Source organism: Helianthus annuus, chromosome 3 (assembly GCF_002127325.2).
Source record: "Helianthus annuus cultivar XRQ/B chromosome 3, HanXRQr2.0-SUNRISE, whole genome shotgun sequence".
Taxonomy (NCBI): Eukaryota; Viridiplantae; Streptophyta; class Magnoliopsida; order Asterales; family Asteraceae; genus Helianthus; species Helianthus annuus.
Window position 1 is genome coordinate 174,344,367 of NC_035435.2, and position 64,138 is coordinate 174,408,504.

Here is a 64,138-nt window from a genome sequence, read left to right on the forward strand (position 1 = left end):
ACAACTTTACCAAAGTTTAGGTTTTTATAATAATTCTTAAAGGTTAGTGTAGAAAAGTAATCTGGCTAGAAAAAAAATGATATAATGATTAAACATCAAAACGTAGAACATTTGAAAACATACATAAAATAAGCACCTGACTCATTTCTTGAAAAAAAATTATGTCGAAACGTAAACCAATGAAAAAAGTTTACTTCGAAACATAAACTAACTTGAATTTATATCGATACGTACATAAAAATAAGCACATAAAACTCGAGGGGGACAAAATGATATGTTACAAAGTTTTTACAAAGTTTAGGAGGCGTAAATGTCAATGCAAAAAATTGAGGGGGCGTCATACACAAAAAGCTAAAACCCCAAAACAATAACCCAACTACAAAAGAACAAAACACAAAAACACACAAAAAAGCAAGTTACTTTTCTTCGGCATGTGCTAAATTAATATATACTAGTCTTAAGCCCATCGCGTTCCGGAGCGGGAGACATAAATGTGTGATAAGTAGCAATCAAATGACGATCAAAATCGAAAAAAAGTGGTAAACCAAAACACGAATTTCTAACACCAAATGATTCATATGACGTAAAACATAGACAAAGTCGAATTTATACCGACACGTATTAGAAAGTCAAGGGGCCAAAGTGATAATGTTTATCTTTTTTAGAAAGGCGGCGACGCAACAGAAATTCAATTTGTACTTGTTCGTTTCGTTATTGTATTGATGCATGCTATAGCAACCCGAAAAGAAAATTCAAAAAATGTTGTTATATGACCAAAACAAGAGTAAACTGACATTTTGGTCCCTGTGGTTTGGCCAGTTTTGCCACTTTAGTCCAAATCTCAAACTTATTACATCTGGGTTCATGTGGTTTGCATTTTGTTGCCATTTTAGTCCAAAATCCAAAAACCCTATTTTTTTTACTGTTGCAACCTCCTATTTTGTCCTGTAGTGCAGGGGCATTTTGGTCCATGTTAATTTATTATAACATTTCAGTAATTAATAACATCTATCTTCAAGAACATCATCAAACTTCATCATCAAAACCTAGAAAATCAAGAACATCATCAAACTTCATCATCAAAATCCAGAAAATCAAGAACATCATCTTCAAGAAAATCAAGAACCCAGAACAAAACCAGAAACCATCACAAAAATCAAAATACAGACAACAAATCAAAACAAAAACCGATTTGTAAAAAGAAACGAGGCTCAGATCTGTATCTTCAAGAACATAATCAAACATCATCATCAAAACCCAGAAAATCCAGAAAATCAAGAACATCATCTTCAAGAAAATCAAAAACCGATTTGTAAAACCGCCATGGCTGCAAACAGAGGTTGCAAGCGCACTTGCCCTCCTCCGATTCTGCCACGCCAAGCTGCGGAAAATCTCAAATGTTGACCCGATTTTGACTCGGATTAGGTGAAATCATCACAGCCTCATGGTGAACAAGCATAACAGAACAAGTAACAACACACACCACGAAAGAACAGTTGTCTCTCTGTCTCTCTCTCTCTCTCTCTCTCTCAATACATATACATATATAACGGAGGGTTGTTGAAGATAATCAAAATCACTGGCGGAAAGAGGCGGCAACCACCCTCAGAAACCCTTGCTCCTCTCTGCCTCATAGAGTAAACTGCCATTTCGATCCAGATCTGCAGTGCCACCACCGTCACTCCACCCGCCACCGCCCCACCACCTGCCCTCTCGCTAAAACCATCCAAAAAAGGCGCACAGCCGCCGGAGCTTCTGCTTCATTCTTTCACCGCCACCACCATAACCACCGCCACCACCAATCTCTCTGATCTCTAACCCCCACAAACAATCAGATCAAAATATTTCTGATTTCGATTCAGATCTGAAACTCAAAGCTTTTCTCTCCAATACACACGAATGAGAGAGAAACATGAGAGAGAGAGAGAGAGAGGAACGCAGAGATGACGATGACGATGGTGGATCTGAGTTTCGGTAGGGACGACGTCGGAGTGGTGCTTAGGTGGGACGATGATGATGATTTATTTGAGGATTATGTTGATCGATCTAGGTCTCAACTTAACTGATCGATTTAGAGAGAGAAGAGAGAGAGAAGAGAGAGAGTCTGTTAGGGTTTTATGATGATGATGATGATGATTTATTTGGGGATGAAGTTAATTAAGAAAATGTAAAATGAAAAGCAAAATGACCAAAATGCCCCTACACTACAGGACAAAATAGGAGGTTGCAACAGTAAAAAAAATAGGGTTTTTGGATTTTGGACTAAAATGGCAACAAAATGCAAACCACAGGGACCCAGATGTAATAAGTTTGAGATTTGGACTAAAGTGGCAAAACTGGCCAAACCACAGGGACCAAAATGGCAGTTTACTCCCAAAACAATTTGTACATGTTTTCGCGGTTCATTGCAGACACTCGAAGGTAAATAAAAAAAACACAGTACAACGTAAATTAGAAAAATATAACATAAACCGTGTAGACCAACTGAACACGTACATAAAAATAAAGATGAAAACATATTCTGTTTGGCCCGACTCATTTCCCAAAATTTACGTCGAAATGTAAACCAACTTGAATTTATACTGCCACGACAAAATTTACATCATAACGAAGACCAATTGAAAACGAACATAAAAATAAGCACGGAAACATATAATATTTGATCTGGCTCATTTCCTGAAAAAAGTTTATGTCAAAATGTAAACTAACTTGAACTTATACTGATACATACGTGATACGTTAAAATTAACAATATAAAACTCGAGGGGCGAAAATAACATTTATATACTATTAATTTTAAAGATTTTTGTGCATAGTAGTTTGTACATGATGCTTAATGAGTGTTTCACTGTTTTGTGCATACTTGTGTTGTACATGATGCTTAGTGGTGTTGTACCCCATATTTTAGGTTCTTTCAAAAAAAAAAAAAAAAAAAAATTAATGTTTCACTTTAAACCCAAAACTACTTGATTTTGTAGTTTTAACCCAAAAGTTTTTAGTTTTTCCAATTTAACCTCACAACCTTTTTACTTTCAACTTTGATCCCTTATGTTTTTTCATATTTTGCAAAATTTTTCGTTTTACGTTTAGGTGTAAATTTTGCGACTTAACACGACACAATATGTGTGTGTGGTTCAACGATTTTACGTTTTGTTATACGCTTCGTTCTAAATTTTGCGATTAACATCGGGCAACGTACGTGTATGGTTCAATGTGTTTACAATCGTCTATTTTTTCCTGTTTAATAAGTTTGTCACAAGTGCGAGTCCTAAATCGAGTTAGTGATTATTTTATATTTTTATATGTTGGTCTAATTTTTCCACGTTAAGACGCCGCAACTTCAATGTTTGTAGTCGTTGGCTATAGTGTGACATTGATGCTATTTGTCACGGTTTTACACCCCCGCCGCAACGCGGGAACTTAATACGATAGATTATTTATATGGATACAAGTCATGTAACGTAGTAATTATGATACCATTAATTGTATTGAGATTATTTGGTGAATTACATATTTGTATAAGATAGTCATACAGACTTAACCGACAAAAACATCTTTAACACATTGTAAATGTCAATCTGATCAACAACATGTCAATTTCGTTGGTTGCGGCGCAACACGTGCGGATCAATCTTCTAGTTATTATTATTTAAGGCCTTAACCAGGGATCAAATAACTTAACGTTTCTTTTTAATAAAATTGATCCAGGTGATCAAAACTTAAATGAAGGTTTTTAACGCTTTACTCTAATTGATTCTGGACCGGCATATCTTCCTTCAAAGATTTTAAACCGATTAAATGGCATTTATTACGTATGAATTTTTTTTGGGCGTTACATGTATGTATTATAAATACCAATAAATGACGAGTAATTATATAAACAGCACATGCCAAGGATTTTCAAATACCAAGAATTACAAGTGTGAAGAGTTCTCTACATAAAACATGAAGAAGGCCATTTCGTTCACGTTTGTTATCATCACCGCATTACTAATCAACACAGGTATGTCATCTATTCCGTGAGACTTCCATATTCTTTTTTATTCTTCAGGATTTTATTTATACACATATATATATATATATATATATATATATATATATATATATATATATATATATATATATATAGGGGAAGGTTTAAATGAGAACGCTAAATATTGTGAGAACCGTGAGAACAAATGAAAAAACCGCAAGAACTTGGTCAAAAACAATTCAAATTCAAAATTTTTTTCTACACTTATCATTATTATTCGAATACAATGTTAGAAATTTAATTTACACGTATAAATTTACGTGAATTCGTAAATAAAGAAAATTTACACATGTGTAAGTTTGCCATTTACACATGTGTAAACCTGTTATATTTACACATGTGTAAAAAATCTAAAAAGAGTGAGTTTGAAAGGAGAAATGAATTATTTGATGTTGTAAATTCTTTTTTTGATGTTGTATCTTAATTACAATCAGGTTTGTATTAAAAAAAAATTGGTTTTGATTGGTTTTTTCATTCGTTCTCACGGTTCTCGTAATATTTAGCGTTCTTAAGATAACCCTCCCCTAAACTTTAGGTAAAAGCATATAAACTTTTTATCCAAATAAATATACTATTTGACACATATAAACTTTTTATCCAAATAAATATACTCCTTTTACTATGTGTAATAGTTTATCTTTTGAGGTAATTAAGTTTATTATTATTTTTTTAATAACATACGCTTTTAAAAACATTATTAGTATCAAATAGTAAACTAAAGCTTAAATAAAGGTATATTAACTACTTAAAACAGTTCTTGGATTAATTTGAATGATTTTATTCATATATATATACACATATATAGAGAAAACATACACGCATCAAAATTATTTTTGTTTTTGTTATTGAAATATATTTGATTAGGTTTACAAAATGTATTTTATTGACAGTGGTTGAAGTTATCAGTCAGCCTCCTTGCCCTAAAATCTCTTGTTTGAACGGGCTACCTAATCCAGAGATTCCCGCCACATGTAAAGGTCCTACAGGATGTGATAATAATGAGGAGTGTATCGATTATTGTGATCTCAATCCTGAAAGGTTTTGTAAAATACTACCTGGTGAAACTGGACCAGGAGGTAAAAGTGGTGTATGTTGTTGCCGGCCGTGAACTAATGATGTAAATTACTAATAACAAATTCTAAAACAAAGAACACTTACTTATTTTTTCCGCTGTCATTTGTTGATGGTTGAGCTATCAGTACTCTCTCTTGACATAATTCCACAATTTCCTTTGAATTGATTTGAATGAGTGTCACGAATTGCAAATTATAGGGTTTAGTTGAATATATACCATGTGAACACATATAACTATAATATAATGGTAATGTAAGCAAACACTAATGAATAATCACCAATGTAACTAATTAATGTTCATTGAATTGTTGACATTATTGTATATCGAAGCCGCAACGACTTTTCCTTTAAAACCAACTTTTTCGATTTGTGTTCTAATGGTGGTCGATCCATACCTCATTTTGTTTTTGTAAGGGATGATAACAAAAATTACCGAGAAATCATATATTTCAATGATAAAATCAACAAAACCATATCACTATTCGGCCCCTGAAGGCTCTGAGCCGTCGCCCATCCCGATTCCCGCACACCCTTTGGGCCGGCCCTGATATATATAAAGGTACAGTTGGGGGTAGGTGATGCAAAATGCTAAGTGGGGCCATTTTATTGTTATAAAGAAGCAAGTTCAATACGCATACACGTGTTGTAACATGTACTTACGGAGTTTTTCAAAAAAAAAAACTAGAATTTTCCTTTTTAACCTTCAACTTTTAATCTCTAACAATTTAAGTTTTAAGTTTAATCTTTGTTTCCTTTTTAACCCTAAACTTTTAATCTTTGATAATTTAAGTTTAAAGTTTTAATCTTTAGTAATTTAACCCTTTTGATTAAATTGATTTTTCCCTTCTAATTCAAAAGTTTCTATCTTATACGATTTAACTCCTTTGATTAATTTGATTTTTCACTTCTAATTCAAAAGTTTCCATCTTTTGCAATTTAACCACTTTGATTTTTTTTACTTATGTGTGGTAATCTTGGCTTTGGGGGTTTTTCAAACATAAAATGGTTATGCATATGGTTGTTAAAACGTTGGCTTTTGAGGGATTTTTTAAAAAAAATGTTTTTTTTTTTACTTTTCACCCAAAAGTATTTCATAAATTACTTTTAACCCAAAACTAGTTGTTTTTTTTTTACTTTTAACACAAAACTTTTTACTTTTTGCAATCTATCCTCACAACTTTTTTTTTACTTTCAGCTTTGGTCCTTTATAGCTTTTGTTTTCCGCAAATTTTTCGCTTTATGCTTCGTTCTAAATTTTGTGACTTAACACATCGCAACGTGCGTCTTTGGTTTAACGTTTTTACGTTTCGTCTATTTTTTCCCGTTTGACAGGTTCAACATAACGTGCGCGTCATAAATCGACTTAGTTATAACTAAAGAATCCCCGCCGCATTGCGGCGGGTCGTAATTCTAGTTGGTTTTATTTAGTAATTTAAAAAAGAGTTAAATGACAGTTTAGTCTTTGTGGTTTGGGTCATTTTGTTAATTTAGTACAAAGGTATCATTTTTCGCCTATGACCGTTGCCATTTTAGTCCACTAAGTTAATTTCATCCATTTTTCTGTTAACTTGAAAGGAAATTCGCTCATTTTATATGGCCGAATTGCCCTTCTAGTTTGACATAATTTATAAAAAGTTGAATGTGTGAAAGCATAAATACTGAAAGTTGAAAGATGAGTTACAAAAAAGACAAACAAAAAAGTATAAAAAAAATATACCAAGTTAATTGTCATGAATTAATATATATATATATATATAGAATATTAGTTAATTAGCATATAACCTGAGGAGTGGGGAAAAAATAAATGTCTTGACGTCCTTGACCGGTTTCCAGGATAATTTTTTAGTGTGGTGGCACCAAAAATCTGTGGAATATGTAGTTGATGTTGTTTTCATCGACCAATCATGTAAACAACAAAGAAACTTAAACATATTCAATAGTCTTTAAGATAATTCTGAAATATTGTTAAACTATTGTTACAAAATGGTCTTTTAGATAACATTATTTAATTCTATAGTTACAAAATGGTCATTTAGATAACATTATTTAATTATGTATCAAGGAAAAACATCAGAGTAATCCGAATAAAAACATCAAAATGGTCTATAGTAATCCGAATAAAAACAATATAATTAAGTATCAAGGAAAAACATCAGAGTTGAATGAATCTTATTCCATATTTCCATGTAGAAAATAAATAACACTACATTTAAAAACTAAGGGGGTGTTTTTGATAGCCTGTTATTGATTCCACTAAAAGGCTATCTCCGATGTGTTTGGTTCATTTGAAAAACAAATCTTGATAATTCATGCAGTCTCTTGATGAGTAAGTACGTTGTAAAAACATGCCGACTGATATAGAGGCTGTATCTTAGTCAAAGGTTACAAAACATCCCCTAAAACACTAACATAGGTTGTATCAAAAGGTGGTTTACCTGGTCTAACAATTGGTGACAGCAAAAATAGGTGAATCAATAACAAATTGATTTTTTTTTTTTTTTTTTTTAGAGATGGAGTTCAACTGGGCCATATGTGCATGGGCATGCAACACAGTCTAAGAATGTGAACTTATCAAAGAAGGTGTTTTCGGGTTTGATCTTGGGCGGCCAACAATCAGCGCCCAGACTTGGAACCGGGCACCTAACTGGTCTGGTGATGCCTCTTTGAAGCGTGCATCTTTAAACCGTTTGTTTACTGGTCATGCAGGACCGGATTTTGAACTTTTTTAATTATATTATTTGTAACGTTATCTAGTTTAAGGGTATGTTTGGCAAAAGTAGCTGGTGGTTGGAAGCTGGAAGCTGGTAGCTGTTAGCTGTAGCTTTTTAGATATATTTGATGTTTAGCAGAGTAGCTGGAGCTTTTAATAAAATGTATAAAATGATCAAAATGGACATAACTAAAAATTTGAAAAGCTTGTGCATTAAAAAGTTCATTATCTTTAGAGGTTAAAAGAATCATTTTTTCCCTAAAAGCTTGTAGCTCCCTCTAAACGTTACTAGTAGGAGCATTCAACCAAAAGCTTCAAGCTCCTAACCTAAAAGCTTCAAGCTCCTTCAACCAAACAAGTCTTTTTATTAAGCATAAGCTTTTTCTTAAAAGCTTAAAGCTAGAAGCTTCTAAAAGCTACATGTCAAACATACCCTAAATCTCACAACAACCAGCAATTTCGTTTTCTCTAACAAAATAAAAAAATGGTATCGGTTCCAGTGGCGGAACTAGATCATTAAATCAGGGGTATCCCAAAAAAAAATTTCACCGTGCAATTATATAATATAAAAAAATGACAATAAATAAATAAAGTAAAACAAATACCTAATTGATTTTTCCTCTTTTTTTTCATAGCTTGAAATCGTTCCATCACATCGTCGTCTTTATACTTCATGTAAAAAAATTCTTTTTGATCGCACAAACCATAGCATTGTTCAAAAATTCCGGGTCCATTCGATTGCGTAAATCCGTCTTGACAAACTTCAATTTCTAAAAACATCTTTCAACGGTTGCGGTTGCAACCGGTAAAAGCAAAGCTAGTTTCACTACCCGATAAACTGAAGGACAAGAACTATGAGGTATCCTTCAGTGGCGCAACGTTTGATCCTTTGATTTTGGGCTAACATATTGCATTATAACTGGTTTGGGCTAACATATAACATTATAACTGGGCTTTAGTAACAATTGGTTGGGCTTATTATTTACAATCTTCATTATTGAATGTAAGCACTTCATAACTGGGCTTTAATAACAATTGGTTGGGCTATATAAACTGATTCGGGCTTATTATTTAGGGGTATCATCTTGTTGTTTAGGGGTGTCCTTTGTATAAAAATCGAAAAAAAAAAAATTTACACTACCGATACAAAGTTGAGCCGTAGCACGGGCTACGGCTAATTATACATCAAGTCCGCCACTGATCGGTTCCCTTCGTTAAAGAAATAAAGCTAAAAAGCGACCAACTTAAATAATTCAAATTTTAAATAAATTAAAAAGATTAAATTTAATTAAAATAAGAATTCTTTCAAGGTAAATCCTTTTTTTAAAATATGATATCTTGGAATTAAATTTGAAGATTATAATCACAATTTTAGTTTTTGTAAGAAAAAAAAACCCTCATGCACCCTTGGGTTGGAATTTGAAGGAAGAAAAACGTAGCTTTATGGAGTTGAACTCTCAACCTATATGATAGAAGTTAAAATACCAACTAACTAAGCTGCTTACATTTTCATAACTTATAATATTATATAGAAAAGTTGGAAATCAGAAAAAAAAAAAAAAAAAAAAAAAAAGAAGATAGGAGATGGCAAGTGATATTCACCAAATATATTAAACTTCACCTAAATCAAATAATAAAGAATGAATATACATAAAATACATGTAGCATAACTATCGATATCCTCTTAACTTTCCAAATGGGAAGTCATAAGTTGATGTGTCATTTGTGACAAATTTTGTTTCATGTTGAGCCATGTTTTTTTTTCCAGTTGTGGGTTTTCTTGAGGTGGGTGGGTAGGGCCATCATGTTCTGTTCTTCAAGTAAAGATCCATTTGGCAAAGTGATCCCGAATTTCTAAACCTTTGTTGTTCAAAAAAATGTATAACCAACTTACCTAGTAGTATGATAGTATCCCACAATTATACACAGGGTCAGGAAAGGATGGGAATAGGGCAATTTAGGCGCTTTGTTCTCAATATGACAAATATGTTGCTTCCAGTAAAATCCGCAATAATTAATATGCATATAGAATGGAAGACGATATACATGGGTTTAACAAGTAATTATAACATGGGGAAAGCGAATATGGTGCTGTTAAGCACCTAACCTTACATATGAAACCCTCAAAACAAACTACGTAGTAGTTTTGATTAAGAAAACCCTAAAAATGAAAAAGAAAAATATACGTGATTTATATTATCTCCTTGCGTTCATATCATTCCTATTCATTCTTCATTCGTTCATCCCCTACAAATCTTCCTTGCCTTCTCGTCTACAGTATACAATCTTTAGTGAAGAAACTTAGTTCCCTTCCTTTTAGTTAATCAATCAGGTATTCAGTTAACTAAAGGCGCATTCAATTAATCGATCTCCATGTTTTTATTTAAAATACCTAAAAATTGATTTAATGGCAGTTTGGTGACTATTGGATTTTGTGTTCTGTGACATACCCACGATCATCTTTATCCAAATACAAAAGGCTAAAAAGCTCCATGTTTTGATTAATATTACTAAAATTGATTTAAGTACCTAAAAGCATCAGATATTTTCATACTAACTACTTATTGATGAAGTTTTTAATAATATTCAAATCGTTGGGAAGATTTGCATGTAATAGATGTAACTAACTAGAATTAACAATGCTTTTTTTTCTATGGTGATCATAAATTTTTTGGTTCCAAGATGTTCTTGCTTTAGTCGATGCAGGACACGCACAAGCTAATGGATTCAGAAGTTCAACTAGAGGAGAAGGCTTTAGAAACGAATCTGATTGACGATATTGATGCAAATGGGTACTCAGTCACACATAGCGGTTCAGATGTTGAAGTAGAGTTAAGAAAAGACTTAGACATGGATTTCAGGTTTGAGAAAAAAAGTAGCTAGTGATGTAACTGGACAGGTTTTCGATACTCTCGATGAGGTATATGATTTTTATAGTCGCTGCGCATTTGTACATCGTTTCCCGAATGCGACAATGTCTCTAAATTAATATTTTCTTTTTTGCTGAAACAGGATGTACATAACACAGTGGATTTACAACCTCAATTAGAGGAGGAAACTTTTGAAACAAACCAAGCTGACGGTTCGGATGTTGAAATGGAGAAAAATAATGACACTAACGTTGATCTTGGGTTTGAGAAAGATGAAGATAATGATGTAATGGGAATGGATTTTGATAGTCCTGATGATGCATATGAGTTTTACATCCGCTATGCCTTTTACATGGATTTGGAATACGCATTTTTCAAACTTTTAGAGATAAGACGACAAATGATCCTTATCGAAAGAAATATGTATGCAACAAACACGGTTTTAAAGATTTAAAGTGTAATAGTTCCACTGGGAAGTTTCACTGCTCAATGGCATTTAAATCTCTAGCAACAGAACTTGGTCGATCTGGGTTGAAACCTTGTCAAATCAAGAAGGTCGTAAATACGGTGAAAAATCCACTTCAAAATGATGTTACATCAAAGCAGAGTGCATGAGGCTCATTAAATGCTTTGCAGAGATTCAAAATTCAAAATCAAATCTCTAAATTTTGGCTGCCATTCTCTCTCAAGAAGAAATAGCTCTCAAGAAGAAATAGCAGGGAGAACAGTTGGCTCCATCTTTTGCTATATCCTCTTCTACCCAAAACCCTACCCAGATCCAACGATGGGTTCCACTCCTACCCAAAACCATAACATCATCTCCTCTATCAGATACAGATACCCGATCCAACGGTGGGGTTTCTTTCCTACCCAAAACCTAACATCATCTCCTCTATCAGATTAACGATTGGGTTCCAGAAAATCACTAATGTTCCAGATGCTTGAGTCACTTCGTATGTTTCTTTTCGACATCTTTTTATCTTCAAAGTAGTATTTGTTATTAGACTGCTTTGTTTTCTGTTAAAAAGATATGATGAGAGGGGTACAAGAAATATTCACCATCTGGTTTATGGTTGGACCCTTATTCCATGTGTTTATATGGAACTGAGCCCAAAATACAACATTACGGATGCATGGTTGACCATTTAGGTCGAGGTGGGATGGTATCGGAGGCTGAAGAGTTGATAAACAGAATGTCGTGGAAAGATGATTTGAAGATTTTGGGAGCTCTATTGAGTGCTTGTGGCAGTTATGGAGACTGACGAAGAGGTCATGGAATTAAGGCTCAATGTTGTTTCAACACAGGCTCGATGGTTAACAGCCTGTTGATGTAACACCTCGAAAATTTGTGTTTAATCAATAACGACATGTGTCATGTATGACAAAATTTTTATAAACCCAGATTTAGTTAAAGATGTATGGCAGGATTTTTGAACATGTCGACATGTTAATTTATACCTCTGAACGACTTCATTATAAATCCCAAGACCCTAACATGATAATAAACATCTATTATACCTTTAAATCCGGTGATTTCTAACAATAATGAATTCCTAATTGCAAGAATGGGATCCTATGAAATAATGCGATAAACCTTCGTTTACATTTCCCAACATAGTGCAAATCAATAATTCTACATGATATCGTAGACACAACTGATCAAGCATGGGTTAAAGGCCTCATACTGACAATTCCTAGCTCAAAAACACTTTATGCAAGTTGCCTGTTCGAAGCTTGGAAGGTTAAATTTTTTTGCCTTCTGGTAAAGGCTTACGGACCGTAAAGGTCCTGCCTTACGGTCCGTAAGGAGTGCCCAGCGACAGCAAGTTGGCTGTTGGCAGTTATAAACGTTTAACCGACTTAGTAAGATATTTTCACTCTCATGGGCGACCCCTAACAGTTCCTAGGCACTAGGAACACTTGTAAATGATCTGAGATCAATGCTAGACTTAGTTGTCATGATCACAAGCTCTCAAGAACACTATAAAAGGCCCTTGTGTTGCAACATTGTGTTCACTCATTTCTTCTGCATTTCTGGAGCTTTTTGGAGTTCAAGAGCAGACCCTAAGCATCTCTAATCGTGCATAGGACTTCAGTAAGTATGCTTAACCTTTCTTAGTTGAGTTTTACTTAGTTTTTAGCTTAAGAGTCAAACCGTCGTAATTAGCGTTTGACTTAGCGATTAATCATTAATGGTCCAGTGATTAGTCGAATTGAAGGTAGTTGTAAGTTGGTAATCATGTGGGCTTTAAACTCTTAAAAGGGCACCCTCTGATTCCTATTCTAACCAGATCAAATGTCGGGTCAAAGTTGTTTAGAAAAAGTCAACAGAATGCTAATTTTCGAATTAACGCATAATTAACAATGTGGAAGACATGTAACCTATTTTATCACTCATATAACTTGGTAATAAGTATAAGAACTGGTCTAAGCTTGTTTGGTCCGACAATTTTCTGTTTTGACCCGGTTCGGAACCGAAAGTCGCAAAACTTTGACTTTTGCTTTGACTTCAGTTCTGACCTGATTTAGTATGACTTAGATATGCCTTAGAGCTTCCTTAGGACCAAGTTACATGAGGATATAACCCTCTGTGATTGGTTCGTTGTTGTCCATTCCATATGCACGTTTCTGTTAAATGCTTAATGTTGACCAATATGCCCTTTTGACCGTGAAGAAAGAATTTTGGATATGTGAGAAGACAATAACCTTGGTTACCGATTTATAAACACATCCCTAAAGTTTCATAACAATTCGAGGTCCAGAATAGGAGTTATGCTAAATAGCGCAATTAAGAAACTTTTGTTAATTAAACGGCGCAATTAGCATAAAGCCTATCTAAACCCAACTTTTAGCACCAAACCTTTTACCCACGGATGTAATATAATATTTTGAGATTTATGAAGATTTTTAATTATTTTTAGCTTGCTCATAACCCAAGGTTATGGCGTTGATTCGGTAAATACCGATTATACCCTTTTTGGTTATAAAATGAGTTCTACATAGTATTTTAACACCAATCCAATTGCTACTGATTTTATATAATAAATGTGGTGTTTTGAACTTTATAACCTGATCAGAAAACTCGGATTTCCGGTATAACCCGGAAATCGCTTAAAAAGGCTTTTTTACGCGTATTAAACACCTAGTATGGGTTTAAAAACCATTTTTGTCACATAAGACTTATTATCAACTGATATGGCCTATTGAAATAAGTTATTTTGCTGATATAGACCCGAATCTCAGAACTTCATTTAAACTCTTTTATATCCTTTAAAATGACCAAAATACCCTTACGGGACTTAATATGAGATTAAACTCGTTCCGGGCATAATGGGAGATATCCTACTGATATCACAACACATTTAAGGCATATTAACTCAGGAAACCTGTTTTAGGACTCTCCTGGTTACCCGTTACGCTTCCTGCGCGTTCGGTTCGGTTTATGTAACTAGTTTACATAAATTAGCCGAAACGGGTCAAACCTTGTCGCGTTTATCTCAAAATCCAGAATGTGGTTAGATTACCCATATTATATAAGTCTTCGAACTTGCCGGGTCTAAATCACATTCTATTCCGGTCTTCGCTTAATCACGCGTTCGAACCGTATCTTTCTTTAAAAACTAACCGGTCTAAGTTTAGGCTTAATTAAAGACCCGTTAGGATTCTAATAGGTTATTATAAACCTTCGTTCCAGAATAGGTGACCCGGTAAAAGCTACCCACACTTGCTATTTGTGATTGATACTTGCAAAGGTAAATACTTTTAACTTATCTTCCCTATACGGGCTTGGGGTATGGTATATAAAGTACCGCTTGGTCGGACATTGAATCTTTAATCGGTTAGAGGTTAAATCATTGATATGCTCCGTTTTGAAATGTTTTATTTGCTTAAAGCCTTTGGGGGGGTTAATGACCATGTCCCGGATATCGTTGGCATCATTTTACGAAATGGCCACGACCTAAGCACGGGGTGTAGGCGTACACCCATCAGTGCCAGAAATAAATAATGTGGTGCGTCTATTGATCTTTAACCCGGTCTACGGATTGGGCTACTGAACGCATAAGGAACATGTAATTTTTTTACAAGATTATGTACAAATAATCATCCCAAGTTATAAAAAGTTTGTGCCTCGTGTATTCAAATCAATTTTATTAAACCTTTCAAAAATGAGTCGGTTGAATGTATTTACCAGTGTAAACTGACGTATTTTTCCAAAAAGGTTAAGTGCAGGTACTATGCGAACTAGGCTGGCTTTCTCCTAGCGTCCACAATAAGTCTCGCAAGCTTGGATGTCAAAACTGTTGAACAATGTTTCCTATTTATTTTGATCCACCTGTGGATTACTTTCAACTGTTGTGATACTTGATATTCCAATTATATTCGGTTGAAACATATCTATCTTTTGCTTCCGCTGTGCATTTAAATATTGTGTTGTTTGACTGTAATGTTACCAACTACGTCACGATAATCCCCCACCGGGCCCACCGGTGAAACGTGGAAATATCGGGGTGTGACAGTTGAGTGCTTTGGTCCTCCAGAGTTGCTCACCAGGTGATTCAACTGTTTCTAGGGCTGTAAACGAACCGAACGAACACGAACAAGGCCTTGTTCGTGTTCGTTCGTTAAGGAAATAAATGTGTTCACGAACGGTTCATGAACACTTACCGAACGAGATTTTATGTTCGTGTTCGTTCATTAAGGAAATGAGCGTGTTCGCGAACGGTTCACGAACACAAATGAACACAAATAAATTTGGCGAATGCGACGAAAGATAGAGATAGATGGCCCAGAGAGTAGCACTCGAACTTGAATCCCTTATTGTGGAACGGAGGTCGAACGTATTCGTCAATGTAAATAATGAGAAATGAAAGGGAATGATGCATAAACAAGGTGAAAGTGGGTTTCCTAGTTTAATTGTTAGTGTAATAAAATAAATAAAAGTTTAATAATATAAAAAGTACAAATAAAATATAAGAAAGTACAAAGATCTTCAATTAAAACACAAAAATAAGAATATAAATGAATACCAATCAACGAATGTTCACGAACACGTTCACGAACACCTTACCGAACGTTCACGAACACAATCGAACGAACGAGACCTCTGTTCATGTTCATTCATTTAAATAATCGAACGAAATTTATTGTTCATGTTCGTTCGTTTATTAAACGAACGAACATAAACGAACTTCCCGCTGAACGGTTCACGGATTGTTCGCTGAACGTTCGGTTCGTTTACAACCCTAACTGTTTCAACACAGGCTCGATGGTTAACAACCTAACTTTAATTATAAAAAGTTGAATCATTTTTTTATTTCATGAAATGCCAGCCGAAATGAAAGAGAGTCTGGGTGGCATGTGGAAGTTCGTCGACCTTCTTCCGCTATTCGACCCTCCACAGCATGATAGTGCTAAAAACTATTAGGATAGCGTTATATCTTGGATTGAATAAACACATCTGAGGCTGCGGATTGGGTTCAGCTGCAAGGGGAGCTAAGGAACCAGGTTATGAAACAATCCAATGATGTGTGGAAGTGGAAATTAGAGACGGGAAATATGGAGTTCTCGGTTAGCCATGTCAGAAATTTGTGGAAGACTGGAGGTACCAGAACGGGCCAACCAACAGTTTTAAATAGGAAAGGTTCGCATTGCCCAAGGTGAATTACTTTGCGTTGAGAGTGGTCGATGGGAGAATTCCTAGGGCTTCAAGTCTTGCGGTTAAAAACGTCCACTTCAGCGACGGCTGTGCCCAATGCGTGGGATAGGTGTGGATACAGCAGACTATGTGTTGGTCGAATGCTAAAACCATCAGGTGGTTGGTGTGTGTTTGGTTAAGAGTTCCAATCCCGTCTACTTTCACTTCCATCGCGCAGATTCCGAATCATGGCCTGAACCAAGATGTAAGGGGAAAGAAGCATAGCATCTACTCGCTGTTCCTAATGAATCTCTGGAAGAACCGAAACGAGAGGGTTTTCGAACTAAAGTATACAGATATAACCATGCTCCTGGAAAGTATTCAGGCAGAATCGAATCATACTGGTGGATGGTTAAAAGGAGAAAAATTGTGGGTCTCATCTTAGATAGCTGGAACAATTTTGTAAAACATGGATTTTGGATAGGCTTCTGTCTAGTTTGTTTGTTGTTTTTGTTCTATTTGAGGTGTATTTGCTCTTAGGTTCTGGCTAATATAACAGTTTTGCATTAAATATGCAAAAGAACAATTGCACCAACATTTCAATGTTCATATATTCAACTTATTCCAATGTCATAATATTTTTGCCTACTTGCCATTTGCCAAATTATTATAATCTGGTTTCTTACTTTCGAATAAAACTGGTTACTTAACTGAATATATATTAGCGGTGGGTATATGAATTAATAGCTTTTATGTGGATACATTGAATTTTTGGTAATTGTCATTACTTTAATTTTTTATTTGAATAATCAGAATTATTGTATAATATTAAATCTTTATGTGGGTGACACATTCAATAAAAAAGATAATATAATGACTTATTTATATAAAAAAAATGTTAAGCCGACACTTATACAAAAACAAGCGTGGTGTTATAAGACTTTCTCCAACACCAACGTTTAGGTAAACGACTTCTATAAGGTATATTGTAAAGGCACCTAAAGGTTATATTATTTTAATAATTAAATATCATTTAGTAATTATTTACTGTAATATTAGCCGTAGCTCACTTTTATATGCTTGTCTATTGACCAAATTACAACCTTGGTGAATAAATAATATTTATTATATGCTTGTCTCTATAATCATCTATTCAAGCTATTTCTACACAATCTTTCTTTCGAACAACGTGTGTTCGATTGTATTTAGGTTTTGATTTATTGTTTTAAAACGATTAAACATGTTTGTTATTTAAAAGATACTCTCTTTTTTATATTCTATTTTTAATTAAACTTTAAAAAATGTATAGCTATCCGTCGTTTACGAGTATAAAAGCAGTTTTTTGGTGATAGTGCTACTCAATATACCACCAACAAATATACCATCAAATAATAGGATTTGTTGGTGCGGCTCAATAAGAGCACCATTAAATCTCTAAACACATCATCAAAAAATCAATGATAGAAACTAAATTAGTCCACCATTAAATCTCTAAACACACCACCAAAAAATCAATGATATTTGAACAAATGTTTTTTTTTGTTTTGTTTTTTAATTTATAAAACATCCAAGATCTAATACAAAGGCAAATTAAACAAAAAACTATTCAAACAAAACAATGTATAAAATCTACAAGCATAATGAAATAGGGGGAGGATCAAATGAGAATAAAATTATTGAAAGAAGAAAAAGAAGAAATGACATATTAGTAAAATACTAATTCATTTATAACTCATCTCATTGATTTTTTTCTCTTTAATTAATTAGTCAACTAATTCATTAATTATCCTACATATAATCTACAAAACCTACACATATCAAAATTTTCCTACATATACCTTACACGTTATACAATTTTATCCTACACACATCGAAATTTATCATACACACCTCGAAACATATTCTACACAACTCGTAATTTATCCTACACACCTTTCAATTTATTCTACACTTTAAATTAAGTTGTTTTTTAATTTGAAAAAGTATATATTTTGAAAAGGAGTTACAAATTTAACTTAGTTAGTTATTAAAGGGGAAGAATACAAATTAATGATCTATGTAAGTTTACCAATACACCTTTATATTAAAACTAAATGCAAATATTAAATGAAGTAAAATGAAACATTCTTATTGGTTGAAACTTTTTTTTTCTTCTTACAAAAAAATTCTTCTCATTTAAACTCTCCACTAATGAAATAAAATAAAATTACATGTTCATGGGAAGCTATAAAGAATGAGATACAAACATGATTTCTATAAAGCCATTTCTTAAAATAACAATTTAAACACATACAATCAAACCAAATCAACATAGTGTATAATTGTATATCCTTGGTACTTCAAAGCATAAATGATGTCCATCGCCGTAATAGTTTTCCGGCGAGTATCTTCGGTGTATTTGATGGCATCACGCATAAAATCATCAAGAAAGATCTTCAAAAATATCAGGTCTCTTCGTAGATAAGACCATTGATACGCTTTACGCCACATCGCTGGTTTCTTGATACCATGGAAGCCATTCTGGAAAACTTTCCGGTGATGCTTTGCTCTTCCTTAACATTTTTCTCTCTCTAAAAAAGATTCTGATTTTAACATTGTGTCTGTATATATGTGGGTATAAAGGTTGTGTTTTTGGAGGTATGATTTGATCCATTGATTGAATAGTATGAGAGCAATTGAAAACCGTAGGATTATGATCTATGTGATGCCTACAAAATATTTTGATTGGTTCACTTTGTTGTGCTATTAACAACTTCACCCTCAAAAAATCAATTTAATGGTGATGTATAACTTCTAAGCATTTAATGGTGCTTTGTAATCTATTTTTTTGATTGTGTGTTTATTTATTAGTATGGTAATCTTGTTATTTGGTGCTTCGTATATTCTAAGACACTATCAAAAATTGAATTTGACACCAAAAGAAAAAAAAAGGTTTTGTACAAGTGAGTTATCTCAATGTCATGGTAATAGCTTAACATCATCATTGTTATAAGATACTCAACTATATTTTGATTGTATTATTGTATAATACACATATCAATTTCAATAAAAAGGATATACTAGTCAACACACGTTAACCTCGTATGTGCCATTTTGGTCCATTTTTACCAAAAAGAAATAAAAAAAAATACAAGATGAGAGACTTTGAAGATACTTTCACCCTATAAATACCTCTCCAACCTTCTTCTTTCAAGCACAAAATAGCAAAATGAAAACAAACCTCTCAACTCTCATATTCACTAGTATGTTTCTCGCCGGACTCCTCTTTTTGGAGCCGGTTGCATCGCAAAACTGTAATTGTGCGAAAAACATGTGTTGTAGCCAGTGGGGTTATTGTGGCACAACCAGTGCTTATTGTGGAAAAGGTTGTCAAAGTGGCCCATGTACTAAGCCAGCTCCAACTCCTCCAAGTAATAATGCCAACATTGCTAGTATAGTCACTGTTTCGTTTTTTAGCGCGATTGGTGAAGGGTCTGAAAAAAGTTGTCCTGGAAGAGGGTTTTACACAAGAGATGCATTTCTTAAAGCGATCACGGCCTACCCACAATTTGGTAGATCTGGTTTGATTGCGGATTCAAAACGTGAAATCGCAGCTTTCTTTGCACATGTTACTCATGAGACAGGACGTAAGTCGATGAACTTAACTTCTAGTTTTTTTTCAAACTAATAATCTTAATATAATCAACATGTTCTTCACATGTTAAGACGTGTTGTTCATACCAACCCTAGAAATAGATTTATTGATTCAAATATGACCAAGAAATGTCGTCTAATAGCAATAATGAATCCAATACCATAAAAAAAATAGTGAGAATTAGTGAAAATCTACCAAAAGGAACCCAGTAAAAAAAGCTCTTAAATCCGCCATTGAACTTTAGCACATTGCAATTTTTGTCCGGCTAACTAACACACTTTTTCAGTTCTAATTGTACTCTTAAATTCGTACTTTTGTCCACTACCAGACTTGAAACCCTAATTACGTGGACATATATATTAGTCAAAAGTTATTATTGCTTCTTTTCTTTTTTGACATTTTACATATGCATGTCTAGACTTCTGTTACAAGGAAGAGATAGGTAGTCATTCGAAAGGGTGCTACTTTCTACACCCCCCCTATTTACTTTTTTCACCCCCCTCCTCTCACATACTTACAGGTGGGGCCTGCGTGGGACCGACAGTTTTCCTCTCACAAGGGGGGGTGTAATCAGGAAGGAGGGGGGGTGCGTATAGAATGGGCCCATTCGAAAACATATTGTGACAAAAGCAACAAACAGTATCCATGCAACCCTAGGAAACGTTACTACGGCAGAGGCCCATTTCAACTCACATGGAACTACAACTACGGTCAAGCCGGAAAGAAGCTCGGGTTTGATGGGCTCAACGACCCTGATATCGTAGCTAGAGACCCAGTGGTTGCATTCAAGACCGCGTTGTGGTTTTGGATGAATAATATTCATTCGGGTTTCGTTGCTGGTAAAGGGTTTGCGTATTCAATTAGAAAAATCAATGGAGGTGAGTGCAATGGACATATGCCAGCCGCTGTAAGAGCTCGTGTTTCATACTACACCAGTTATTGTAAGAAATTCGGTGTTTCACCGGAGAAGAACCTCAGTTGTTAGCTTCGTTTTACGACTTGCAACCCTTGCCACATATCTAGCTTACACGGTATATTTGGTTAGGGTTTGCGGGTTACAAGTTTGAATCGTTCTTAATAATAGTCGGTGTTTGAAAATAAATTACTGCTTAGTCTTATCTTTGTGTGACAAATATATTGCTTGATATGTGTCATAACTTAAGGTCAAGTGGTTGTAATATGTAATACTATGTTATGAAAGTATGGTTGTAATATGTAATTTTATGTTTGTAATATGTAATACTATGTTATGGAAGTATGGTTGTAATATGTAATTTTATGTTATAAAAGTATTGTGTTTTGAAATTCAAATCTTAGGTGATCACTCTTAGGCTACATGGTACCAATCCTTCGTTGAAGGATGATCCGTCACCTAAGCGCCACATCATAGCCCTTTTAAGGATGATCCATCCCACAAAAACAATGGAAATGGGAGGATGATCATATCCCACTAGTTTAGTTTTTTTTTTAAATCATCCACTTTTTTAACATTTAACAAATAAAATAGGAAAATAATTTCATTAATATTAAAAAACATTACATAAACTTAAAAAAAAATCCTAAGAACTTAAAAAATATTAAAAAAAACTACTAGTCTTCATCCGGCATGTGGTCGTCAGGTTCGTTTTGTACGTTGTTCCAAATGTACTCCACCAAGTCTGCTTGTAGGTTAGGATGTGTATACTCGTTACATAGGATGTTTTCATTTTTAGGGCACTTTGTCATTTATTATAATTATATGTATTTTTATGAGTACATACATGTTAAAAGTAGTTTTATCATTTTTTGTATGTAATTTTACCTTACACATATGTAAACTAGTTTTTTACATGTATGAAATTAGTTAGTACACGCATATATAATTTGGTTATTACAAATACGTAAATTATTCTTAACTTGTATGTAGTTGAAGAAGCAGGTCCCGAGCGGGTTGATACTTCTACGGTGATGGATACGAACCTGGCCACACCTCGTCTTCTCCGCTTCATCCTAGACCTGTAAACAAGAAGAGATAAACGTGGGCTGTGTAGAGACGGCCGGTAGAGGAAGAAATCCCCTATTTCCAGCTACAAAAGTGTTTGCCCCATATTGGATGCCCTAATAAGGAGGTGGAGACCTCCTTATATAGGAGATATGGGAAACCCTAACCTCAATGGGCCAGGCCCAGTTAGGGGTTGTCTCTACAAGCCTACAGCCTAGTGTAGTATGTAAACTACAATGCGCTGGGCTTCGCGGGTTAGTACGTAATAATAATAATAATATTTAACATAAAAGTGATAAATAGCAGGAAAGTCCGACCGCTCGGGTCGGGTCCAGTACCATACCTCGTCATGTCCCCCAGTCTAGTGTTGCTCCTGCGTGCAAGCGTGGGAGGAGCACTTAGACTTATTAGGAGCTCGGGAGTGAAGATCACTAATTTTAGGCTTACATGTCGTCCGGGTGCGAGAAAGCCGTTGGCCATGTTTGTTGTGGTTGTCGTTAGCTGTGAGTGTAGATAATGGAGCAATGAATATCCTACGATTGTTCATCGTGGAAATTGGTTGGGCAAACATGGCGCACGCTGATCAGTTGTAGGCAGTCGCCATTTGTACTGGCGCATTACCATGAGCTTGTCCGGGTTGTACGTAAGTGGTTAGGTCTCATGCATGAGTCTTGGAACAGGCTGAGTTTTGGCGGTTAAGTGCCTCGCCTTTGGATGATTTTTTCAGGTGTGGCCCTGCTTTAGCGGTGCGTACGGTCGTGTGCTAAAAAGCCTCGGCACATGTAAAATGTGTTGTAGTATAAAGAGGAAAGTATTAAACCATTGTAAGTGACCTGGTTCCGTTAAAGGCTCCAGTAACACTAATTAAAGTGACACGTCAGCGTATGTGCGACATACACAGGTGGAGGAGTGGCGAGGTAGGCGCTACAGGGGTGGTGTGATTAAATGCGCCACGACCCCATTCATAATAACTGGCTAGAAGGTTGGAAGATATATCTTTCTGCATGAGAATTTCCCTCTGGTACTCTCGCGTTTTGTTGTGCAGTAAAATAAATTTATAAGCGTGACCAAAGGCGTGACCTAAGACGGTGCTCACCAGAGATGGCGCGAGTGGCGGGTAGAAAAGTGACCGCCTAAGGGTGGATAAAAGAATGCGCTAAGGTGGCACGGGTGAACCGAGAGTACCCGCCGGAGGTAGCGGAGTGGATAAAAGTGATCGCCGGAGGCGACTTGGTGTACCGAAGCATCCGCCATAGGTGGCGGAGTGATTAAGTAATCGGCCGGAAACGGCGCAGGTGGATAAAAGCTCCGTAGAAGCTTCCGTCAGGCTTCCGGGGTAAAAGTGACCGCCTAAGGGTCGTGGCGGGAAAAAACAGAGACCGTCAATAACGGTTCGGGTAAGATCATTGATTTGGAGCTTCATCCATATTTATACAAAGGTATCTTGTGTGGAGATGAAACCCAGAACACATGCGTATCTTTCACTTTGTACAGTATTAACAAAGGACCATAAAACGGATATAATGAATATGTGATTTCTATCAATGACTGTAATTTAGTAATTGCATCAATGAGATATCTCTGAATTATAAAGATCAACCACATCCATAATTAGCTTATGAATTATGAATGGTTTCAGTGAAAAACTCACGTCCATAATTGCATCAAAGCCTGATGAAAAAAGCACAGTAGATTGCACCATAAGGCAAAAGTACGTTATAGCATGGGTAATAAATCTTTTTTAAAAAGGAAAAGTAGCACAACTAGTCTGTGCATGCCGCATGTGATAGAATATTGTGGCCTAAATACAGCATTCATCATCATATTTCTTATGGCATGCATATATTTAGTTACCAAATCTTGCTATGAACCTTCTAGGTGGCCTAGGAAATGTTGGATAATAATTTTTCCATTAAAGTAAAAAACCATTAATTTGATTGGCATGTATTTTTTTTATACCACAAAATATTACCTCATGCCATCATGGTTGTTTTGACTTTTTCAATAGTGATGTAAATCCAAGGTATTTACAGGGAACCAAAAGGCGGTACCGGAGGGGGAATGGCCACCCGTGGTTGATTCCGGGTAGCAGAGTTGCAACGCCGGTCTGGTAGGATGATGCCCACAAGTGGATTATTTGAAAGATTGATTTACTAACATGGCGGACCAGCGTTTATGTAAGTGGCGGAACTTCTTTAGCGGGAATCGGAGCTTGTCTGGCATCATGGATCTGTCATTGCGAGTGAGAATGCTATCAACAACAGTTGTTAGGCGGATGTGTATTGTTCCCTTGGTAGTTGGCAACACCGGTTGTAGTCACGCTTATGTATGATGGTAGCCCTCTAAATGGTGATCCACCGGAGTAGCGTATTAGAGGGTACTTCGAACTGCATGAGGTGGCGGAAGGGGGATGGTTGCTCGCCAGAGGTGGGCAGAACGACCCGGTCGTCTGCTGGAGAAGCGCGGAGCGCGACGGTAACCCGCCTGAGGTAGCGGGAGCGTATAGGTAATCCACCGGAGGTGGCCGGGTTGTGTTGCGTGTGGTGGTGACAGGGACACACGCCGGTGAAGACTGTAACAGGATTGTCAATGGCGGGTGCATAAACATGCCGGTGACGCGAAGGTGGGTGGCACACCCGGGTGTGGAACGAAGGTGGTCAAGGTCTTAGATGGCGGAACGAGTTGGTTCACGCGGGCACGCACGTGTGAGCGATTCACTAGTGCGTTTAAAAAACTTCCTTGCAATATTGAAAGGGATTGGTGTATCTTTGTTTACCCGCCTGGATGTGGTGTGGCTGAAAAAGTCGTCCGCCGGACATGACGTGACCACCCGAGTCGTTCGCCGGATATGGAGTGACCAAGAAGGTCGTCCCCCGGACATGGCATGGTAAGTCAAGGAGTCGTCGGCTGGTAATGCCAGGTGAATAGAAGCTTCCACCGGAATTGGCTAGTTGAATAAAAACTTCCATCTGAGTTCACAAGTCGAGTACTTATAGGAGAAGGTATAGGAACTTACACACATCTCCTATCGTGCGGGGGCGGCGGCGGAGAAAACCGGTGGCGTGCATCGCAGATACCGGTGGCGCAAACCACCCGCGCGGCGTGAAGCGGGTTGCGCGAAGGCGGGAAAAACTTCAACGATGTTCCATCATAACGGTTCGCCACCCGGCGCGGTTGTCGGCTATGCAAAATAGGTTCTAATGATATTCATTGTTATGGTGGTCCGCTGGAGATGGCCGAATAAAACAGTAGCTTGCGCGTGGTTGGGGATGCATGTACTGCTACGGGAGCATTATGGTAGCATACCGGAGATGACAGTTGATAAGCCAACGCATCACAGAAAAGTCTGCCGTTGGTGGCGAACGGTTGATGCCCATGAGGGTGTGAGAGAGTTGTTCGCCATGAATGGCGTGTAGTGGAAAAGCCGGTGTCATGTAGACGTGCGGCCAGATTCCGGTTACACGGAGGCGAAGGTAAACTAAAAAAGATAAATTACACTTTTTTTTATGATGCCCAATCTTCTTCATCGAACATATGTTTAAAGGATAATGCTGATGTGGAAAGAATAATTCTCAAATTCGATGAAGACTTTAAGGATAATTCTTAGATATGAGGAAAACCATTGAGAAGCGAATATATGTACGTTTTCAGTTATAATTCATGTTTGAAGGTTGGGTAAGCACATACCTTGTATAATAACAGATCTGCACTCCATTGATCCGCGTATGGATCTTGTGAAAAACACAGATCTAGAAATTTGGGTAGAAAGAAAAACGAGATGTGGTTCGTGTCTAGGTCCCACGGATGGCGCCAATGAAGAAGCAGGTCCCGAGCGGGTTGATACTTCTACGGTGATGGATACGAACCTGGCCACACCTCGTCTTCTCCGCTTCATCCTAGACCTGTAAACAAGAAGAGATAAACGTGGGCTGTGTAGAGACGGCCGGTAGAGGAAGAAATCCCCTATTTCCAGCTACAAAAGTGTTTGCCCCATATTGGATGCCCTAACAAGGAGGTGGAGACCTCCTTATATAGGAGATATGGGAAACCCTAACCTCAATGGGCCAGGCCCAGTTAGGGGTTGTCTCAACAAGCCTACAGCCTAGTGTAGTATGTAAACTACAATGCGCTGGGCTTCGCGGGTTAGTACGTAATAATAATAATAATAATATTTAACATAAAAGTGATAAATAGCAGGAAAGTCCGACCGCTCGGGTCGGGTCCAGTACCATACCTCGTCAGTAGTTATAAAAAACATATAATAAATGATAAATGTACCCTAAATACATACACACACACACATATTATTGTTTATTAAGAGTTTTAATGGTTCTTCAGTTATTTAAAGTTCTGAAATGATCCTCAACCTCTTAATAAAAAATTAAATAATATTATAAAGTAAATAAGTTACAGGTGCAAGTACGTAAATAGGCTGGAAGGTGCTCGGTAATGCTAGAAGAGGAATTTGCAACTCATTTACATAAAGCCTAGTAGTCTGATGATCTCCCATTTTGTACATTTTACGATTCGCCTGTGGATCTTTATTATTACAAGTTGTCTGTATATTATTTTAAACATTTGGACATTTGGTTTATAATAATATTTTAAACTCCAAGACTTTCGTTGTGCTATCTGTGTTTGTGTCTATCATGATACCAATCTTACGTCACGATACTCCTCACCCGGACACACCGGGATTTGGTTGGAAATTCGGGGTGTGACATTGAGCCTAAATATTTAAGTTTTATTTCATCAAATTCAATATTTTCATTGGTTTTCTTTCTGGTTTTGGTTTTGGACAACCGTGATGGTTGTGGTTACAAATGGTGATAATAGGTTGCATGATGGTCGGTGATGGGAGGTGATGTGATAGACGGTGGTTGGTGGTGGTGCAATGGAGGTTGTGGTGGGAGATGGTTGGTTCAAATGTAAACAATTGTTATAGAGAGAGACGATTAGAGAGAGAGAGATAGAGATAGAGAGATAAGTTTAAAAAATGTTTGTGTTATAGAGAGAGAGTGTGAGATTACATAAATGCCCCTCTAAGAGCATTCACATTCAATCCATCATATTCTCACCCTAAATTACATTAAAAAACACTACACTTTCTCTCTCATTTCAATTAAATAATATTTTTTATACCTTTATCATTATCTTTTCTCTCTCCTTCACTCACAACCATTTTCAAAATATATTAAAAAATTATAGGGGGTGAACAGTGTCCCCCCAAATATACAGATGAACAGTAACATTTTCTCTCTCCTCCACTCACAACCAATTTTTATACTTTTAATATTTTAAAAACAACACACATAATTTAATTCCTTGGATGTGAATGGTCTAATAAACGATTTAATTAGCTAACTTCCAAAAGATGAAATGATGCAAAGTGTTAAATTTTGAAACCACAAGTATACAGATGGCAAAAAAAAAAAAAGTTAAGAGGATGCAATTTGATCCCATTATCAACCAACAAAAATGGAAATTACACTTTACTAAAAAATGATAGATGTATTAGATGATAAGGTGGAACAAACATGGATGAGAAATAAAACATTTATTATGTAAATATAGTTTGAAATTAAAAATTGTAAAAAGTTTAGATAAATTTGCTGATTCACAAATGTTAAAATCCTTATAAGGGTGTAAGAGCATTATCATCCAAACCATCAAAATATGTGAGGGGTAATTTTTATATTATAAAGGTTATAAAAAATGATTGTGAGTGGAGGAGAGAGAAAATGTTACTATTCATCTGTATATTTGGGGGGACACTGTTCACCCAGTATAATTTTTTTAATATATATTGAAAGTGGTTGTGAGTGAAGGAGAGAGAAAAATGTAATAATTATATTATTTAATTGAAAAAGAGAGAGAAAAAGTATTTATTTTTAGTGAAAATATATTGATAAAAGGAGTTGTTTTTTAGTGAAATGTATGTATAATTTGATGTATTGGATGAGAATGCTCTAAGGGTGTAAGGGGTGCTCACCTAAGAGGTGAGTCCCCTCTCTTACGCCAAACCAATACTCGTGTGCCACGTCAACTCCCCTCTTAAACTCCCCTAACACCCTAAATTGATGGCGGCACTCCCCTCTTAGGTGACTTGGTTTTTTATTAAAAAAAAAAAACAAGAAAATCTCTCATTGGTCCACTCATCCTCTCTCCTCCCTCTCTCCTCCCCCTCTCTTCGGTGAATCCCCACCCATTTCACTCCCCTAAACCACTCACCTAAAGGATGGCGGCGGTGTTCCCCTTAGGTGAATGCACTCACCGAATACACCCTGTGCACCCTAAGGGGTGCATGGTTAAAGGGATTAGGCAAAGTTTTTGCTCACCCAATCATGTTGTGTCATATAAATTTGCCTATTACCTAAAAAAACATAAGGGGTGCATGCCATGCCAGATTATATAGCAATTATTTAACATCTTACATACAAAAAATGATAAAACTACTTTTAATATGTATCTTATTAAGAGTTCTTAAAATTTTGCAATTATTTAGAGTTCGGAAATAAATTATATAAAAACTCAGGAAAAATAAAATTAAAAACTAGATAATCCATTAAATAAAAAAACACACGTACAACAATTTAAATAAAAAACACACTTAAAACTTAAAAATGAAAACATACAAATAATAAAAATAAAACAAACTTAAGCTAATCCATGTTTTTTTCTTAAATTTCCTTAGAAACTTGTTCGTGAATTTGAAATCGAACCGTGTCCATGCCCGAGCGGTCCATAAAGATGATAGTGTAGTTTTGATTCATAAAAAATTAGCCTAATCGGCCCTTGAGTCCATCCATCATTTCCTCTTTTTTCCCATGTATCGTTGCATCTGAGGCTTGACCGGGTCTTCTTTTTCAAGAGCCAAGCCTCTTTAGCCTTCTTTTGCTCCATTAGAGGCAACTCTTCAAATTCGTTGGGGGTATCATTATCATTGAGATTAAAATTGAAATCCTGAATCATTGACGGGATTTCATAGTCGTCCAAGTAAACCGCATCGGAGGTAGACGATGTATACGCTCCCGACTCGGATGTTTTTGTCCTTTTTGACATCATTGAACACGGGTGTCGGTTGGAAATTGGGGTTGAAACCCGTCTCCGTTTGTGGAGGTAACCCATAGAACGAGTAACCAGTTCCGGGTATGGCATGTCACTGTTACTTGTGGAAGCATGTAACTGTAGTTTTGGACTTGTGGATGAATGACACCGGTTTAAGTCATGAACCCGAATTGTTGAAAGTGTGAAGGTATGGAACCGAGTTAATTAGGAAACCCATAGCTTTGGAAGAGTGAGATGTTGGTATATTGGTTTGAGTCTAAACTAGAGCGTAACATTTCTTGAAAACTTCTTTGGTCATCTATGGATGAATTTATGATGAATGTGAAAGGTTAAGTGTTTTAGAGGTTCATGTAAAATATAAGATTGGTTGAAAGTGAAAGTTTTAGATTGAAAGTGAAAGTTTGAATGTTTGAAGTCTGTGTGAATTTGATGAGTGTTTATATTAAAGTTGAAGTGGATGGATCTTTTTTCAAAAACTATAAATTTTTAGTTAATAAAAACACCCGTTTGGTGTTTAAAATTTGAAAAACTAATTACTTTTTTATATATAAATATGTTACCATTCAAAAAGTGTCGCTTGGAACCCACACATGTGCCAACGGATTGGTCCGGTGCACCAAACCGGACCGTCCCACATCAGACGCCACATCGTGGTCGTCCGGTTTTTGCTTAGTCTGGATTTTGGGCAATGAGAGTGGACTACACATTGTGGTTGCTCTTTTAATAATCTAATATCTCAAAAATAATTGGCATCGTTACAACTTCCTTTGACAGGGATAGGGATGGCTATTGGTTGGATATGACTAATCCTATACCCATACCCAGTTCGTTATCCGTTAGGTATTTGACGAGTATTACTCGTTAGGTATTGGGCACCAGCAGGTATCGGGTATACCTGTTAGGATTTTCATGTGTATATATATTTTTTACTTTCTTTTATAATTCTATGTTTTATAAAATCTATATAATATAATATATTAAATTATGATAAATAACATACCTAGCATCATCACCATAATAATATTTGATATATTTAAAAATGTATATATATTATAATATTAATCTTAAAAAATAATTTATCATTTCATAGCATGTATATATATATATATATATATATATATGAATAATGTCATCAAAATATATATTTCAACTAAAAATTTAATTTTCAAATAATAAAACTACAAGAATTAAACATGATAAACTATAAATAACATGTATGTGCATATGGTAGTTGTTTGGGAGTTTTTAAAAAAAATGAATTTTTCCTTTCTAACCCTAAAGTTTTAATCTTTGGCAATTTAAGTTTAAAGTTTCATTCTTTGGTTATTTAAACCCTTTGATTAGTATGATTTTTCACTTATAATTCTAAAGTTTCTATCTTTTGCAATCTAACCTCTTTGATTTTTTTACTTTTAACCCAAAGCTTTTCATCATTTACAGTTTAACCCCAACACTTTTTAACTTTCAACTTTGGTCCCTTATATTTTTCATCTTTCATAAGTTTTCCGTTTAACGTTTTGTTCTAAATTTACCGAGTTAACACACCGCAACGTACGTGTGGGGTTCAACGTTTTTTTCAGCTATTTTTCCCATTTGACAGGCATGTCGCAGCGCGTCTATTTTCCCCCGTTTGATAGGTCTATGGCAACGCACGAGTCAGAGATCAACTTAGTTATTCTTTTCTAATGTTTTACACACAGGTTCACGGTCATGTAAGAAACATTTGACATTCATCTAATATGATATATAACTAATGAATCACCGCCGCATTACGGCGGGTGGTAATTCTAGCTACTAACAAATATGAATACTTAAAAGTTTTCGGGTATATAGTTTCGGGTAATCGGGTCGGGTATCATCAAATCTCATACCCGCGAAATATTTTTTTCCCAAAGATCTATCCCAAATACTTCGGGTATATCCGTCAAACTCGGGTATTTTTGCCATCCTTAGACAGGGATGCGGACTGCGTCAGGAATATGGCCCAACAGCAAACGCCACTGACCAATAACAACCGAACAATAAGTGGGTCAAGAACCCAACTGGGCTTAACAGAAAGCCGGCTAGAGAAGCCTTCAAACTTCATGTTGCCAAGAAGTCAAACCGAGAACATGCGAGGAACAAATGGCCATCTTTTCCTGCATTATTTAAGCAACGTGGTGCCATGATATTTAATTTGGTGTTTACCATATTTATTTAATCTATATATTCAATACCATTAAACTATGTTACATTCACAAATCTCCATAGTTCAATATTTTTTAACTTGTCTTATCCATAAACGACACGTGTTGGTGTTCTTGAATAAAAAACCTTGGTACAAAAAAATATAGAAATCAAGTCCATTGGATTTGTGTGTACTAGGTGTTGCAAATTTAAAAACTTAAAGCAATGTCAACGGTTTAATTTTTGGTACAAAAAAAAATATAGAAATCAAGCCCATTGGATTTGTATGAACTAGGTGTTGCAAATTTAAAAACTTAGAGCAATGTCAAACGGTTTAATTTTTGGTACAAAAAAATATAGAAATCAAGTCCATTGGATTTGTGTGTACTAGGTGTTGCAAATTTAAAATCTTAGAGCAATGTCAACGGTTTAATTTCTTTTGATTTTTGCTTGTTTTGTCGTTTTGCCTCTCTCATGCTAGAGTTGGCTTCTTTTTTAATATATCTTTGCCTTTAAAAAAAAAATCATAGGTTAGATTAAAAACTTGTGTATTAAACGGTTAGATAACAAAAATATCAAATAGTTAGTAATAAATATTTATAAAGTATAAAAATAATATATTGATATAAGATATGATTGAAATTATCTATACGTAAGAACTATAAGTAGGTACTTTAAAATATGAAAAAAGTGAAATAAAAGAAGCTAAAATAAATATTGTGCTCATAGAATTATGACATGTGATGCAACCAGTTACTTATTTATTAATTATATGTTTTATGTTTTAATTAAACATCTAAAAGTTTCATTTTATTCATGTAAAATCCTATTATTACCACATTAATATCATTTGATCATTAACTTCTAATATAATTACATTAATAGCATTTAGCAATTAGCATTTAGATTTCCTTCTGATTATTACAATATGTTTTCAGTTTTTGAATTTTTTTAACTTAAAATATTTTTCTGTAGGTTTTTAGTAATTACTTGATATGAAAAGTTGTGTATGTAAAACTTAGCTCGATTGATTAGGAAGATACGAAAGGACCTTTGGCTTAGCGGGATTATAGTATGTAAAATAGCATCCTTTTATGAGGTTGAAGGCTTGAGTCTTATGATTAGGGCTGTTTAAATCGCTCGCCGCTCGTTGCTCGCTCGACGCTCGTTCGAAAATTGCTCGGAAAATGCTCGTTCGATTTGACGCTCGGTTGTAAACGAGCCGCTCCGCTTGGTTTGGTTTGTAAACAAGCCAAGCATGAGCAAAGGTCCGCTCGACTCGGTTCGGCTCGCATTATTATTTTTAATTAGTATATATATACATATACAAATACACATACATATATAAGCATGTATATACACATATATATATACACAAATATAAATTATACATATACACACACCTATATATATACACACATTACACATACATATATACTTAAATATAAATTAAATTTATAGTTTTATATATACCATTATATTAGATTTTGGTCAACTATATACAAATTTACAACTATATCTAGACGTACTAGCCCAACCATGCCAATAAAAAAATTAATATCAAATCTAAAAGTTAAAACCTAAACCGATAAACGAAAGGCTGCCCATCGCTTTAATGTTTCATGTCGTTACCCTAGGTCGATCGTCTCCTGCTCTTAACGTAATTGTTTGTGCAATATAATTATCGCCTCGTTGGCCACAACATTGTTATTCATCAGAAAAATATAATACCATGAAATGTGCATGCTTTTAAAGACATAAAAACTTGAGACCAAACATTGTCACTATCTCTCTTAGTAAATTTAAATCGGGCGACACGTTTGTCCAAATTGCTCGAACTTCGCTCGACGCTCGCTCGGAATATTTACGGCTCGAAAAACGCTCGTTTAATTTGAGGCTTGGTTTTAAATGAGCCACTCCGCTCGGTTTGGTTTGTAAACGAGTCAAGCACAAGCAAAGGTCCGTTCGGTTCGACTCGACTCGTAAACAGCCCTACCTATGATAAAAAATGATGTAAGTTGGGTTGTGGGGTACCAGAAGTTGGATTAGATTGCTATTAAAAGAATTTATTAGAAAATGAATTGGTTTTTTAAACGGCAACTTTTTAACACTTTAATTCAACTTCTACCTTATAAACTCACAATCTCATATTTACAAACAAGGATATCATACCATTAATGCATCATACCAGTAGAACTAATAAATCATGGCTAATCAATTAATTAAGGCTTCTATTATTTCCACATATCTATATCTTATTTTCATTTTTTTTTTGAAAATTATCAAATAAAAAGTTTATTTTGTCTAAGTAGGATGAAAAATAATCTTATACTTTTATTTTTCAAATCAATGCTTAAGAAGAAAATGTATGGAAAAAATGAGTATAAAGGTATGTTGAGAAAATCTTATTTATTTATTATTTTTATCTGACATTATTTTTTCATAAAAATTTCACCATAAATTCGAGCGTATTTTTATTTTTAATTTGAGTACCATATTGCTATATAAAATATGATGATTAAAAAACCCATAAAAATATGTTGTATAAAATTTTTGTGCGCTGGATTTTTGTACTACATTTTTGTGCTAAATTTTTTTGTCTTGATTTTTTTCTGATTTTTTTGTATTGGATTTTTTACTAGATTTTTTTGTGTTGTATTTTTTTTTTTTTTTTGTGCTATATTATTTTGTACTTGATTTTTTTTGCTAGATTTTTGTACTAGATTTTTTTGTTGTATTTTTTAGAAAACAAAAGGGGTGTCACATGTTATTTTCATACTCCTAATTATAAAGACCAAAATATTTTAGTACTAAAATGTCATTCCTTCCTACTTATAATGAGTGTCACATATTATCATCAAAATCCTTGTTAGGCTATTTAGACAAAATTCACTTTTAGTGGATCAATCTCCATTCTTTTTCACTCTATATCTATATATATATATGTGTATGTATATATAGAGATATAGAGAGGTGGGGTGTGAATATTTTTAATTGATAGATTAGAATATATTTGGAATATGCTATATCCTTAAAAGGCTTTTTTCACAGCCGATATCCATGCAACCTTAAAGTCATTAATTATTTAATAGTTGGATATTAAAGGTGACTCTCCATTATGTTTAAATAATTAGCATATTAGGAAGAAGAATAAAAGTTTTGACTTTCGACGTCTTTGACACGGTTTCCCGGATAATTTATATAAAAAATCTGTGGAATTGAATATGTTTTTTTTTAAAGAGAACTTTATTAAAAAAATACACCTTCGATTTAAACGGGTAAAAGGTCAAACAAAATACATGCCTTCGACTGGAATTGGATATGTAGTTCATGTTATTTTTATCGACTTATCGACCAATTATGTAAACAACATAAAAGTCATAAAAAATATTCAAAAGTTTTTTGGTGATTATCTTTTAAGGCCTGTAAAATAATTCTCAAATGATGTTATAAATAAAATAAACCTTTTAAATAATATTTTATTTTCTAAACGTAACCCTAATAATAACATAACCATACAATTATCAAGAAAAAACATACATAATATTTTATTTTCTAAAAGTAACCCTAATAATAACATAACCATACAATTATCAAGAAAAAACATAGCTGAATGAATCGTATTTCATATGGAAAACATATTAATACCACGTTTACATACCATAAAAAAAGCCTATGCTGGTAGGATTTTTTTTCTTCCTCTTTTGTTTTTCTTAGTTTCATATATGTTTTTGTTACTCTCTCACCGCTTCTTTTGTTATTTTTTAGTTTTTATTTCTATCCTTATAGTTATCTTTGTTTGTCTATCGTTTGATTTAAGCTAAGTGAGTCTCTCAAATCCTCATAGATAGAGATAAGGTTTGCTTTTTTTTTTTTTTACAACCTTCTCATCTTTTGGACCCAACAGTAGCTTTGTTATTTGTAGAACTTACTAAGAGGGTGTTTGAGATTACATTTTGAAGTGATTATTTGATTATCGTGTTTGTAAAACATAAGTATTCTAAAAAAGTGTTTGGATGAAAAAGTGATTATCTGTCTCCAAAACGCAGTTTTGGAGAAGCATGTACCTACATGCTTTTTCAAAACGCAGTTTTGAAAACGCAAAATCTATTTTGAAAATACATAATCTATTTTGAAAACGCAACACCAAATACCCCCTAAGTACATTTGTTGATGTTATTGTACCTTTTAATATTTTTTATTATTATAATTAACGTTGAGTATATCTTGGTTTCCTTAATTTGTAACTTTTAGGATATGATGTTTTATAAAATTTCAAGTATGTCGCTGTGACGTTTCTATTTTTATCTACATTTCGATATAATACTTGTTTCCAAAACAAAGTTTTGAGTAGTAATGTACAAGTGATCGATGCATAAACGTACATGTCATAAAGCTACATCACATTTAAATATATTTTTAAAAATTGATGTCCCTTACCATTTTTGTTATTCTAATAATACAATGTAATACTTTATAAAATTTTGAATATATAGTTAAGATGTACTTATTTTTCACTACATTTAGATACATGTTTTGTTCAAAAGAGATCCTTATTTTTATCTAAGTTTGGATACAAGTGTTTTTTTTCAAAATCAAACGTGTCAAATATAGTTGATATTTTTCTTCTTTCTGTAACGAACGAATCAATACTGTCTGAACAACCTTGGTACCCTTGTCGGTATTCATTTTCGTGGTTTTTAGAGCAAATCTCGTTGAAATCGAAGTCATATTGAAAATAGAGTATCTTTTTTATATTGTAAGTTATAGCGGTACTAGTGATGGATCGTACTGACACTGTCTCAACAATATCGGCACGATGTCGATTCTAACCGAACAACATCGATACCGGTATCAGTATGAACCATTAGTGATATTTGTTTTTATGGTTTTCGAATGACGTAAAAACTCATTTAGATATCTTTTTGTGCATATCGCAACTTTTTTTTCTTTTTGTTGCTATGACGAGCGCTAAACTGTATCGGTGTCGTAACGAACCAATCGATACCGACCAAATGTTATTTATAACATCGCATCTGCGTTTTCATTTACATTTTGTTTAAAATCAGCCCGCCCTACCAAGAAACGCGAGTAGCATGTGTCAGTTCATAACAAACCAAAACAACACCAAACGAATTCTCATCTCATCTTGCGGCAATGTCAGGTTGAATAAGCTGGTTTAAAAACTGAAACACTAACATGTATCATGCCTTACCATACCATAACTATATAAATAAGAAGTATATATTTTAACTCCCTTTATAATGTTCAAGTTCACAATGTAACTAAGTAGCTAAGATCTATATGGCCGATCGGACCAGGAACCGGACTTTCAATAATATTTAGAGTTAATTGCCAAAATCGCCCCTGAGGTTTGGGTACATTTGCCATTTTCATCCAAAATGACACTTTTGTACCATTTTGGCCCCCACGTTTGTAACTTTTTGCCATTTTCATCCAAACCACTAACTTAGTTTATTTTTTCTGTTAAGTTAAAGGATATTTGGATGAAAATGGCAAATATAAACCACAGGGACGAAAATGGAAAATGTGCTCAAATTCTTTTTAATTTCTTTTATTTAGTTAATTTTGTCACATTTATTATAAAAAAGAATATACATGCAATTTTTATATGAAAAAAATAATAGTTTTGTCACATATTTTTTATAAATTTTCATCTAACCATTAACTAAGTTAATTTTTTCTATTAAGCCGAAGGATGTTTTAAATTTTATAAATTAATACAGAAATTAATTTCCAATTGTTTATATAGGTCAATTTTATAAAAATAAATCTACTTAAACCTCTAATTTTTATAAAACTAAAATGCTTGTGACCTTATAGAAAAATGTCAAATAAACAAATATTATCATATGTATCAAGTTTGTAATTCATATTCTACTCTTTTAAATTCGCTCCTAACGAAAAAGAAAAGCCAGTGCCCCCATCAAACAACGTAACGTTACCAAACCTTAAAATTACCCACCAAATAGTAAGTATAACGCCATCTAATATTTTGTGATAAAAACTTTTCACGACGAGCTATTTTCTTGTTAAACTCTCAAAAACATAATCGAAATATTCATGCTACTTAGAGAAAGAAAACAAAATTCTATTGAACAAAAGACTACATATAATAACCTTGATACAAATAATAAATAAATTTTTAAAAAAACAACTTAAAACTCAAACTTGTTTTTATCCAGCAAATGAAGTAGGATGGCTCGGAAGATGCAAGCATTTTAAATTGGTGCATTATAAAACCCTTTAGACGGGGTTTGGTTGTTTCTTAAACAAATATTGGAGTTTTTTTCTAAAATGGTGTTGGTGGTAAAGTATTTATAAAAATGGTGCTGTGTCAATAATATTTACCAAAATAGTGTTTTAGTTGTTAAATCCAAAAAAAAATTACTCTGTAGTTTCTTACTCCTAACTCTATTGGTTAACTTAAATTAATTATATATTATTGATTTAACCATTCTTTTAAATAAGCTAATAGCTGATCTTAAACGTTGTTTGCATCTAATCTCAATTTTAAATAAGCTAATTGTTGATCTTAAATTTTGTTCGCATCTGATCTCAAGATTGTAAAGTAATGTGTAATTATAATGTTTTATTTAAATATATATGTAATAGAAAGTATATACATGTAACATGTACTTCTTTATAAAAATGTAAAGCCTATATATTTCTATTCCAAATAAGCAGGTCGGCTTGAAATTCGTAAGTTTGTAATCGATTGAAAAGCCGAATTATGAATTTGATTCAAATAAGCAACCCATTATAGTTTTTTTTTTTTTTTTTACCAACTCAACATAACTTATTTTTGGTTTTATCTTATTCTTAATTAATACAATATTTTCATATTTCATTTCGCATGATAACTTAAGTTTGTATATTAGTTAGATTGAAACCCGAATTCAAATTAATTCAAATTAGTTATTTGAATTCGGTTCGTTCAAATATTAGGGTTTTAGTCCGATTTAAACAATGAAGAACCTTATTTGATTGAGTTTATGGCTTTTCTTCACATTTGAAAACAAAAGAAATTAAAAAGAATTTGAACACATTTGCCATTTTCGTCCCTGTGCTTTATAGTTGCCATTTTCATCTAAATATCCTTCAACTTAATAGAAAAAATAAACTAAGTTAGTTGTTTGGATGAAAATGGCAAAAAGTTACAAACGTGGGGGGCAAAATGGTACAAAAGTGTCATTTTGGACGAAAATGACAAATGTGCTCAAACCTCAGGGGCGATTTTGACAATTAACTCTAATATTTATTATTAAGTAATTGGTCTGACTGGTTCGTGTGTTGTCTAGTCCAATTCTGAAAACATAGCTAAGATGAACCTCAATCAACATGCAATTAACGCTAGATTACAAATACAAGTATAATTATATATATATATATATATATATATATATATATAGGGTTGGGCTATATAGAAAACCCTAAATATTTAGGAAACCCGGGAAACTCAAAGCTCCCGACTTTTTTTTAAAAAAAATAACACATGTAATATACATGTTTTTAAGAGTTTTGGGCCAAAAAAATCAAAAAAGCGCCGAAGGGTTTTTTTTTTTAAAAAAAAACAAATTTCAGCAACTTTCAGCATTTTTTGTCTAACACATGTTAGTCAACGAAGTTTTTGGAACTTGTTTATTTTTTTTAAAAAAAAACTACTCGGCGCTTTTTTGTTTTTTTTGGCCCAAAACTCTTAAAAATATGTATATTACATGTGTTATTTTTTTCAAAAAAAAAAAAAGTCGGGAGCTTTGAGTTTCCAGAGTTTCCTAAAATTTTTAGGGTTTTTTGTCTAGCATTACCCTATATATATATATATATATATATATATATATATATATATATATATATATATATATATATATATATATATATATATATATATATATATATATTGTTTACGAGTGTTGATGAATAGTACTTTTATTTTTATAATAATCTATAGTTTTTTATTATTTTATTATTTAATATATTATAATAGTTTATTATTATATTTACTTTTAATAACATATTTTTCTTTTTTTACATATATTTCCTTTACCTTTTTTAATAATTGTTTTTTTTTCTTTTGTTGAACATATATTAATTTATCAATTTATTTGATACTTCTTTAATAATTTACGTTTATAAGTTTTTTTCTAAAAACTTAAGTTATACTTTAAGTTATACTTGTGCTTGATTTCTTTCCCTAAGATTCTGTTACAAGTTTTGTTAAAAACGAAGTTATACTCAAAATAAAGTATTTATTTGGTATCATAAAACGGTATGATGATACACTAAATCGTCTTATTGGTTTGACTTTCTAAACAACATGTTTTATTTTCTAATCACGTTTGTTTCACATTATTATTTGCTCGGTTTCGCCACAACGCGTGATATAAAAAACTAGTTATATACTTTAATTTCCTTTCTCACAATTTAATCAAACCTTCATTGACTAGCAACACAAAAGAGTTTAAAAGTTTAGTTTTATTTTTAGTATTTACTTTGAGGGGCAGACACTAATAACTCAATCAATCTTATTTGACATTTTTACACTGATCCATCCTGATTATCTTATTTGATATTTCTACAATCATGTGAAGCTTAATTATCAATTATCTTAATGCCTATGTGGCTATGTCTATGCACTCGATCTTATCTTTCGTAACGTGTTTTACTTCTCTCAATATCATCCTAATAGCTTAGCATAATCAATTGTAACATACGCAAATTATTCTGATCATATAAATACATATATAATACATATTAACTTCAATTAAAAATCATAGAATATATCTTAGTCACCAAACCTTAACTTCATATGTACCCTTTGTAACTAAAAGAAATAATAATAATAATACATAATGAGAGACTTTGAAGACACTTAGTTTCACCTATAAATATCCCTCCAACCTTCTGCTTTCAAACACAACATAGCAAAATGAAAACAAACCTCTCAACTCTCATATTTACTTGTGTGTTTCTCGCCGGTCTCCTCTTTCTGGAGCCGGTTGCATCGCAAAACTGTAATTGTGCGAAAAACATGTGTTGTAGCCAGTGGGGTTATTGTGGCACAACCAGTGCTTATTGTGGAAAAGGTTGTCAAAGTGGCCCATGTACTAAGCCAGCTCCAACTCCTCCAAGTAATAATGCCAACATTGCTAGTATAGTCACTGTTTCGTTTTTTAACGCGATTGGTGCAAAGACTTCAAAAAGTTGTCCTGGAAAAGGTTTTTACACACGAAATGCATTTCTTAAAGCGATTAAGGCATATCCACGTTTTGGTAGAACTGGTTCACTCGCGGATTCTAAGCGTGAAATCGCAGCTTTCTTTGCTCATGTTACTCATGAGACTGGACGTAAGTTGATGAACTTTTTAATTTTTATCATATTTATAATCGTGATGTAGTCACAATTTATTCATATGTTAAGATCACATATGTTATCTCTACTAACATTAGAAGCAATTTTTTTTATTCAAATATAACTTAATAAATGCATTTTGTCAATAAAAGTGATTGAAAGACCTAAAATGACAATGTCAAATATAACATTATACCTTAGTTCTTTTGCTAATTTCAAATACTGATAGATTTAAAAGAAAAATTTAGATGTATAAAAAAAAGCCCTAAGGGTATCTTAATATTTGCTTAGGGGTATATTCCGATACATAAAACGAAGAAGAAAAATATATTTTTTGCATTAATTTTGTACTTCGCCAAGAAAGTTGACCTCTCACGCCATGCTACATCCGCCCCTGATGTCAAAGACAACATTATACCTTAAATTTATGAATAAACGAAAATGCAACGCAAATACGATAATACGAAGCTAGCATGCCAATACAACGAAAATATTTGATCATAATAATTGAAATATAATGGCTTATTGCAACTTTAGCACATCGTAATTTTTTTTTTGTCCGACTAACAAACACACTCTCAGTTCTAGTTTTACTCTTAAATTCATACTTTTGTTCACTACGAGACTTAAACCCTAATTACATGGACATATATATTAGTCAAAAGTTATGACTTTTTTTTTTTTTTTTTTTTTGACATTTTACATGTGCATGTACAGACTTCTGTTACAAGGAAGAGATAGGTGGTCATTCAAAAACATATTGTGACAAAAGCAACAAACAGTATCCATGCAACCCTAGGAAACGTTACTACGGCAGAGGCCCATTTCAACTCACATGGAACTACAACTACGGTCAAGCCGGAAAGAAGCTCGGGTTTGATGGGCTCAACGACCCTGATATCGTAGCTAGAGACCCAGTGGTTGCATTCAAAACCGCGTTGTGGTTCTGGATGAATAATATTCATTCGGGTTTTGTTGCTGGTAAAGGGTTTGCATATTCAATTAGAAAAATCAATGGAGGTGAGTGCAATGGACATATGCCAGCCGCTGTAAGAGCTCGTGTTTCATACTACACCAGTTATTGTAAGAAATTTCGTGTTGCACCGGGGAAGAACCTCAGTTGTTAGCTTTCGAATCGTCACCACAGATCTGGCTTATGGGTTACGGGTTTGAGTGTTTCTTAATAAGTATCTATGTTTGAAAATAATTTACTACTTATCTCTCTGTGACAAATGTATTGCTTCATGTATATTTGACACGATGATGCTCAAGTAGTACGTTGTAATAAGTGTTTATGTTATAAAAGTGTTACTTTATGAAATGCAAATGTTACATATCAGTATATCACTGATCACTCCATATATTTGTCACTAACAAATTATATTCCTTTATGGTAATTAAATAGATTTTTATGTTTTACTGAGATCAAAAGTTGAAAAGAATTGAGAAAATATTATCCAATAAGTATTATTTTTCAAACTATCTTCCCTTTTGAAGTAATAAAGTTAAAAGGATTTTAACATGTTTTATTCAATTTTATCTGAATTTAGAATTTTTTATTTCAATCTAGATATCTATAAGAATTAAATTAGTATATCTAATACTAATAAAAGAATCATGTTAATGCCAGATGGTATTCTCTTCTTAAAATTATATCTTAATAATGCTATGTGGCATTATCTCCTTTAATATTATTATTAATATTCTTATTATTATATCATATTAATATATAATTTATTAATTTATATACAACAACAAATAAATACATATTTTTATTATATCGTATTAATATATCCAATTTATTAATCTATACATAAGTATAGATAAGTATGTAATACGTAATACATAAAAATATTTATCTTATACTATTGCAGTATTTTATTTATTTATTTATTTTTATTTTCATATGTGACATTAAATTTTATTTTTTAATCATTGCTGATCAAACCAAATTAGGTTATATACTTGTAGACCTAGATTGTCTGATCTAACCAAATAATTTGTTTGCGAATAACTACACACGTGTATCTTTTAATTTAGCAATATTATTGTTTTATTAATGATATACTATATTAACATCCAATTATTATTAATATATAACACATGTGGTGTCCGATACAACAAGAAACTTTATTGTGAATATAACTCTTTATTCAACGAATTTTATACCGCCATGCCAATAAAGTGATAAACCTATAAAAACGAATATGGTATATAGTTTAAAATTTAAATTATATTTTATATAATTTAGATTATATTTTAATTTAATATCGACAATAATTAAGTTAAATAGAAAATATTTACATAGATTTTTAAGTTCACATTTGAGCGATGATATAAATTAAAGGGGTGGGTTTTATATGGATTAAAAAAAATAAATTAAATAAGTAAAAAAATAAAAATGCCTCTCATTAAACTGACTTTTTTGATGAAGTTAATGGGCTGAATGAAAATGACAAAAAAACCGCAAAACTCAGGAACAAATGAGAAAAATTGTTATTGTTATTATTATCTATTTGTAATTATTATATTATTATAATTATTAATTATTATTATCTAAGTCACTAGGTTATATAGTCTATGCGTTACACGGGTTTACATAACACATTGTATTTGTTCAACCCGTGTAATAGACGGGTCTATAAACTAGTTCTAAAATAAACTTCAAAACCTGTTTCTGTACTTTAAATTTAATCACAGTAGACTAATTATATACATAAAAGCTTTAATTCTTAGAGTTACTGTAACAATCTTTCTATGTCTCCTACAACTTATGATTCAAACGTGCTATCTTTATAGCCAACATGCTGATTCAATATCCCGTAACGTAACGGATTAATTCTTGAGTACATTTGACTTAGTTTGATTTAATGTTCTTGAAACCGCAATTATCTAACCACGTGGTAACTTGGACAGTTGTTATTTCGGACTACTACAAGTTCGATTAATCAAATCCACCAAAGCTTTGTTTACGTTTTTATATAATCTTATTATAAAAATAAAACAAAATATGGGTACTAAAAGGTTGGAACCATGTTCAACTTTGGCCGTAATGTTTTTTTTAACGGCAAATTTAGATCACTGACGGATCATATCATCGCCTACATATCAATTCAGGAGAAAACACAATAAATCTGAGAAAAACCTCATTGTAGAATTGAACCCAGAACCTTAGAGTTCCTAAGTCTTATTCTACCATCAAAATATCACTAGCTTGTAGTTTCCTTCAGCTTTTGGAATTTGAAAAGATTTATTTAGCCAGTAGCCAAATAATCGTCGTACTTTTTTCGTTAAAAGATTGGTAAGGCTTGATTAATGTGTTTTAAAGTTGAGACATAAATCATTTATTTGCATAAGGATTGACTAATGGTAAAAAGTAAAGGGGCTGGAATTGTATATTATTTGCAACCGGACCAACAAATTATAATGTTAGAAGTATATCTGTTTTGGCATATGTGATCTATTTAAATTGGTTTATATTTATTTAATCTCCACTGATGAAAAAATAGGGATTCATCTGCCTAAAGCCCCTAGAAAAGAATTAAACGGCTTTAACTTGTAAGTTGTAATCATATTTTAAGAGATTCACTGAAAGATATTAACTGGCTATATTTTTTTTTCATAAATCAATTAATAAATGTTTTATAAAATAACTATTTTTTATGTTGTAAATGTAACTGAAGCTTTCTTACAAGTCAAAGTCTTCTCCCACCACTAGTAGTCAATTGTGAGATTTGATTGATTCAAAGTCAAACGGGGCGGTTACAATGCTTATAACTTTTAATTTATCACATCGTTAAATTAAGAGAATAAGAAATTTATTTTAACTGTTATATTCAAAGTTTAATTTTCTTGAATTTTGAAGGTGAGAGTTGGCTACAAAGTTTGTTTTTCCTACAAAGTGTAAAAAGTCATAAAACGCTATAATGTCAATTAAAAAATACACTCAAACCCCAAAAATAACAGAGTGAAGATTACTAAAACGTCATATTTGTGGGTTTTGTGTTGTGTTTTGGATGATAAGACTTTGATTATCGAATGGCTAACTTTAGTGTGTTTTATGTGATTATCATTTTGTGTTTTATATTCATAGTTCTACGATGGTGTTTTGAAGTTTTTATGGACTGTTAGGGTTTGGATATTATGTTTTAGGTGGTGTTTGTTTTTTCAGAAAAACCTCTTCTGGCCTCTTATGTATGCGTCGCGCAGACCACGCGCAGACGTTTAACTCTGCAGATAGTTTGTTTTTTAGAAGACATTTCATTAAAAAATGTCTTCAAACCTTTGCGCGTCCTCTCCCCCCACGCAGACATGGTCCAATGTCTTCCAACATCTTCCAACCCTCTCTCCAGCCATGGATGCTTCCAACCCGATCTGAAACGAAAATGAAGACGAAATCGACAGCAATTGAAGATCTGGAAATCAATCTTGAAGAACATGAAGATGAAATCGACAGTCTGAAATGAACATGAAGATGAAATCGATCTGAAACGAACATGAAGATGAAATCGACGATCTAAAACGAACCTGAAATCATCTTGAAGAACTTGGGAGAAATCGAACATGAAGATCTGGAAATCGAACATGAAATCGACGGGAAACGACGACGGCTGCAACATCGATCATCCTCATCTGCCTCCTTTGTGATACAGCTGCAACATCGATCTTCCTCATAGAGAAAGGGGTTTGGGAGAAGAGAAAGGGACAATACGTTTACAGATGTGGGGTTTTAAAAAGATGTGAGATAATCAAACACTCTTTTTATTACACTCTGCAGACATTTGGTCCACCTCTTCTCGTGCAAACGTTTGCAGATGTCGTCCGCAAACTGCAGACCTTTTACATCTGGAAAAACAAACACCATCTTAGTGATATTCACTCTGTTATTTATGTGTTTTATGGCTGAAATTGTGGTCTTTATGATCTTGTACACTTTGTAGGGAAAATGAACTTTGTAGCCGAACCTCACCCTATGTATATATATTTAAAAGTCAAAACCCATCCTGACTCTACTTAAAAAAACCTCATACATCCGACTTTTCATCTCTATCTTTATTTTACTCACAAACAATTACTTTTCTTTTCTAATTGAGTAAACTGCCATTTTGGTCCCTGTGGTTTGGGCAGTCTTGCCATTTTAGTCCAAATTTCAAACTTTTTAAATCTGGGTCCCTGTGGTTTGCATTTTGTTGCCATTTTAGTCCAAATCTCAAAAACTCTCTTTTTTGACTGTTACAACATGCTTTTTTTGTCTTTTTGTGCAGGGGTAGTTTTGTCCAAGTACTTTTCATTAAAAAAATTCTTAATTAAAAAACTCAAATAAATACCCTATCTGAGATCATCTTCAACCTCCCAAATAAAACCCGAACCAGAGATCATCTTCAACCCCAAAAATAAAACCCTAACCCACAGACAAAACTCATCTCAGTCACAGCCTGGTTTGACCATTCAATTCTCCCCCAAAATGTATATCTCAACCACCTCTGCATCATCATCTAGGGTTTCACTCCCGTTCAAATGCCGTTCAAATTCAGGCGCCACCACCACGTCTTCATCACTATCACCGCCGTCTCGGGCCCCGAAACCACCACCGTTACCGGAAAAAAACAAGAAGAAACAGAAAATTAAAAGAAAAGTAATAGATTGTCTGAATATGTGATAAGTGGAGGTGTGTTGCCGGACTGAACTCATCTCCGACGTCTGCCGCCGCCGGTGAGCGGCGGCGCTGCCGCCTGCTATCGACGGTGCACCACCGGCTCTGTCTCTCTTTCCCTCTTATTCTCTAGTCTGGTGTTTGTGTGAGAAAGGTTATAATGAGGGGCGGCAGACGTCGGAGATGAGTTCAGTCCGGTAACACACCTCCACTTATCACATATTCAGACAATCTATTACTTTTTTTTTTTCTGTTTCTTCTTGTTTTTTTCCGGTAACGGTGGTGGTTTCGGGGGCCGAGACGGCGGTGATAGTGATGGAGACGTGGTGGTGGCGCCGGAATTTGAACGGCATTTGAACGGGAGTGAAACCCTAGATGATGATGCAGAGGTGGTTGAGATAGACATTTTGGGGGAGAATTGAATGGTCAAACCGGGCTGTAACTGAGTTTTATCTGTGGGTTAGGGTTTTATTTTGGGGTTGAAGATGATCTCTAGTTAGGGTTTTATTTGAGAGGTTGAAGATGATCTCTGATAGGGTATTTTTTTGAGTTTTTTAATTAAAATTTTTTAATGAAAAGTACTTGGACAAAACTACCCCTACATAAAAAGACAAAAAAAAAACATGTTGGAACAGTAAAAAATGAGAGTTTTTGAGATTTGGACTAAAATGGCAACAAAATGCAAACCACGGGGACCCAGATTTAAAAAGTTTGAAATTTGGACTAAAATGACAAAACTGCCCAAACCACAGGGACCAAAATGGCAGTTTACTCTTTTTAATTAAAAAAATGTTTTAATGAAAAGTATTTGGACAAAACTACCTCTGCACAAAAAGACAAAAAAAACATGTTGGAACAGTAAAAAATGAGAGTTTTTGAGATTTGGATTAAAATGGCAACAAAATGCAAACCACATGACCCAAATTTAAAAAATTTGAAATTTGGACTAAAATGGCAAAACTGCTCAAACCACAAGGACCAAAATGACAGTTTACTTTTTCTAATTTTTACACTCACAATAAAATATAGGAGGTTGTATATGAACCTCAATATATATATAAAGGTTTACTTTATTTTCTTTATAAATTTTTTCTATTATAGAAAATTGTATTATTTAGTTGTTTCTTTTAATTTTCCCTCTATATTATATAGAATGTATGGATATAAAGGGTTCAATATAGCTTTTTTTTAACGGAAAGTACTCTTAGCTAATATGAAGATACCGTCCTTTTTACCATCTTCGTATAATATTCATTGACATTGGTGTAGCATCATCCCTCCGTTATTTTTTGTAGTGCACATGTGTGTATTCAGTTTTTTTATTTGAAATCATATATAAAAACTTGTTACATTTCTTTAGATTCAACATATAAGCTCAACTTATGTTCTAGTGGAGGTGTGACTAATCTGTATAATTAGCAGTGATTATGATAGAGCCATATCCAAAAGTCGATCCCATAATTGATGTTTCCTATTAGTTCATGCGCATTATCAATTAAATAAACACCAATTTAACAGTTGATTTTTGGATGTATGACTGAATTTACACTTCTTGTAGCTTAAAAAAATGTTTATATTACCTCAAAACCCTCATTTATAATTAGCTCTTAATTTTCCCGGTCGCAAAACGAATTATCATTACTTATGTGACCTGACCTAACTCGAAGTGAAAATTTGGATGTCGAGATAAGAGACATTTAAGCACCGATAAAAATTCAATCCTTGCGAAAGAAAGATATTAAATCCGCCACTGACCATAGTGGAGGAGTTAAGCTTATGGCTTATAATTTCAACCAATGTAACTCAATATACATGCTTTGCACCAGAAAAACTACTTTTTAAAATGTACTATGAAACTAGTGGGAGACTTTGCAGGAGACTTTCACATTATAAGTATCCTTAGATTTTCAAAAACAACACAAAAACAAAATGAAAACAAAACTTTCAACCCTTCTATTCCTTGGAGTATTCCTGTCTGGAATACTCCTCCCCGCGCCAGTTGCATCCCAAAAGTGCAACTGTGCTCGAGGCCTATGTTGTAGCCAATACGGTTATTGTGGCACTGGCAATGCTTATTGTGGAAAAGGATGTCGAGGCGGCCCGTGTTCTCAACCAGCCCCTCAAAATAATGCCGATGTTTCTCGTATAGTGACGCAAGCGTTTTTTAACGGTATATTTTCCACGGCTGCAGGCAATTGTCCTGGGAGACGTTTTTACACGCAAGATGCGTTTCTCAGAGTCATCAGGGACTATCAACAGTTTGGTAGAACTGGTTCGTTCGACGATTCAAAGCGCGAAATTGCAGCTTTCTTTGCTCATGTTACACATGAGACAGGACGTAAGTTGATTTTTTTAATGTACAATACTTGTTATTAAAGAACGTGACATACATTTAACTACTAAGTCAGTGTTAATTTTTACTAGAGTTAACTGTCATTTTCGTCCCTGTGGTTTGATGGAAAATAAAAAAAAATTGTGTCAGTTCCGTCCTCAACATTTTTAAAATGTGTCACTTCAATCCAAAAAGATAACGTGCCGTTAGAAATGTTGAGGACGGAACTGGCGCAAGGCGTTATCTTTTTTTACTGAAGTGACACGTTTGAAAAATGTTGAGGACGAAACGGGCGCAATTTTTATTTTTTTTACTGAAGTGGCATTTTCCACCAAACCAGAGGGACAAAATCGCAGTTAAGTCGTTTTACTAAGTCGGTGTTAATTTAGTTTGACAATTTGGTCAAAATATGCTACTAATTTTGACTTTTAATGTATGCATAGACTTGTGTTACATAGAAGAGATAGATGGTCATTCAAAAAACTATTGTGATAAAAGCAACACCCAATATCCATGCAACCCTAGGAAAAGTTACCATGGGAGAGGCCCAATTCAACTCTCATGGAACTACAACTACGGTTCGGCGGGAGAGAGCCTAGGGTTCGACGGGCTCAACAACCCAGAGATCGTGGCTACAGACCCAGTGGTTTCATTCAAGACCGCGTTGTGGTTTTGGATGGAAAATGTTCATTGGGATTTTGCTTCTGGTAAAGGGTTTGGAGCTACCATCCGGGCTATCAATGGGGGGGAATGTGACGGTGGGAATAGAGCCGCAATGAACTCGCGTGTCAAGTACTACACCGATTACTGTAGGCAATTTGGTGTCCCGACGGGTAATAATCTTATGTGCTAGACGCCTAGACCTTGATATATGAAAGATGTCTCGTGCGTCTAGCTAATTACCTATAGAGTATTTGGTCACGTGTTATGAGTTCAAGTAATAGTTTGGTATGGAATAATTGTTCTCATGGTGGCAAATGTTGTACTTTTATAATTGTCTTAATGAAGGTTAATTAGTAGTATCTAATTGTTGTATTAAATCCGAAACCTTTAACAAAAATCACACAACATGTATTCTCAAGCACGAAATCACTTTATTATTATTGCATAATTCCACTTATAGTTAGAAGCACACTAAAATCACGAAATCACCTTTTTATTTTTCTACAATTAGAGCAAGCAAGCTAACTCAACTACCATATAGAGCCCGAAGCCCTCGGATGTCGTCTAAAGTTATTACTCTTGATTCTCCTGGGCTAATAGTACCATACATTACTGCATTTGGATATTGGCTATGACCAAGTCCAAGTAGGTGCCCTATTTCGTGTAACGCCACAGTCTCAATATCAAAAGCATTTGAGGACCCTCCCACCGCCCAATGGTCATCCGCATCGAAGTGGAGCCTTCCATCATTAGGGGCAAAACCATGGGCCATCACTCCACCAGGCCCGTCGAATGTGGCCCCATCTCCATGGTCGTAACGTGCAAAACTAATCTTTAGGTCAGCGCTTTGAGGAGTTGTAGCTCTTGAAAATGTGAAATATTGAGAAGTAGTAGCCCATCTACTAAAAGCTCTTGTGATAGGAGGCACGAATCGGGTGGGGAAGCGTGATCCAAAACCATAAGTTAGATGCCTTTTTCCGTTGGGCCATTTTGGTCTATTTGGAAAGAACCGATAGTGAGGGACGTTATATAAAGTTTGATCACTATGTCGATGAGTTTCCTTATCGGGAAATCCACAACGAGGCAAGACCATCATGGACAGCGTGGCTTCATCAAGCACTCCAGTGGCATTGAGACGGTAATAGGCTTGGTACGATTTGATAGCCGCCTCAAGCTCCTCATCGAAATAATCTTCTTTCGGATTTGTGACATTAGAGTTGGTTTGGTAGTTTAGGTATCCAAAATGACTAAGATAAAGTTTAAGACCACTCAAGCCTTTTACTTTGTCACCCTTTTGACACCCTTTCAAGTTTTTAAGAAACCCAAAAGGTGATGGATTTGTGGTGTTATCCAATAACTTATTTTCTTGCAATTGAGAGTATTGAAAAGATGAAAATAAAGGTAGAACAAAAGAAAAAAGAAAGAAAATACATGAAAAGGAAAATGAGAGAATAGACACCATTATTACAAATATAGAAACAAGTTTACAAGCTTAGTAAACTCTATTTATGTGGATTTCCTCAAACCTTTGTTTATCTGATTTTAAATCTACCAAATTAGATGGGTATTTCCATGACGTTAACACCAAGTTGAGCTAAATTGAAACGTGTTAATCTTATTAATTAATACAAGCATAAGATACATTTCCTAACATTAGTCTTGTGCAACATGAAATTATAATTAAAAAGTTATAAATGTGGTTAACTTAAAACTAGAATAAAAACGCATCGACTAACCAAATTTCATTATTTGAATTTATTACGCGTCGCATAATACTATTTTATTTATAAATTCATGCTATATCTTAATTAATAGAGATTCCCTTGGTCCTATTAATAAAAAGAACATAACACATAAAAATACCACACAAACCTAGTTCAATCTGAAGGTACCAATCTTGCAAAAACAATAACAATCCATGATAGACATTATTTACCATCACTTTTATGCTAGAAGTCCCTAAGACTATTTTCTATGGGTGCACTTTAAAGAGCCCATAGAATGACCCGGCATCGCTCTTCCAAATGGCCGCACTAGAGGACAGAGCTAGATCCGTGGCAAAGGAGAGAGAGGGAGGGATGAGAGAGGGATTAAGCAGCCATACGAAGGCCAGTCAGGACGCGAGTCTCTCAATAGCGATGGAGAAGATCTAGGTTGTCTTCCATAATTAATAAAAAGGCACCTTACATATACATATGATTTATGTAAGGCAAAGCTTCTTAATCCTATGTTATATATTATTTGCTACATAATCATTACATAATATTAATATTAATGTTTACAAAAGTAGTAACTTTATACAATAGTAACAAGCAAGTTACTCAATTTTTTCCCTTTAAAGTCACTTAACTTTTATTGATTCATTGACTATTTTAATCCTATGTAAAATTTTTGAACATAGAAAAATCTAAAAATTAAGCCAGATGAATAAAACATGTATGAATATTATTACCTACTACAAGTTAATTGAAAAAAAGAAAAGAAATTATCACCTATTAAAATTAAAACTAATATTTATACATGTTCCATTTGCCCAACTTAATTTTTATAAAAAATGAACATTTACTTAAAAAATTACATAGGAAGAACAAAAACTTTGAATGATTTTAGTAAATTTTTATAAAAAATGAACATTTATCTAAAAATTACATAGGAAGAACGAAAAACTTTGAATGATTTTAGTAGAACACTTAAAAACTTGGTCAGGGCCGTCCCTGAGAATCGCGAAGAATTTTTAGGCCCTGTGCGAGTTGAAAATATGGGCCATACATATAAACTTATTTGTATAAAATCAGTAATAGGACGATGGTTGTAATAACTATAAACATAAAAAATAGCAAAATGATCTATGTTAAATAGTTAAACGAATAATGAGGTTCTCCATTTGTATTCAACTAATGAATAAGTTGCCAGGGTCCGACGACAATTTGCATATCTCAAAGTCCACGGTTAGCAACCAAAATTCTAATATGCACATCATATGTTTCAATCAAAATATAGGATCTGAGTGTTACCTAAAAAATCGGTATAATTATGAGCACACTTAGTTTCAGAATGGTTTATCAGTTGTCACAAATCCTCACAATTATCCATGTTCATAGAAAGAATACACATCTCAAATTAGCATTAATTAAAACAATAAATCCAAGTTTTATGTTACAAATAAATTAATATACCTGAATTAATTTTAACACCCTCTAGACAAGCAAAAGTTAACTAACACTTAAATATTTCCCGCAAAAAGAAGTGTGATATGTATAAACATATTCAACTTAGTTTGATTACACGGACTTTTCACAAATAAATAAATAAACCTATAAACTATATATTGAGTTCTACTTGGTTTATATTGTAAATGGTTATATAAAAAATGAGAAACTAAAAAAACTTACAAATTCAAACAAGAAAACATGTACACCCTTTTTATGTAAATAGTTACATAGAAAAGTAATTACACATTTAAACAAGAAAATATGTAAAATTTATTATGTAAATGGTTAAATGAGAAACTAAAGACTACAAAATAAGTTTTATGGGCCTTTCACCTTGTTAATAATATAAGTTGAATCAGCCCCTTGAGGCCCAAACAGAACATGGAGCAACTGAAGAAAAATAAATGTTGGTGCATATTCGGTGACAACAGCTTAATAGTTTGATTATTTAGTCTTTGGATATTTTGTATTGGGCTTATCTTATTAGTTAGGGAGTTTATTTGTTGTAATGGGCTTTGAAAATGGCCTAGCCCAGTAGGAAGCCCAGTTCACAAACATGTGGTATATAAACATGTTTTGTGATTAGTGTTTTAGTAGTTAGAAGAGTTAGAGAATTCTAGAGAGAGAAAGTTTAGAGAGAAAGAGAATTCGAAATTTAGGGTTCTTAGACAAGATCACAGATAGTGGCTATGAGGTTGTGAGGTTTTGAATTGATTGTAAAACTTCTAGTTTGGATAATCAATAAAAGACCCGTCTGACAGTGAATTCTGTTTTCTACTCATTTCTGTAACAAATCTGATCTAGAGGATTCCGCACTCTATGTTAGACATACAATTATGTGATGATCCATACGAACAAGGGGACCTACAATAAAAAAGAATAAAACAATGTTAGTAGGTTTCGAACTCGGAACGACCATGTACATATACAAGTGTTGTTTCCATTCGGACAAAGTGGAATCCTTATTCTTTTGTTCTACAATAGGCTTATATAGAATAAAGATATATTTGGGCCCTGTGCGGTGTTTGGGCCCTGTGCGGTGGCACCTCCGGCACATGCCCAAAGCCGACTCTGAACTTGGTTACTATTAGTTGAAGTCGTTTTATTAAGAAAACAAATTAAGAATTAAGAAAAAAAGATTTTAAAAATAATTTTAAATAGTAAATTAAGAGTAATCAGTTGAGTAGGTAAACATATTCATCAATTTCAAGATATCTTTGAATGTTTTCTCACAACATCTACTGTAATAAAAGAAACCAAGTTTTGGACACATGTCATTCATAAAAGGTATTCTCAAATCTATATCTATCTTATTTTAACTAAATAAATAAATAATAAATTAATATTAAATCTTATCATACTTTAATAAAATATTATCATCAAATCTAAATTGTTAATTTAATACATTTTTAAACAAATACCTCTTTTTCCTACTTATCTTATATTAAATATATAAATAATAAATTAATATTAAATGTTATTCTAATTTATTAAAAGTATAATTTTTTTATTAATTGGTATACAAAATTATATTTATTCAACTCGTGTAAAACGCGAGATTTTTTAAAATATAACTTTTTTTATTATTTACTATACAAAGTTACATTTATATAACACGTGTAATACACGAAGTTTTTAAAGATATAACTTTTTATCATTTGCTATGTAAAATTAGATTTATTTAACACGTGTAATATACGGGGTTTTTAAGGATACAAGTTTTTTTATTATTTGATAGATTTTCAACCCGACTATACACGGGTTTTTAAAGATACGACGTTTTTAGTATTTAATATACAAAATTACATTTATTTAATATGTGTAATACACATGGTTTTTAAAGATATAACTTTTTTTAGATCTATTCAACACGTGTAACATACGGGGGTTTTAAGGATGTAATATTTTTATTATTTGGTAGATTTATGCAACACGATTATACACGGGTTTTCTAAAGATACGACGTTTTTAGTATTTAGTATACAAAATTACATTTATTTAATCTGTGTAATACACAGGGTTTTTAAAGATATAACTATTTTTTATTATTTGATATATAAAATTACATTTATTTAACCCGTAGAATATACGGGGTTCATAAAGATATAACTTTTTATTATTTAATATATAAAATTACATTTATTCAACCCGTGTAATACACGGGGTTCTAACCTAGTATCCAACATATAAAACACTGTGATAACAAGAAAATGAAAGAATATGCAAGAATGTTTTTATGGTTGTTGTGGCAATTGGGAGTTTTAAGAAGATGAGCAGAAATCTGACGTGACACCTGACTAGACATGGGCGTTTCAAGATTTTGGGTTGTACGTCCGTCTTAGCACACAAGCAAGAGACGCCTTGTTATTACACGAGATATATCAACATCCTTGATAAAAACTCGAAGACAGAAAAAGAACAAACATGCAAACAAACAAACAAACAAACAGTTTTATGGCAAGACAGTGACTATGGAGAACAGAACAGTTACATCAGAAGATGTAATCTGGCAAAACCAGAGGAAATTTAGCAACTTCAACCTCAAAGGGGCCTCCTTTTGGATCTGCCAATCTACAAACAGATTATACAAACATATCACAAGTCTATATATAAACAAATGTTAAAAAAAAAAAAGATATGATGAGCATAACACAGCTCACCTGCCCGGGATAAACGTGAAAGAACCCTCGATCGATCCAGGTGCAGCATGACAAGGTGTGCAACTTTCGTAAACGAACTCTTTCTTCCCTGGACGTAACAATGGAAACTGTAGAAACGCAAACAAACAATCCGTAAGCAGCTTCTGGTGCATAACCAAACTTTGCTTTCTTAAAACTACATAGCTTTTTCAAGATTTTTAGAATGGCAAATTGGAAAATAATAATTCCATCTTTCTGAAATTGGCCGATAATAATCCCAAGTCAATTATTAGCCAATAATAATCCGACCTCTTCCAATTTTTATGTAAAATAGTCCGCCGTTAAAATAGCTTAACGGAGTTGAGTGTTTTTCCAAATTACAAACCTATGTTTTAGGGCTTTTGATAGAACGAGGATACGAGTCGATTGATGTAAAACTTACCTCGAAATACTGCCCTCAACCCACGAAAACGGTGCTTCAATTCGGGTGTTTAACTTCCAATTAACAAAATTCAAGCCATTTCGAACACAATTTCGAGGTAAGTTTTACATCAATCGACTCGTATCCTCGTTCTGATCAAAAGCCCTAAAACATAGGTTTGTGATTCGGAAAAACACTTAACTCCGTAACTCCGTTAAGCTTATTTTAACGGCAGACTATTTTACAAAAATGGACGAGGTCGGATTATTATTGGCTAATAACTGACTTAGGATTATTATCGGCCAATTTCAGAAAGATGGGATTATTATTTTCCAATTTGCCTTTTAGAATTGAGATAGAATGATATACCTGGCCTATCACCGCTTCACCATTGACGTCATCCACAACGTTATCATTGGATTTGATAATCCAATGCCTCCAGTACAGCTGGCACGATTCAAAGGACATACCGTGGACAAAACATCCCTCGGGTTTAAGCGACATACGGATCGAGTATGCAAACATATATTTCTCAGCTTCTTGCATAAGGTCACTGAATTCAGGTACAAATACAGCAGACGCTCGAACCTGTAACAATATAAGCGACCTATTATATCTTAAACTCGAAACATTGTATAAGCAATTATAATTTAACTACACCTGAACACCGCATGTTGTAGCTACAGAACACAGCGGAGGTTCTTCGGGGAACAAACTGATGCTTCGAAGATTTCCTTCCTCACGTAACTTTATAATCCCGTTTTCGAGGCGGCGGGCATGTTCTTCCAACCATAACAGCATAGCATCTTGCTGCGACCCGCTTCTTGAATCATGCACCGTAGTTATTAACTCATTTGGTACACACGGCATCATTTCTCGTCTTGTTATAAGATTCTTGGTGCCAACGTAGAGTTGACCAGCCTCACAATCAAGAAAAAACATCTTCTCGGTGTAATCGGAAACCGCCGTTACGATATAGTTAGGTCTGGTCGATTTAAGTAGGCGTGCCATCTCTCTCGTCTCTTTGATTATACCGTTTAGTGGCAACAAGTAAACGTTAACAAGATAGTTGTAGTAAGAGTAACCTCCGATCAACCCACATAGATTTCTTGATGCTGTTGTGTTTGATACATCACTGCACAGTTCTTGACCGTCACAAAAGCGATAAAGAACTCGAGTAGGAAGAGGTAGTTTGACTTTCAAAGACTTTTCTAACTCGTTTAGTTCAGCTTCAGATGCACCCTTACGAAGAGTGGGTAACGCCTCCGGGAAATTACCGCTCAACCAGTTTTTGATTCGGTCCCAAACGTTTTTCACTCGTAGAACTAAAGGCCATGGGTACATACTGTATGCTTCTCTCCATGCTCCGTAAGCAGCCTGGAATGTAGAAAGAGAGCAAGAAAATAAGCTTAATGATCGTATCATAGGCATAAATTATTAGTGTTAAATTATTAATCTCGGTGATATATTGGTTCCATCGGTCATATCGGGCCTCTAGTAAATATTGGTGTCAAATATCGGTCTGTATATCGGTACCAATATTGTCGGCGAAATTGACCGACACATCACCGATATTTGACCGATACAACCGATATATCACCGATATTTGGCCAATATATCACTGAATTATTAGTGTTAAATTGCTATATATATAAATTCTTCATTATATTAAAATTACCGATATCCTCCCATCGATATCTCACCGAGGTAACCTATAATATCGGTCCTTGACCGATATCCAATATTTAACCGCATTAACGGCATAGTTATTATCTATACTATTATTGTTATCTGGTTTGGTTCATTTATGCTCTATAAGCTTCATATGAGTGAACCAAACCAGATAAAAACAATAGCATATCGTTGACTGCTTGAGCGAAACAAAGAAGACGAAAAAAAAAAAACCTTTTACAAGTTGAAAAGAAGTGTTTGGATGAAGATTATCATACACCAGATTACCATAATCAGTTTTAAAGACAGACAAAAAGTGATTATGATTCTAAATTTCAAATTATTTCTAATTATTCAAGATTAAAACATTCTGATCTGAAAGAGCAGGTACTATCAGTGAAAAAACTAAGCATTCACATAAACCCTAATAATTTACCTAAATGCAATTAATTACCCCTAAATCCACAACTTCAGTCAACTAATTATCTAAAAATCACTTCTAAATCCAGTTTTTCTTCATTTTCCCCATCAAATCTCAACGCTAATCCTCTCCATTTCCGAAATCAATATCCAAATCGTTATGAATTTGAAAACTAGGGCTCGAAACAGTTTTTCGAAACCCTAATCGCAATAATAATAATAACAAAAGGTGAAGAAATGAAGAATGAATTGACCTTAAAAGAAGCAGAGGGATTGCCGAGAGGATCAACAGGCGAAGAGAGACCGAGTTGTTGAGAACAGAAAAGTGACCAGAGAGAGTCATCGGAGGCCCAACCTTTGAAGCGTTTGCTGACGCATGCGACAGCTGCAGCCTCACAAGGGGTGAGTTTGGAGACGATGATGTGAAAGGCTAAGGCGCTGATGGAATCTAGCCCGATTGGTGGTTTAGAGGACATTGTTATCGATCAGAAGGGATTCAGGTGTCGATGATGAGAACAACAGACGGAAGGATAAGTTGAAGTGGGATAGTGACTCGATGGGGGGTAGTGACACGCACACGTGCCACTTGGATGCTTGTTCGGCTTACAAGTCTACCCAAATTTATTATGTTGCTTCATATCCCACATCAAAAAATAAAAAAAAAATATCCCACATCAAAAAATAAAAAAAAGTAAAGTGCAATTTTACCTCTTGAAGTTTAGGGTGATTGGCATATTTACCCCCTCTAACGAAATAATTACAATTTTATTCTCTAACGTTTGCTGTTATGTCGCAACCTTACCCCCAGCTTCAAATTTGTTGACTTTTTTGTTGACTATAATTTGAAATTACTATAATGCCCTTCAATTATTATTAATAACCTTTTGGTCAAAAAAAATTAAAAAAAAATAGAATCCTTTCTTCTCCACTTCCAAAATAGCAGATATGTTATGTTCCATTCACCCCTTTCTTCTCCAATTATTATTAATAACCTTTTGGATTTGATTGTGTGTGTAATTAACAGATCTGTTATGTCCCAGTCTCCGTTCACCCCTTTCTTCTCCAAACCCAAAATCTGAAACCCTAACCCTAACTCTACTGAATCGCCAAATTATCATCCGATTTCGGTTCCAAAATCTCAGTGCGGTGACAGTGCGGTGGTGGTGAGTAAGTGGAGAAAAACGATTGATGATGGAGGTGACAGTGCGGTGGTGCGGTGGAAGGAGAACGGAGGTGAAGGTGGATAGTAGATGCGATGATGTTGATATGAAGGTGGTGATGATGTTACGCAGCAGCAGAGGAGGTTGACGGTGACCAGAGGTTAGTGATGGTGTAGTGATAAGTGATGAAGGACGGTGGGTGATGGTTCTGTCGGAATGTGTTGATGTAGATGGAGATGGTGTTCGATGTCGGAGGTGATGCACGGTGGTTGTTCAGAGGTGGTTGGAGAAGAAAATGGTTGCCGGAGGTGTTAATACAGTGATCGGAGATGGAGTTGCCGGAGCAATGATCTTTGTAAGAAATGGAAATGGATGAAAGAACTCAAAGCTTCATAACTCTAACTGAACTGGTCCCTTTAGGTTTAGTCACTGTAAGAATTTCCTAAGTTGTCCTCTTGTAAATTCTGTAAACTGAACACGTATGGTACCAGTTCCAACTTCTGTTTTGCAGGTTGTATTATTGATAATGATATGTCCATTTAACATCATGTATATTGCAAGCCAGTTCTTTCTTATAGTGAACCTATGGCACTATGTTTGTGCACCTCTTTATAAGGTCACCTTCCCTGAATGGCAAATTATTTTAAGATTGTTGTGAAATTAGGGAGATCATTGAATGGCAAATTATTTTATGGGTGGCTGGAGGTGGTTGAGGGTGGTGGTTGGAGGTGGCAGTGGTGGTTGTGATGGTGAATGGCGGTGGCAGTGGTGGCAGGGGGTAATATCACAGAGTGAACAAAACACATGGGGTAATATGAAAGGGCATTATAGTCATTTCAAGTTATAGTCAACAGATTAGTCAACAAATTTGAGGTCGGGGGTAAGGTTGCAACATAACAGCAAACAGTGGGGGGTAAAATTGCAATTATTTCCTTAGGGGGGTAAGGGTGCCAATGACCCTAACCTCAGGGGGTAAAATTACAGTTTACTCAATAAAAAATAAAGATAATAAAAGATTTTGGTCCAATAATCTAAAATTTGAAGAGTGTAGATTAGTTAAAATAACTTATATTTATTTACTTTATCTTTCTACATGCAAGACACATGTCAATTTCTCTTATCAATTTAAATATAACTTTTTCATACGACATTTTTTTAAATTCTCCATAATAACAAGCGTTTTTTATCTTTAATATGGGTATGATAGGAAAATTTACAAGTTTTGTCATTTATCTTTATACCACTTTTCAGGTGGTGTCCTTTTTAACGAATGTTGACAGGCAGTGTCCTTTACTAGATATTTTGTTGCAAGTTTAGTCCTTACACCCAACCCGGTTAAAAAACTCTGTTAATTGTTGGGTGTAAAGGACTAAACTTGCAACAAAATACCTTGGTAAAGGACTAAACTTGCAACAAAATACCTAGTAAAGGACACCGCCTGTCAACAATTAACAGGGTTTTTTAACTGGGTTGGGTGTAAAGGACTAAACTTACAACAAAATACCTGGTAAAGGACACCGCCTGTCAACATTCGTTAAAAAGGACATCGCCTGAAAAGTGGTATAAAGATAAAGGACAAAACTTGTAATTTTTCTGGTATGATATTGCAATATAAAAACAAAATAAAAAAAACATTTTTACTTGGTTTTTTTGTACTGTGTTAAAGGTTTAGATCATTGTATCTTTTAACTAGGTTTTGTTCATTACGTTTTTACTATGAAATCTATACATTGTGTTATTATCAAAACTTATAACACAATGTTAATTTGGGTTCGGACCACTGCGTTTTTATCAAAAGTTATAACACAATTTATGACACAATACAGATGGTTTTATATTTGGTTACTCTATATATTGTGTAATAGGTTCTGATCATTGTGTTTATTCTGTTGTCCATTATGTTTTAATCTGTTGTCCATTGTGTATTAGTATGTTGTCTATTGTATTTTAGTGTGTTGTCCATTGTGTATTTTATTTGCTCTAACTAATTGTGTCTTTTATATGTCGCCGCCAGTTGTGCTTTTAGTTTACTTTCCATTGTGTTTTTAGTTTCATACACATTGTGTTTTACGTTATGTCTATTCTGTCTTTTATCTGTTATCATCGACTGTGTTTTTTATCTACTTTGCATTGTGTTTTACGTTGAGTCCATTGTGTCTGTTGTCATTGATTGTGTTTTAAGTCTGCTTTCCATTGTGTTTTTAATTTGATATTGATTGTGTTTTATGTGTCCATTGTGTAATACACAAGTGGGTTTTCTCATTGTGTTTACGTTATGTCCATTGTATAATGCGCAACTGAGTTTTCGATTTTTTTCCTAAATATAACAATATGGTACTCATATTAAAGATAAAAATACACTCGATTTTATGGTATATTTTTTTTTAAAAAACAAATAGCGTATAAAAAAGTTATGGACGTTTAAAAAATAGGGGGAAATAGCACGTGACTTGCATGTGCGTAATCTTTTTATTCTCTTTGACAAGATTACCTTTTCCACTTGATTTCTGTTGAGACACTTGTCACTCTATGGTGGCTTCTTACACATCTTATTTTTATACTCCCTTGTAGGATAACTAAACCCCCTATTTAACAATGTATACTTTGTTAAATAGGATATGGATAGTATTTATATCACAAGGAAAGGGAATATGAGGCTGTTATACATGTAAGTTACATGTGAAACCATCAAAACTACGTAGTTTTTATTATACCATCAAAACTACTCTCCACAAAAAAAATCACGTAAGGTTCCGTTCCAAGATCCTCAATTTCTCAACCTTTTTCCTGCGATTCCAACTTCCAAACAAAGATCTGCAACAAAGTCCGTTAATCGAATTAATTTTGAAATTTGAGTTCATAATCAGGCTCTTTTTTTTTCCTTTTTCCCTTCCCTGTCGATTCATCCAATTTCTTCCACAGAGCATTCCTTCCTCTTTCTTCTACGACCTTTCTTGCTACGTCTTTAGATTCTATTTCGTAATCAAATGTGTGTTATCCCAATTTGGGTCAGTTACTTTTATTTTGGGATCTAGGGCTGAGTATAGAGAGATGGGCAAACCACAATGCTTTCCAATCCTCATTCCTCCACGTTTAATAGGAAGACAACTAACGATTTACAAAGAGAAAAGGGAACATCGCATGTCGATTTTGTTATTTAGAACAAAACTATAGTCTACAAAAGCATGTATTTCTGATTTAACATCTATAAATTGACTAAGTCCCTTAAGTCTTAATGTGTTACTGAATTGAATTGCATGATGATTATTGTAACACCTCGTAAAATTGTGTCGAATTATACAATGACACGTGTCCATACTCTCAAATGTGTCTAATATTGGAAGAGAGGGACTAATTTTGTCAAATGATGAAAGTTTGAATATGGAGGGACTAAAGGTGTGAACATGCCAACTTAAGGCCTCTGAGTGACCCTTTACGGACCGTAAGCGTTAGTGCTTACGGACCGCAGGCATGTTTAATTTTGGTTCCTGATAATCGTATACGGACCGCAAGAGCATATGGCTTACGGTCTGTAAGGAGTTTGAAACCAGTGTACGCCTACATAGCTTACGGATCGTAAGCCATAAGGCCATACGGTCCACAAGCAACTGCTAGTTGCAGTTTTGTTTGAATGCCAAGGAACTTTGCAACTTTGCCACCTTTCTCGAACCATGCCACCTCTTAGTTGCTCATGACACGTCCTAAAACACCTGGAGTGATCCTAGATGAACCCTAACACCTGTCATCATCCTAATTCAACCTCTTATAGTATAAATAGAACCTTCATGATCATTCACCGCTTATACCATTTCTTCATACTCTTCTCTCTGCTATATTGGAAGTTCCTGATCATTAAGGGAGCACCCTTTAAGTCCTAATAGTTCTCTTGGACCACTTGTAAGTGCTCCATTCTTGTTCTTTCAGTTTATATGATTTTATAAGCCGAAAGTCAAGCAAATTGACTTTTTTGCTTTGACTTTCGGTTTAGACCATTATGGTCCAACCATTGTTTGAATCGAACATGGCTACGTGATCATAATAAGGTATGTGCTAATCCCTCAAAAGGGCACCTCCTGCCTCCTGGAAATCACGTTAAGTTGGTCAAATGACGGGTCAAAGTTAAGTTAAATAAAAAGTCAAACGACAGATTTTCGAAAACTTTATGAAATGAACTTGTAAATGTTATAACTCATGTTTTTGACCCGAAATCAGTTGGTAACTAATATTAGAATATCTACAGTGACGGACCCAGAAAATATTTGATGGGGGTGCGGATGAGGTGTTCAACCATATTTTCAAGGGGTGCGATAGGACTTCTTGCCTAAAATATACACTATTTTTTTTCAACGGGTGCGGCCGCCCACCTTGGCCAAAGGGTGGGTCCGCCCCTGAATATGTATAAACATGTTAAGCCCGTCATTTCCAGTTTATGTGTCGGTTCGCAACCGAAAGTCAAGCAGTTTGACTTCTGCTTTGACTTTCGATTCTGACTCGATTTAGCAACATTAGCTACTGATTCTAAGTTGCATTATGATCATATTATAGTGTAGGATAACCCTCTATGGTTATGCTACTTGATCATAATCCTCTATGGCATGTGACGGTGTCAAACACAATCACAGACATTCGGATATTTGAGATAAACAATGTGTATGTGACGTAGACACCTGCGATTAAGAATAATAATGTAATGTTACATTCACTTAATATATTTTTTAGCAACAATCGTGCTAGGAGCGTCACTGGTAAAATTATGACAAGGGAGTAATCAACGAGACTAAAGACATAATTTCTCAAACCTAACCTAAGTACAAAAGTTGAAATCATGTCATGTTTCACATATTTTACTCTGATTCTAATCCAGTGGCGGATCTAGGATTCGCGTCAAGCGGTAACGTTTATAAATAAGCGGTAACGAAATAGAAAAAACGTCAAATTTTTCCAAAATTTACGCTAATCTTACACTACCGCTGTGACAACCCGAACCCTCACGGTTAGTAAACGTTTAAATCTTGTGATCTAATTAACCCGGTTATATACCTTGTTGGAATTCGGAATTTGTTAGGTAGTATATATTGGGCCAATACTTATATCTTACTAGTTGGTCCAACAAGTTGGGTTGTAATCATATGGTGTATTATTAAACTTGGCCCAATAGCATAAGTAATTAAACTTAATTAAACTGGGCTACTCATTGTATACGAAATTGAACTGGCCCAATATCATAAGTAATCGAAGTAACCCTTATCCATAGGAGTGCATGTATACGAGTTATACTCCAATTCGTTCACGATCTGCTTAAAACTCCAACAAACCCCCACTTCTCCTTCCTTGATTTCGACATCAGTAAACAAACCCCACCTCTCCTCTTCACTGATACGCATCAAGACGTAGGAGATCCCATCCATTCGATCATTGCGGTTA

At 34.2% G+C, this 64,138-nt stretch overlaps 5 protein-coding genes across 5 annotated transcripts; 3 read left to right on the forward strand and 2 right to left on the reverse strand.

Annotated features, from left to right (window-relative positions):
- Window positions 1-19,544: 19,544 nt before the first annotated feature.
- LOC110932647 (chitinase 6) lies at window positions 19,545-20,956 on the forward strand. The gene is made up of 3 exons (XM_035987803.1): window positions 19,545-19,948; window positions 20,375-20,398; window positions 20,553-20,956. Exons 1-3 carry the CDS (start codon window positions 19,567-19,569, stop codon window positions 20,939-20,941), a joined length of 795 nt encoding a protein of 264 aa, XP_035843696.1. The 5' UTR covers window positions 19,545-19,566; the 3' UTR covers window positions 20,942-20,956.
- A 19,160-nt stretch (window positions 20,957-40,116) lies between these two features.
- LOC118490280 (chitinase 6-like) lies at window positions 40,117-41,900 on the forward strand. Its single transcript, XM_035987804.1, has 2 exons — window positions 40,117-40,539; window positions 41,261-41,900. Exons 1-2 carry the CDS (start codon window positions 40,122-40,124, stop codon window positions 41,668-41,670), a joined length of 828 nt encoding a protein of 275 aa, XP_035843697.1. The 5' UTR covers window positions 40,117-40,121; the 3' UTR covers window positions 41,671-41,900.
- A 6,213-nt stretch (window positions 41,901-48,113) lies between these two features.
- LOC110932648 (endochitinase EP3) lies at window positions 48,114-49,550 on the forward strand. The gene is made up of 2 exons (XM_022175969.2): window positions 48,114-48,534; window positions 48,972-49,550. The coding sequence occupies exons 1-2, from the start codon at window positions 48,126-48,128 to the stop codon at window positions 49,379-49,381; spliced, it is 819 nt and encodes a 272-aa protein (XP_022031661.2). The 5' UTR covers window positions 48,114-48,125; the 3' UTR covers window positions 49,382-49,550.
- A 167-nt stretch (window positions 49,551-49,717) lies between these two features.
- Window positions 49,718-50,653, reverse strand: LOC110932649 (metalloendoproteinase 3-MMP). The gene has a single exon (XM_022175970.1). The coding sequence runs from the start codon at window positions 50,651-50,653 to the stop codon at window positions 49,718-49,720; it is 936 nt and encodes a 311-aa protein (XP_022031662.1).
- A 4,022-nt stretch (window positions 50,654-54,675) lies between these two features.
- On the reverse strand, window positions 54,676-58,148 carry LOC110931014 (F-box protein SKIP16). Its single transcript, XM_022174408.2, has 5 exons — window positions 57,809-58,148; window positions 56,124-56,840; window positions 55,833-56,051; window positions 55,064-55,170; window positions 54,676-54,974 (listed from the first exon to the last, which is right to left on the reverse strand). The coding sequence occupies exons 1-5, from the start codon at window positions 58,028-58,030 to the stop codon at window positions 54,896-54,898; spliced, it is 1,344 nt and encodes a 447-aa protein (XP_022030100.1). The 5' UTR covers window positions 58,031-58,148; the 3' UTR covers window positions 54,676-54,895.
- Between the last annotated feature and the right edge of the window lie 5,990 nt (window positions 58,149-64,138).

Bases quoted from the DNA above. Each gene is read 5' to 3' on its own strand.
- LOC110932647 (XM_035987803.1), top strand. From the start codon at position 19,567: ATGTTTCTCGCCGGACTCCTCTTTTTGGAGCCGGTTGCATCGCAAAAC. The intron at 19,949-20,374 runs GTAAGTCGATGA...ATGCATGTCTAG, and splicing joins TGTTACTCATGAGACAGGAC to ACTTCTGTTACAAGGAAGAG. The intron at 20,399-20,552 runs GTAGTCATTCGA...GGGTGCGTATAG, and splicing joins CTGTTACAAGGAAGAGATAG to AATGGGCCCATTCGAAAACA.
- LOC118490280 (XM_035987804.1), top strand. From the start codon at position 40,122: ATGAAAACAAACCTCTCAACTCTCATATTTACTTGTGTGTTTCTCGCC. The intron at 40,540-41,260 runs GTAAGTTGATGA...GTGCATGTACAG, and splicing joins TGTTACTCATGAGACTGGAC to ACTTCTGTTACAAGGAAGAG.
- LOC110932648 (XM_022175969.2), top strand. From the start codon at position 48,126: ATGAAAACAAAACTTTCAACCCTTCTATTCCTTGGAGTATTCCTGTCT. The intron at 48,535-48,971 runs GTAAGTTGATTT...ATGTATGCATAG, and splicing joins TGTTACACATGAGACAGGAC to ACTTGTGTTACATAGAAGAG.
- LOC110932649 (XM_022175970.1), bottom strand. From the start codon at position 50,653: ATGGTGTCTATTCTCTCATTTTCCTTTTCATGTATTTTCTTTCTTTTT.
- LOC110931014 (XM_022174408.2), bottom strand. From the start codon at position 58,030: ATGTCCTCTAAACCACCAATCGGGCTAGATTCCATCAGCGCCTTAGCC. The intron at 55,171-55,832 runs GTATATCATTCT...GCGTTTCTACAG, and splicing joins GTGAAGCGGTGATAGGCCAG to TTTCCATTGTTACGTCCAGG. The intron at 54,975-55,063 runs GTGAGCTGTGTT...ATCTGTTTGTAG, and splicing joins TTCACGTTTATCCCGGGCAG to ATTGGCAGATCCAAAAGGAG.